This window comes from Ranitomeya variabilis, chromosome 5 (assembly GCF_051348905.1).
Source record: "Ranitomeya variabilis isolate aRanVar5 chromosome 5, aRanVar5.hap1, whole genome shotgun sequence".
In the NCBI taxonomy this organism is placed as follows: Eukaryota; Metazoa; Chordata; class Amphibia; order Anura; family Dendrobatidae; genus Ranitomeya; species Ranitomeya variabilis.
In genome coordinates this window covers 603088822-603160910 of record NC_135236.1, presented here as the reverse complement: position 1 = coordinate 603160910, position 72089 = coordinate 603088822, and the positions used below count along the sequence as shown (strand labels likewise).

The 72089-nt window shown below is 44.7% G+C and overlaps 1 protein-coding gene across 2 annotated transcripts; it reads right to left on the bottom strand.

The window, feature by feature from the left end:
- Positions 1-13993: 13993 nt before the first annotated feature.
- LOC143776568 (posterior protein-like) lies at positions 13994-19646 on the bottom strand. Of its 2 annotated transcripts, none has more exons than XR_013215867.1 (2): positions 19217-19646; positions 13994-14151 (listed from the first exon to the last, which is right to left on the bottom strand). XR_013215867.1 is itself a non-coding variant. In XM_077266048.1 (2 exons), exons 1-2 carry the CDS (start codon positions 18357-18359, stop codon positions 14109-14111), a joined length of 1350 nt encoding a protein of 449 aa, XP_077122163.1. In that variant the 5' UTR covers positions 18360-18454; the 3' UTR covers positions 13994-14108. The 2 variants fall into 2 exon arrangements, 1 of the variants encoding a protein (XP_077122163.1); XM_077266048.1 differs by lacking the exon at positions 19217-19646 and adding an exon at positions 17053-18454.
- Between the last annotated feature and the right edge of the window lie 52443 nt (positions 19647-72089).

The window sequence follows — 72089 nt, the reverse complement described above, 5'->3', positions numbered from 1 at the left end:
TTCCAAAGAAGCGTGTATTTTAGGTGTCAGCTATGCTCACAATTTACCTTTCAGTTCAGTAGAATTTTGAAAAGATAGATGGCTTATATTTAAGATGAATGGGGGTTTACTCAGAAATGCTGGATTTCTTGAGGAATGAGAGTTTTTGTAAATTTCAAACAAAAAATAACATTATACATCATAGTTAATACTGTTTTTCAATAGTTGGTGATAAATGTTTCCCTGACCAAGGCTGATAACAACAGCCAAAGTACATTTTGTCTCTAGGGAACTGACTGCAATGACCATCTTGTGGAGCTTTTGACTATAAAAGATGAATGTAGGAAAAATTTAAGGTTGGCCTTACAACTTCACACTAAACAGTTTACTAACTTGTATCTGACACCAAATACCTAATAAATAGCTACGCTTCCATGACATAGGCAGACAAATAACCCATCACTACCAATTTGACATTGCAGGCTCTTTTATTCACTGTTGTACTAGTTTCACATGTATGCTTGTATGTGAATGAAACCTGCAATACATTTTCTAAGAATGGAATTGACTGATATAGAATGCCTCAGCAGTGATGCCCTAGTAACACACTATTAGTGCTCAACATACTTATCCCATGTAAGCATATACTATTGGTGCACCAAAGGGTGAAGTCCGATGGGTCTGGACCACCACCAAGATGTACTGACTTTTTTTTTCCATATGCAGCTGCAAAGCATGGACTCAACCATGACTACCTGCAGTGGCACTGATATATTCAATTACCTATGCATACTTAACACACAGATATACAGTGGGGAAAAAAATATTTAGTCAGCCACCAATTGTGCAAGTTCTCCCTCTTAAAAAGATGAGAGAGGCCTGAAATTGATATTATAGACCACAACTATGAGAGTCAAAATTAGAAAACAAATCCAGAAAATCACCTTGTCTGATTTGGCAAGATTTATTTTGCAAATTATGGTGGAAAATAAGTACTTGGTCATTAACAAAAGTTCATCTCAATATTTTGTTATATATCCTTTGTTGGCAATTACAGAGGTCAAATGTTTTCTGTAAGTCTTCACAAGGTTGGCACACACTGTTGGTGGTATGTTTGCCCATTCCACCATGCAGATCTCCTCTAGAGCAGTGATGTTTTGGGCCTGTTGCTGGGCAACACAGACTTTCAACTCCCTCCAAAGGTTTTCTATGAGGTTGAGATCTGGAGACCTGGCTAGGCCACACCAGGACCTTCATATACTTCTTACAAAGCCACTTCTTTATTGCCCTGGTGGTGTGCTTGGGATCATTATCATGCTGAAAGACCCATCCACGTTTCATCTTCAATGCCCATGCTGATGAAAGGAGGTTTGCACTCAAAATCTCACGATACATGGCCCTATTCATTCTTTCATGTACACGGATCAGTCGCCCTGATCCCTTTGAAGAGAAACAGCCCCAAAGCATGATGTTGCCACCCCCATGCTTCACAGTAGGTATGGTGTTCTTCGGATGCAACTCAGCATTCTGTCTCCTCCAAACACGATGAGTTTTGTTTCTACCAAACAATTCTACTTGGTTTCATCAGACCATATGACATTCTCCCAATACTCATCTGGATAATCCAAATCCTCTCTAACAAACTTCAGATGGGCCCGGACATGTACTGGCTTAAGCAGGGGGACATGTCTGGCCCTGCAGGATTTGAGTCCCTGGCGGCGTAGTGTGCTACTGATGGTAGCCTTTGTTACGGTGGTCCCAGCTTTATGCAGCTCATTCACTAGGTCCCCACGTGTGGTTCTGGGATTTTTGCTCACCGTTCTTGTGATCATTTTGACCACACGGGATGAGATCTAGCTTGGAGCCCCAGATTGAGGATGATTATCAGTGGTCTTGTATGTCTTCCATTTTCTTATTATTGCTCCCACAGTTGATTTCATCACACCAAGCTGCTTGCCTATTGCAGATTCAGTCTTCCCAGCCTGGTGCAGAGCTACAATTTTGTTCCTGGTGTCCTTCAATAGTTCTTTGGTCTTCAACATAGCAGAGTTTGGAGTGTGACTGTTTGAGGTTGTGGACAGGTGTATTTTATATTGATAAAAAGTTCAAACAGGTGCCATTACTACAGGTAATGAGTGGAGGACAGAGGAGCCTGTTAAAGAAGAAGATACAGGTCTGTGAGAGCCAGAAATCTTGCATGTTTTTAGGTGACCAAATACTTATTTTCCACCATCATCTGCAAAATAAATCTTGCCAAATCAGACAAGGTGATTTTCTGGATTTGTTTTCTCATTTTAACTCTCATAGTTGTGGTTTATGATGTCAATTACAGGCCTCTATCATCTTTATAAGTGGGAGAACTTGCACAATTGGTGGCAGACTAAATACTTTTTTCCCCACTGCAATTGATTTTAGTGGTACTACACTCCATTACTTGTTGATCTGTGCTCCTCTGTGACATCACTCACATTGGGAGTGAAACATGTGAGTGTCTGATGAGTAGATAAGTAGATTGGAGATTGTGGTATTCAGGAGACACAGTGATGAGGTTCACACAAATTCAAGGGGCTCAGGGGTAGGCTTCATACATATTTAAGAGGCATAGTGATATCAGCATATATTTTCTGGGGTGCAGTGGTGAGCGTCATACATGTTTAGAGGGCACAGTCTTGAACTTCATGTATATTCCAGGAACCATGGTGGACTTGATATATATACAGGGAGATTTAGGGAGCACAGTAATGACATCATAACTATTCATGAGGCACAGTGGTAGATTCAAAGGGGTTGTCCACTACTAGGCCAAACCCTTCCTAAGCTAAATGTTCTGCCCCTATAAAATAATAAAGCCTATACTCACCTCCCATGCCAGCTCCAATCTCACGATGTCAGCACTCGCTCTCCCTGGGGATGTGACGCAGTGTTGTGACACGTGACCCAGGCACCCTATAAGCGATGGCGTGATTGTCCCCAAATTCGTTTGAACTGAACATGAAAAGTAAGCCAGGGCTGCAGCTTATCCCTGACTTCCTCTTCATGTTCAGTTTGTCAAATGGCTGAGACAGTGACGACAGTGTTGATTGGGACCCAGGCATCACATGTCATTCCACCGCATCACAACCCCGGGACCACGAGTGCTGACACAGCTGGAACGGAGGCGGCCCAAAAGGTGAGTATAGGCTTTATAATTTAATCGGGGCCGAACATTTAGTTTAGGAAGGGGTTGTCCTAGTAGTGGACAACCCCTTTAATACGTATTTAGGTGGCACCATGGTGGACTTCATACATATTCAATGTGACAGTGGTGGGCTTCCTAGATTCTCAGGGGGCACAGTAGTGTGCTTAATACATATTCAGGGAGAGCTGAGGTGGACTTCATATATAGATGAGGCAGTGAATCATGGAGAAGTAATTATTATGGGAGGCTTCAACTAACCTGATATAAATTGGTGAAAAGAAACCTGCAGGTCAGCAAAAAACATTTTTGACAACAATGAAAGGCAATTACCTTTCACAACTGGTTCAGGACCCAGTAAGAAGGGTGGCACTTCTAGACCTAATGTTGACACCAATAGGCCAGACCGCATATCTAATATACAGCTTGGTGGTCGTTTGAGTAATAATAATCACAAAATAATAAGTTCTCATGTATCCTTTAATAAAATGTGTCTGTCGATCAGCCATGTCCACCTACCTGCCTGTTTATCTTGCCGTGCCAACTTGCCTGTCTATCAACCATGCCTGCCTGACTGTCTATAAGCCGTGCTTGCCTGCCTGCCTGTATACAGTGGGTACGGAAAGTATTCATACCTTTTTACATTTTTCACTCTTTGAAAAAATTTTCACTCTTTTGCAGCCATTTGGTAAATTCAAAAAAGTTCATTTTTTCTCATTAATGTACACTCTGCACCCCAGTACTGCAAACACATGAGTTTCTAAGATGGCTGATTGATGGCGCATGAGAAAGAAGAAGGAGGAAGAACAGAGGGGTTACTGACATCATAGCTACCAAGAAAGGAAGAGAGGAAGAACAAACTTCTCAAGACAGCAAACCTTATTGCATAGCAACAAGACAGCAATATATAACAACAATGATAATGCAATACTGTCTATATGATTCCCAAATCATGGACAAAGCAATGATGACTAAGTGCCTCCAATATAGAGGCTCTGCTTTAGGAGTGAGGATGCCAAATAGATGTCCCTGCTCTCTCCTCTACACTCACCCCCGGTGACTTCCCAGGACTCTGACATAGTACTTAGTACACCGCGCAGGTCTCCACTGAAGGTCTCTGAGATGCAGCCTCTGTTTTAGAAGTTAGGCAGCCCCAGAAGAGTCCCAGCTCTTCCCTCTACTTTCACTGCCGGAGATTCCCTGGAGTCTCCAACATACGCTTGCTCCACTTTGATCTCTGTATAGTGTGGTTTCCATTGTAAGTCCCCGGAGATACAATCCCTGCACCAGGAGGCAGTCTTCCTCAGTGGTGCACCTGCTCACCCCTCCACCCCGTATGCAGGCAGTACCCCCGAGGTATCACGATCAGCGTCTCCACTCCTTCGCCACCCAACTGCACAGTCTATTCACACAGTTACCCCTGCTGAGACCGGGTGGTCTCCTTACTGTGTAAGAACTGGACACCGATAGACGTTTTCCCAAGCACATAATTAGGCTCTACTCATCCCCTCTGTTGTCATTGTGTCTAGAGCCCAGCTGCGAGGAGGAGTCCCTGTGTTCTCTTCAGTGCTGTCAATAGGGGAATTCCCAGCTTTGTTGACTCACACTGCCGTCTCAGATTTTTGGTTATAATTTCATATTTACAGCATGTATAGAGGTGTTCTTGGTCTCAAAAGGGTCCTTGGATGGTCCCATGTCCCCAGGTAGCTTTGTAGAGTCATAAATCTTCCTTCAAGTCGAGATATCAGTCACTTTGACATCTTCAGCCTCCGATCCATGCCCTGGAGATGATTCTTCCCATCCATGAGGGCTATAGAGGTCTTCCATATATAGGGAAGCTTACTTTTGGTTAGTAAAGGTGTAGCATATCTGGATACCTCAACTGTAGGCAGATATTTTTCCAGTCTAGTGCAGAGAAGATGGTGAGTCGCTCGCCAGGTCCGTGGGATACTCGGTACCGGGTCCAGTGTTCACAGGGGGATGTCACGGTAGCTGCGACCCGATCCGCAGCCCTGGGCGCCCATGTAAAAGGGAAAGGTCTTTAAAGGGATAAAGTTTATGTTCGTGACGCCACCTGTGGTATTCGGTCAGTGGGGACCGACGCTGCTTTAAGGGGTCCGCTGTTATAGCAGCTAGATGGTGTATCTTACCACAGGTGAAGTATATCCCCAGGGTTCCCAGTGTGTAGATGGTGGTATGGTGAGAGGTGCAGAGAAGAACAAGGACACAGGATTGCAGTCTCTTTACCTTGTTTACTGTTGGTTTCAGCAGCCATAGTCCAGGGCACCAGGCCACAGGGCAGGCAGAGAAGTCCGGGCAGTCCAGAGACAAGCAAGGTTCCCTGGGTAAGTCAGGTGGGAGCCTACCACGCTGCGCTTTCTGTCTCTAACTCCCTCATGCCACTAAGTGTCTCAACAAGGCCTTTAATCATCCTGCTGTCCTAGGACAGGTACCTGTATGGCAGGCAGCTCGAGCCGTGTGAATTGGGGTCTGTTCTCGGTGACTCCAGGCTCCTAGGTGCTGCTGTGCCCCAGGTAATTATGGGCAAAGTCCTTGTAGAACAATACCCTCACGTTCTGCTCAGTGTTTTATAATCCACAAAAGCCTCGGGCTCCCGGTACCCGGATTCTTGCGCTGTAACTCTTCAGAGGCCTGCTCGTGGCCTCCTGGAGCTCTCACTTTCCTCTGTGCTCCACTCCTGTCTGTCCTCGCACACAGACTCCTACTCCAGACTCAGCTCACTCCGCCTCCAAACCAGGATCTTTATTCAGGGAAGCTGCCCTAAAACAGGGTTTTGAGCTCCCCCTCCTGGCCTGGAATTGGAAGGTGTTGTGTGTATGTAAACCTACCAAAGGAAATCTCACTTGTCTCTGGACATAACACTATGCTCCCCGAAAGGAAGACAGCACTACTGTGGTACCCGAACTCCTAGGGTGCCTAGGGTGCTATAGGCTTTGAGTGCTTGGTCAAATCAGCCGAAAAGTCCTCAAATAAAAGATGCCGTTCACTTCTATTTATGAGTGGGCAACTGTCTCCAATAGGTCTGTATGATGTCATTTTTTTCAGTAGTCTAGAAATTTGATTATGACTTGTCTTGAACTTTTAGTGACCGCTTTCTCTGAGATAGATAATAGAGGTCTGGCTTGGTGGACGGCCGCTCTCTATCCTCCGGCAGTCTGGGATGGATATCCATGGCCTAAGGCTATGTGCACACGCTGCCGAGTTTGCTGTGGATCCGCAGCGGATTTGACACTGCGGATCTGCAGCAGTTTTCCATGAGTTTATAGTACCATGTAAACCTATGGAAAACAAAATCGGCAGTAAAATATAAACCGCTGCGTTTCCGCACATTTTTTTCCGCAGCATGTCAATTCTTTGTGCGGATTCCCCAGCTGTTTACACCTGCTCCTCAATAGGAATCCGCAGGTGTATAACCGCAGGTGGAATCCGCACAAAAACCGTGGAAAAACTGCGGCAAATCCGCGGTAATTCCGCAGTAAATCCACAGTGCGTTTTTCCTGCGGATTTACCAAAATCAGTGCGGAAGAATTCGCACACCATTCTGCAGTGTGTGCACATACCATTAGGGATTTACCTCTCACAAAAACCTCACAGTTCTCTGGGAGGAAAAGACTCCACTAGCCCACAATCATCTGGAACCGGATCTCTAGGTAATCAATATTGTCTCTGAGGATGACTTTTTTAAAGTATTATGGTCTATTTGGGTATCATCCCCTATACTAGAAATTCTGGATACCATTTCAGTTCTGTTCTCAACAGTTTTCATTTAGCTGCTCCTGCGTCTTCTGGCGCTCCAAGCTTATTGTGTGCTTTAAAGTATGAGAAATTTCAGGCAGTATCTTCCAGCTTACTCTGATGCTAGTTACTTATAATCTATTTTAGATATTTGGTCACCTACTGGTCTGCTCCAGTTGGCAACACCCTCTTCATGTGAGTCCTTCTCTCACAGTGGATGGCTGCACTGCATTTTTCTTGCCACAAGAGGAGTTAACCGTGCAGGGTGAGGATGTAGTACATTTTGTCCCACTACACAGGAAATATCATTCTATACATGAACACCATAACTTGTCAGTCACCGGGGTCATGAGGCATTCTTCCAAACTCCTGACGACGTTTTAATTGTGCATATATAGAGATGGTCAATGAGGGAGGCGAGAGCTCAGCAGAAACACGTATTTATGTGACAGGCGCCAGAACAGGAAGTCAGCAGTACTTTCTAATTGCAGCAACTTGGTTACATGTCTGAAAACAGCTATGCCATGTGACTTGCTCTTCCTATGCATATCTCTTTTAGAGCATAGGACAGGAGAAGCATGTCTGTATGATGTGTCTGGCACTGTTGCTGAGAGCTCTTCCTTAGCTTATGTTACAAACACACATGATGTGAGAGTGACAGCAAAGAGCTATCTACTTCCACTCATTCAATTGTAAGGGGGGTTACTGTAACTGTTGTGTCCTCTAATATGCCCCGTTTCAATGATTTGTACATCTAACTTATTGTTATGTCATTCTGCTGCTTTGTACATATGCATATTCTGTGTGATAGGGAAAGTGCAGCAAAAAGTTAGTCCACTAGATGGGGACATGGTAGTATTTAGGACTGTAAATAATTAAACATAGGAGGAGCCAACCGTGTATAGGCTAGAGGGTTTACCTGTTTTGAAGGAGAAGGGCCGGGGAGCCCGTACATGGCGGATGGCTCCGTAACATTTGAAGTGAGAAGACCAGCCATCCAGGGGCCAGGGGGGCCAGAAGTGCAGCAGGAAAGGACTAGCAGTGCAGCAGGAAAGAAACGCTGTGCAGAAGGAATGGGATGCAGGTCGCTTAATCATGTGGCAGCTTACTGCATGGGCTGATGCCCTCATGTCCGTCGCAAAATGGACAGGGGAACCCCTGAAAGTAGTGAGGCTGAACAGGGAGGACGCTGCGGTGCCGGTCGTAACGGCATGACCCGGGGACCTACTGAAGGATGTAGGGAAGCGCACAGGGAAAGACAAAGAAGTGAGCTGTGTGGACTTCTATGTTGAAGCTGTTACTGACATGGATGTGCTGTGTATGCCAACAAGTAAAGTTCTTCATTTAAAGTTGCAATCAGACTCTGTCGCTTTGTGTACTAAGTAAGAAGAAGAACTACTCCTGGCCCCAGGGGGCCCCTGGGAAATCAAGCATGTAAGGCAGTGTGACTTTATCTATGTGATGCGGGTGGCCGGGGCGCTCTTGTGCAGACACCTATGCAGGCCATGACTACAGCCCCGGCCGATGCTCACATGAGCATAAATTGCAACCCAACATGGCCATATAGTCAAAATACACAACAGGCTGCAAACACTGAGAGAAGAACTGGTGTAAACTTATCCCCAAAATGCTTGATTAAAAAATAAAAGGGAGAAGTAACAGAAAATATCTTAACAGTTTGAATCTGTAGAAACTCTTCTCTTTTGTTCGGGATAGTAAAATGATGGATGCACATAATCAGATTTAAGGCACCCATACATATTAGATGAAAATTGTCTGAACCCACTGATTTCAGCTGGATTAGTTGACCATCAGATGTGTTTGGGGTCTTTCCAAATCTCCAACAATGGAAGATGTTGGGCAACAGAAGGATCACTGCCCTGTGCATAGAGAACACTGGCTGACAAGAGGCTTATCATTAGGGTCGACTGTCAGTCAGCGCCAGGGGGGTGCAGTTATAGCTGCCACTCTCTATACACAGAGCGGTCACTAAAACCGTGCCGGCACCACCCCATGAATGAAAGACCAAGCCTGCTGGGGGGAATAAGGTTCTTTTCCTCTCGGCACTGGGGTTCTCCATACAGTGGCCGCATGGTGTCAGAATGTTGACCGCATATCTGCAGGTTAATAGCGTTTTTTACATGACAGGTTCTCTTTAAACTTAAATCTCTATGATTTCCCTCACTACATAGATCGGTCCAGCCCTTGAAACTTGTACAAACCAGGCTCAAAATGTCAACTCACACATAGAGATGAGTCTCTAGTTACCGTGCGTTGCCCCATACCCCCCATTCTGCAATAACTATCACTGGCCACATCACAAAGAGGTTTACCTTTGTACAAAGTTAACCATGCTGTTGCCAGTTGTAGTCTTCTATATTATGGATTAATACATGGATAGCACAGTCTGGAAAAAAAGTTGTATCTGAGGCAAAGTGATTGGAAGGTGTAACCCTGCTGGCGGTACAGTTACGAGGGAATAAATGAGTCTGGATGCAACTGCAAATGCGTTTCTATGGCACATCATTCAGGCTTTAGTTAAGGTACCGTCACACTAAGCGACGCTGCAGCGATAGCGACAGCAATGCCGATCGCTGCAGCGTCGCTGTGTGGTCGCTGGAGAGCTGTCACACAGACCGCTCTCCAGCGACCAGCGATGCCGAGGTCCCCGGGTAACCAGGGTAAACATCGGGTTGCTAAGCGCAGGGCCGCGCTTAGTAACCCGATGTTTACCCTGGTTACCAGCGTAAAAGTTAAAAAAACAAACAGTACATGCTCACCTGCGCGTCCCCCAGCCTCTGCATCCTGACGCTGACTGAGCTCCGGCCCTAACAGCACAGCGGTGACGTCACCGCTGTTGCTTTCACTTTCAGTTTAGGGCCGGCGCTTTAGTGTCAGGAAGCAGAGGCTGGGGGACGCGCAGGTGAGTATGTACTGTTTGTTTTTTTAACTTTTACGCTGGTAACCAGGGTAAACATCGGGTTACTAAGCGCGGCCCTGCGCTTAGTAACCCGATGTTTACCCTGGTTACCAGTGTAAAATATCGCTGGTATCGTCGCTTTTGCTGTCAAACACGGCGATACACGGCGACCTAGCGACCAAATAATGTGCAGACCTTCTAGCAGCGACCAGCAATTTCACAGCGGGATCCAGATCGCTGCTGCGTGTCAAATACAGCGATATCGCCATCCAGGTCGCTGCAACGTCACGGATTGCTGGCGATATCGCCTAGTGTGACGGTACCTTTAGGAATCATTCCCAGCCCTGATACTCTGCAGCTTTGTAGTCGCAGCTCGTGTATCTGTTTACTGATGACCTTTTATGTAAAAAGAAAGACAAACATTCCCCTTCTATTTATATCCACTCGCTGTTATTTACCATTGCATTTATGCTTGCAATCCGCAGCGATGGCCATTTATTACTGCTAAATCATCTTCAAAGGCTGCAGGCGGCCATCACCTCCAAATCATTATCTACTTCACCCTAAGACCAGAGTGAAATGATTGTTTCTACAGTTGCATGCGTTTGCTCACAGCAGAATGTGCCGTGATAAGGACAATTCATAATCATAACCTATTATAGATGGGAAAACCCGTATTTGAAGCCTTATTGTGTAGCTGTCATGTCCTGATTTCAAGCCAGGGTGTGACTTTGACAGGATGAATTGTGTAGCAAAGGGAAAAGCTGTACGTGTATTATCTTCAATGGACGGCGTTAGACACATTGTCTTATGAAAGTCTATGAACAGCAACCTGTATGGCTACGTTCACATTTGCGGCTAGCGCCGCAGCGTCGGGCGCCGCAGCGGCGCCGCATGCATCATGCGCCCCTATATTTAACATGGGGGCGCATGGACATGCGGTGCACTTGCTTTTTGCGCCGCATGCGTCCCTGCGGCGCCCGCGTCGGGGCGCAGAGGACGCAGCAAGTTGCATTTTTGCTGCGTCCAAAATCAATGGAAAAAAGGACGCATGCGGCGCAAAAAGCAGCGTTGTGCATGTGTTCACATTTGCGCTGGGCGTTGCGGCGGCGACGCTGCGGCGCACACCGCAAATGTGAACGTAGCCTAAGGAATGGTCATAGAAAAAAAATCACCCCAGAATTGTTGTTTTTTGGGGTATCTCACCTATGTATAAAAAAAATGTAAAAAAGAATCAGAAAATAGAATATACCGCAATGGTACCAATAAAAAATACAGCCCGCCCTGTAAAAAAAAACAAGCCCTCACACAGCTTCATTGATAGAAAAATAAGTAAGTTATGGGTCTAAAAAATAGTGACACTAACCAATTCCCTAGTGACACATACCAATTTTCCTTACGAATGGAGAGTCTGGCAGTCTTGCAGGCTCTCAGCCTTTGGTGCTTCACTGCCTCCATGCAACCTCTGACATTCGAAAATTGCCTTGCAGACCCGCATGCAGACCAGCCAGACATATTAAGACATTCGACGGTCAGCAAGTAATTGAAGAACATAGATTATTAGTAGCTATAGATATTGAAAGATTTAGTATTTGACAGAGCGAACTTTATCAAAGTCATGTTTACTGCAGTCTATACTGTGGCGCCGATCATACCCAGACGACATACTGAGAGTCAAGTACAGCTCCGCTGTTATATTTTCACATCCGCTAGTTGAGAATTATGTGATAACATTTAGCGGGGTGGAGAGGATCACCTTGAACATAACATAGTAACTCTCAGCTCTACTCATTGCCCTCATTGGAGCTTCCACTTTAATATTGCAGACGTTATCTGAAAGAACCTGTTACCAGTAATTGGGGCTTCCCAATTCTGCATCTGCTAAAATCTTCTGTCTCACAAAGGTTGTGAAACGTGCATGAAGGTGCTCCTGGGGGGACTTCAATCACCAGATCATGTCAACTTCAGATATTACATTACTATTGCTCTCACTATAACATTGCTGCTATATTCTATTCTATTGACGGCCCCCAGAGGAAGAGGGCTGTCTTCCGTTGCATTACGTGCCCACACACAGGCTACTATGGGTGAGATGATTTTTTGTGCATCCACATGTGTATTGGTTAACCTTATTGCGCAAATGTTTGTGAGATTGTTCTTATATATATATATATATATATATATATATATATATATATATATATATGCAGTGCCCCCACCGCCGCAGGGCCGAGGGGTATCCGGTACCGGGCCTCTGAGTCTCTGCTCTGGGGTTGTCACGGTGGCTAGGCCCCGGTCCGTGACCCTGCCGTGGGGCGCACGGTAACTGATAGAAGTGGTGTGATGAATGTTAGTGGTGCAGTAAATAACGAAGACACCAGGTTGCAGTCTCTTTACCTCTTTACTGAAGATCTCTGGGTCCTCAGTCCAGAATACAGTTCACCAGGCTGCGCAAGTCCGGCCGGTCCAATGGCACCTCCAGAGTTCTCTTCACAGGTGGAAATCTGTGCCTTCCTTCTAGCGCTATGTGTTGTGGTCCTTCCCTGCTGTGCTTACAGAAAGTCCCCACAACTGTTGTGTCTGTTTCTTAAGTTCCCTCACAACTCGATTAGATGATGTTCTGCTAATCCTCCGTCCCTCCCTGATGTTCTGGTTGGGACGGCACCCGTTTGACGGGTAGGCTCGGAGCTCTTCCGGGACCCTAGAGTCGCCCCTCTCCACAAGTTGCCCCCCAAGACTGCATAGGTGATTTAAGTGAGACAGCCCGCCTTAGACTGACTGTCCTGCCGCTGTTTAGAGTATTGCTTGAAGCTGGATGTTATAATACTCCCTCGGCGTTCCGGCCACCGGTAGTGCACCTCAGTAGGATGTTGCCTCGGTCTTACAGCACGACTCCTACTGGTATATTCTCCTTATTGCTTTGATCTCGTTTCTCACTCAGCACAATCTATCTCGCTTCTGATCCTTCCTTGGGCACCGCCGCTATCCTGAGCAGGCACGGTCCCGTTACGTTCGCTCAAGTTGCCAAGCCTCTGTCAGGATCCCACCCCTGACAGAGACCCTACTGTATCTTCCCCCACAACACCCTCTGCCACAAGGTGTTGCCTGGTTCCAACCCAGTCAGCTTTCTCCTCTAACTTCCTGCCTGACCCCCAGTTTACCCACAATGGTGGGGAGTGGCCTAGTGAATAGAACCCTTAGCTCCCCCCGGAGGCCCGACTGTGAAATGTATTGGTGTCTGTGATACCTGATCAGATGAACTCCTTCAGTGCCATCAGACGTACCATAGCTCCCCTTAGTGGCGGAGCCACAGTACTGCAACGACCAGGACTCTGGGGCGCTGCACTCCCCCTGGTTAAACACAGTACTCCGGGACTGAGAAGAAAACAACTGTCAAGATCATCACTCAGTCGGAGCAGCCCTTGGAAGTGGGGAGTCACCAGAAATAATACACAAGACACCTCTCGTATAGTGTATCACTGGGAAGCCTTCTGAAGCACGCCTGCCTTCCATGTGCTATTCCCTCTTTATATAGCTGGACAGGTAGTTTCAGTGGTTATACAAGTTTTACATGTTTAAACAAAAAGACAAAACAGAAAGAAAGAAAGAAACAGTTTCGTGGGCGGCAGTTTCACAGCCAAAACAATACAGATGGCAGTTTCACAGCAAACAAAACAATACAGTACAGTTTCACCTATGTGGCTGTTTCACTAAACAAGAAAAACAGGATTTTCATACTATAGTTAAAATGTCCTTGAATGGACATGTCAATATGTATCACAAATTCTTCTTCTTTTTCTTTTTGGTTCATTGAGGTAATCATTTTTGTTCTGCTCTTCACAATCCCCCCTTTGACATATTCCATTCAAAACCTCGTCATATAGACGAAAAACTTTATATTCTCGCATCCATTACACAAAATTTATTTGTGCATACCGAGATACCCTTGAGTACAACCTTGAATAATACATATATAATTATAATAACTATAACTGCATGTATTAGGCTTTGCATAATCCCGGTAACCCACCCACCGAACCCTCTGAACCAATTGGCCGGGTTAAGAAAAGAAAAGGTATCTGACCACCAGCTATCCTTATTTTGGTCATTGTCTTTGACAATCATGAGTCTTATACTGCTTTTTTGCAATGGCTGGCATGTATCCATGATGCCTTTCCTTCAAGCTTGACTGCTGTTGGAGTTGTTAACAGGACTTGGAAAGGTCCATCAAATCTCGGTTCCAGAGTCTTTCTGGTGTGTCTTTTCACGTAGACTTGATCACCAGGCTCCAACTTGTGGCCTCCTTCGAGATTTTCTGGATCTGGAAGGGAAGCAAAAACTTGCGAATGCACTTTAGTTAAACGTTTTTGTAATTCTTGTACATAAGCAGTTAAAGTCTCAGTATTCAACATCAGTTGTTGTGGAAAATAACAACCCAAATTTGCAACATTTTCATAACATTCTGGAATATTTCTCTAGTAAAAATGGGTACCCCTATCTGACTCGATCACCTCAGGCATGCCGTAACGGGGTATCAGTTCATGTGCTATTTTAATGGCAGTAGTTTTTGCTGAGGCTTTACGAACTGGATAAGCCTCTGGCCACCCTGAGAACATGTCCACACACACAAGCACATATTCGTATCCATTGTACCTAGGAAGCTGGATGTAGTCGATCTGGAGTCTTTGAAAGGGATACAGTGGTCTTACATGATGCTTGGTTGGGGTTTTAATGGTCTGACCTGGATTGTGTGCCAGGCAAATAGCGCATGCAGCACACATGTTCCGAGCGAAATTACCAAAGCCTGAAGCCAACCACCTTTCTTTTACCTTGAGCGTCATACCGTTTGCCGACACATGCGTAGGTAGGTGGAGGTCACTTGCCACTGCGGGGTACCAGGCTGTGGGTAAACACAACAAAGTTCCTTTTTTCCATAATCCTTGCTGATCTTCTGCCCCTTTTTTCTGCCACTGCCCTCGTTCTTCGTCGTCTACCTGTTTCTGAGCTTCCTTCAATCTCTCCTCATCATCTTCAGAGCTATCTAGTGTGTGGGCATGATGTAAGGGTTTACGTGCTGCCTGTTTTGCTGCCTTCATCGTTACCCCTGGCTTCCTCGGTGTCGAGTCTCACATGTGCAGCTACCTTTATCACCGCTATTTCTTTAGTTTCTTGTGCTGCCTCCAGAATCTGTCTTATGAGGGAGGCATGTTTAACAGGTTGGCCTGAAGCAGTCATATAACCTCTGGCTCTCCATATTACGCCAAAATCGAAAATAATGCCATGTGCATATCTAGAATCAGTGTATATGTTTGCTGTCTGATCTTTGGCTATTTTTAGAGCTTCAACCAATGCCGTAAGTTCTGCTTCTTGTGCAGACTGATTAGCAGGGAGAGGTTCTGCTTTCAGCACTTCATGCTGAGTTACTACCGCATAACCTGTATGAAATTGTCCATTCATATCTGCATATCTACTGCCATCTATGAAAAGTTCAAATGTAGCATTACAGAGTGGCTTGTCACGTACATTACATAAGCCCTGAGTCTCTTGTTCCATTAATTGTACACAATCATGCATTGACTCTGATGGGTCAAAGGAGTTGGAGAGTGCAGTTTCCTCATGTATGGCACCCCCCTCAGACTCTAAAGGGAGCAAAGACGCGAGATTAAGAGTCTGAACCCTGGCAAAGGAAATGTTGGGCGGCAGTAGTAGGGAACATTGGAGACGGAGGTGTCTGGCCATTGAAATATGTTTAGGTTGGACCTGGTTAAGAATGCCATGTACATCATGAGTGGTCTGAACTAGAAGTGGGTGATCAAGGACAATCTCAGAAGCTTTATCTAATAACAGTGAAATTGCGGCTACTACTCTTACACAAGAAGGTGCGGCTCTAGCTACAGGGTCTAGATGAGCTGATATGTATGCCACAGGTCTCTGTTTGTTTCCATGTTTTTGTGTGAGCACCCCTGTAGCATGTGAGGATATCTCAGCTGCCATTAATTGAAAAGGTTTGATGCTTCCCTGTCCCCCTCAAACTCACTCATTATTTATACTTTTACTTCAGGGTGACTTCCCCCTGTTGACCTTTCTTCAGCTGCCCAGTAATTAGCTAATGCCTCAACTCTCCTGAACCCCATAAAATGAATGCAATTTTCTTTTCCTAGTCAATTGCTTCTGTTTTCTATACAGACACCCCTACCAGTTTTCCACAATTCAAAAGAGAAACATACAACCCTCGCAGCTACTTAACACCCTAGGAAAACTAAACTTTTAGCTAAGGTACACTGACTCTAGTTGTATCCTGCATCAGGTGAACGAAACCATGTTGTCCGTCCAAACTTCAAGGTCAGCACACTGTATAACATGACACTCCATCGTGTACATCCGTTATCTGTCCATGCTTACTCAACAACATCCTTTATCTAATCTAAGATGCACAGGAAAACAAACAAACAAAGTCAGTTTTACAGCTAAACTTCAAAGCTTAGGTGAACACACACCTCCCTACCTATCTTAGTTCAAGCAACAAATCAGAGCATCCATGGATGTGACTCTATTATCCTGTGATCTGTGTTACTCTTATCATTATGAATTATATGGAAACCTGGAGCTAAAAACACAAGTACCAGTAAATAATCTAATTTACTTCACAGGGGGTCTGATAGAAAACAGCAAAAAAAAAAAAAAAAAAAAAAAAAAACAACAAGTAACAAATCCTATTATCATTGCAATCACATTGCACATCAGATAAGGCCCTTCTGCCTCCTGTCTAAAGGCTGAGTCACACTGGTCTAACAATTCATTTCAATGACAAAGGAGCAAACTTAGCAAATAGAAGAAGAATAAAAGGAGCTAAAACAAAACAAACAATGAAAGACCAGAGACCAGATAGAAACTCTATAATCTGAGTTTACATCAAGACCTCACTATCCTATTTTTGGGTATAAAGGTTCCTGAATCTATATCTGCTTTTCTCTTCCTACATTCCCTTTGGAAATGTCCTGGCTTCTTACAGTAATGACAAGTAAACTTTTGATTAGCAGAGCCAATATTAGCCTGTGCAATTCTTACTGGCTTAGAATTTTCTCTTAAGTCCATTTCTATCCCTACAGCTTTCTGTCTAGCCAGGTGTGGGTCTTCCAAGGTTCTCCAATCAGGGGTTGCGGCCTTAAGCTTTTCCTTCACTTTTGGAGACAATCCATCTATAAAGGTTTTTGTAACTAACCTCATCATTCCTGGAGCGGTTAGATCCATGCCTTCATCTCTGAAATTATTTTCTACACTGAGATAATATTCGTCTACTGATTGTCCAGATTTCTGAGCCACCACTCCCGTTGTTCCTCTTTGCCTCTGTCTCTCCCTCATGAAAACCATTAAGTGGTCTACAAATTGCGTACCTGATTCTATCGTTTGTAAGGCACCATCTCCTCTATTTAGTTTTGCATTTTCTAAGGCATTAGTACCTCTTGTATCTCGTCCTCCTATGACTCTCTTTAATTCCTCCATTCTGTCACTAGCATTTCCCCAATTGTATTCAAGATCTGCAGACAATCCTTTGTGATATCCTACAGGAGGCTGCAACTTTTTACAGAGTTGGGATGGGAGCCATACCCGAAGTAATGCACATGCAGCCCTATTACCTAGATTGTATTGTGTCACTACAGCTTCTAACCTATTGGAAAGACTAATGGCTGATGCGCTTGTGTCAAATTTCCCTAATATCTGGCATAGGTTTGTTTTCTCTTGTATGGTGAGTGTTGTGCAATGTACTTGATTGCTGCTGTTTATAAGCGAATTCTCCCTCAATTGTCTTACTCTACCTGACTCAGGAGTAAAGAGAGAGGAATTCTGATTTGGGTTGCCTTCAGGGCTATCAGCAGTGCAGACAGGCTGCTCCTCCCCCCTTTTCAAGTCTCTTTCTTCCTGGTCATTAGATTTGCACATTTGATTACAGCAATGACTATTCACTTTAGTACTTTTCTGTGATTTCAAAGACATAGTATCATGTTCTTTTAGTTCCAATTTTACATTAGCATCATGCAATTGATTTCTAAGTATTGTCATAACATCATTATACTTAGCTTCTTTTTCTTCTAGCAAAGCAATTTGCTGTTCCCTAAGTTTACATCTTTCCTTATAATCCTCGAGCTTATCTTTTAACTCACAATTTCGGTAATTCATATTGTCTACCTCATCCCTTAGATTTTCACATTCACAACTAGGATCTTCAGCACTAGCAATAGCCATACTGACTAACTGTTCAATTTTGTCCACCTCACCTCTAAATTGAGCTTTCTCTGAATACCAATGCAATTCCTTTTGCTCTGCAATTCCTTTCATTTTCAACAACATACACAAAACATTTGCTAACTTCTCTTTCTTTGCTTTCTTTTTCGACAATTTACTCTTGTTCTCACTCTGCCCTTCACATTGTTTCATTAGGTCATTAAACTGATGTGTCAATGCATCATCTGCACAAGTATTAAACTGAGCAGAGGCATACTTTTCAATAAACTTGCTGACTATTTCCATGTTAATTATTTCCAACTATTTTCACAGAAGTAAACAAAAATAAACAAATCAATCTTTCCAAACAGAAATTACAAATTAACTAAACACAACACAAAAACCAGTGAATCTCTCTCCTTTATGATAGTATAGATATCTAATTCTTCTGGTTCCTACTTTGTTTGCTTATTCCCCATTTTCTTATCCTGAGCTTCTTTGCCCTAGGTGGCGTTTGGGTATGAGAATACCTCGTTACCTTCTTCCTAAGGAGCTAGGATGTCTTTTTTCTTGCCCTAGGTGGCGTTTGGGTATGAGAATACCTCGTTACCTTCTTCCTAAGGAGCTAGGATGTTTAACGGCTTCTGCGTACCGTGCTAATATAAGAAAATCCTGATTCCTACACCTATAGCAAACAACATAAATGCAACCAGACAGACGTATCTTGTCCCAGGCTAATTTATCTGTCCTGGGCTCATACTATCATACAGAAGATCAAACTTGTCCCAGGCTAATTTATCTGTCCTGGGCTCATACTATCATACACTTATCCGTCACCAGGTTTTCATCAAAGACAGGGTCAGAGATTGAACATAGGCTCAGAGGTCTCCCCGAAAGGACGCAACCACGTTGCCCAGTGGGTCAGTCACTTCTTCTGTTTCAACACCCTGGGCGGCTTATAGGGCTATTCCCAACTTCCACACACCTTCCATTCACATTCACTCTCATTCAATGCTGTACTCCGTGAGGTGATCAATTCCTAAATAGTTCAAGAACCCGAGCTATAGGTATCCTCCTCTACTAGAACTACCCGCTAAAGAACACGACACAGAAAATCTTACGGACAGTGCAGGGCAGATAAGAGATCTAACAGTGTCTCTTACCTGGCCAGGTTTTTGTTCATCTGCCGTCCATTATCCCAGATTCTCTTTTTGTTCGTATTCTGCCGGTGTTCTTGAAGGAATACACTGACCTCGGGTCCCTGTTCGGGCGCCAGGAAATGTCAAGATCATCACTCAGTCGGAGCAGCCCTTGGAAGTGGGGAGTCACCAGAAATAATACACAAGACACCTCTCGTATAGTGTATCACTGGGAAGCCTTCTGAAGCACGCCTGCCTTCCATGTGCTATTCCCTCTTTATATAGCTGGACAGGTAGTTTCAGTGGTTATACAAGTTTTACATGTTTAAACAAAAAGACAAAACAGAAAGAAAGAAAGAAACAGTTTCGTGGGCGGCAGTTTCACAGCCAAAACAATACAGATGGCAGTTTCACAGCAAACAAAACAATACAGTACAGTTTCACCTATGTGGCTGTTTCACTAAACAAGAAAAACAGGATTTTCATACTATAGTTAAAATGTCCTTGAATGGACATGTCAATATGTATCACAAATTCTTCTTCTTTTTCTTTTTGGTTCATTGAGGTAATCATTTTTGTTCTGCTCTTCACACAACTATACAGGTTAGCAAAAAGACATACAATTTTTGTGAGTGCAATAACAGTAAGCATATTTGAACAGGCTTCCCTTTATGGGAGGTGAAGACACTTGAACGTTACAAACATGGTTAAATATCATAGCAACATGCTATAAATAACTTTTCTTACCCAACCGGGTATTCTACTAGTACAAACTTGTTGAACAATAATTTAACATTGCCTTTAAGGACGTACACTCTGAATCCGCTAAAGACCTTCTTATAATCACATTATAAGGCAATTTAACTTTTACATTCTCCTTCTTTAAATCTGCAGGACCGCCTGTCCTAACGGCGCCAGACCTACTGCCTCTCCTTTCTTACAGGACCGCTCCTTTCAGCCCGAGCCTTCTGTCTTTTCAACTACTATACACAGTATAGAACATAACATTACTTTCAGTTTAAGAACACCGAGCCATCTCTACATGACTCCTATGAGGACTCAGGGTTCACCTTCTATCCTCATTATCTTTCAACATTATCAACCATTTTCTATAGAACATTAAATCTTCTTCTAGCTTTCACTTCCTTTCAGGAAACATCATCAGCATTCCCTTACAATTAACTAGTTGGCCACATATAACTTTCTCACACAAACATTATCATCACGTTCTCTCTATCAAAACATTATTGCTATCCCTCAGTCTTAAAGCAATACTATTCTCTTAAGTGCAACATATGAACATCCCCTTTAAGAGGGGACCAAGTCTCTATGAGGTAGCATATCTTCTCAAGCTACCAGTCTGTACTCAGCAAAGGTTCCAGTGTGGTATCTTCACAAAGAGTCCTTTTTGAAGTAAAACCAGTAGGGAGCACCTTTAATAAGGTGCAAACTATGTACAAAAAGTTTGTATCATGCACTGTTCATGATTGGGGCAGTTCTTTTCAACAGGAAACAAAAAGTGGAAAAAACAACCAAAAAGTAATAGGGATCCCGGGTCAACAAAGGGATCCCCTTTAAAAGTTAACCCTGGACGGGTTTAGCAGCAACATAACAAGAAACAAACAAACAGTTAAGAAACTATATACATATTTTAAAGCATTCCTGCTTACTCATTTTTCGGTGCAGAAGGTGGTTTCCTCCCGGGCCTCACCAGACCAACGGGTCGTGCTGCCGATTCAAGGAGCGGGTCCCGCCCCAGCAACGACAGGATCCCTCGCCGGGATGTTCTTCTCACTGAGGAACCAGCACGCCCCCAAGGTACATGGTGGGTCCGGGTTCCCCACCGCTCCGCAGGGACAGGTTCTGTGGCTTTTGCAGCAGGAGGTTCATCCTCTGATGCTCTGGCAACGGCTTGGAGTGTGACGCACCGCTGGACGCCCCGAGCTATCCAGCCGGCGTCACCGGTTTCCCTCCTCCACCTGGTGTAGGTCACAGCGTCACCTGGCTCCAGGTCGCGGGCGAACCTTCCTCCGCAGGGCTCTACTTCCTCCCGGTCCACACGGACTTGGAAGGGCTCCCCGATCTCCTGTATAACTCCCCTTCCGCGTTGGGAGTTGAAGGAGACCACTACACCCCAGTGGGACGATGGGACCTCTGCGACGTTGGTCAGATCAACCTGGGTTGCCGGTTGTGGTCGGTCTCGCCATGCAGCCATCAAGCACCGCAGGTGTTCGGCCTCTGGCATGATCTTCAGGCCCTGCGTCCGCAGTGCACCTTCAGCCGCGGCCGGGTTGGGAGGAGCGGGGAACACTGCCGACAGGTAGACCTCCGTAGGTTGGCCCAGCCGCGCAAGCACACGGGCATCCGCCTCCAGACGGCGTGCTATCTGCCGGGCTTCAGCTGCGGCCACACACTCCTCGGACGGCGGCCAGTTGGGTCGACCCATCAGTGGTTCCGTGAGGGTCAGGCCCCTCAACGATGGTGTCTCCGAGGCTGTGTCCGGTGATGCGGCTCTAAACTGAGGCAGGTCATCCCCATGCGGCGCTCCTGGCGTCGCCATCTTTTTCTCTTCCCCAGCGTCTTCTTCCCGCGGTCTCTTTCGTGGGCGGCCCCGTCTCCATGGTCTCCACCCTCCAAACAGGATCAGGAGGCGGGCCTCGGCTGTTGACGGACACGTCCTCAGGACACAGAAATATTTAGACTGGGCGGCCATCGTCCTTCGCGCCCTCCAACTTGTCTACGCCCACTCCACGCCACTTCTCTCTTCTTGCGCTCTCCTCAGCGCTGTAATGGCGGCGGGTTTTGGAGGCAAATGGCGCAGCACAGTCCTTGTAATAAAGTACAGTCCAAGCACAACAAATCACAGTTCCAAGGCACACATGACCTGATTCTTCAGGCTTAAGTAGATCCTGTTCGTGACGCCAAAATTGCAGCGCCCCCACCGCCGCAGGGCCGAGGGGTACCCGGTACCGGGCCTCTGAGTCTCTGCTCTGGGGTTGTCACGGTGGCTAGGCCCCGGTCCGTGACCCTGCCGTGGGGCGCACGGTAACTGATAGAAGTGGTGTGATGAATGTTAGTGGTGCAGTAAATAACGAAGACACCAGGTTGCAGTCTCTTTACCTCTTTACTGATGATCTCTGGGTCCTCAGTCCAGAATACAGTTCACCAGGCTGCGCAAGTCCGGCCGGTCCAATGGCACCTCCAGAGTTCTCTTCACAGGTGGAAATCTGTGCCTTCCTTCTAGCGCTATGTGTTGTGGTCCTTCCCTGCTGTGCTTACAGAAAGTCCCCACAACTGTTGTGTCTGTTTCTTAAGTTCCCTCACAACTCGATTAGATGATGTTCTGCTAATCCTCCGTCCCTCCCTGATGTTCTGGTTGGGACGGCACCCGTTTGACGGGTAGGCTCGGAACTCTTCTGGGACCCTAGAGTCGCCCCTCTCCACAAGTTGCCCCCCAAGACTGCATAGGTGATTTAAGTGAGACAGCCCGCCTTAGACTGAATGTCCTGCCGCTGTTTAGAGTATTGCTTGAAGCTGGATGTTATAATACTCCCTCGGCGTTCCGGCCACCGGTAGTGCGCCTCAGTAGGATGTTGCCTCGGTCTTACAGCACGACTCCTACTGGTATATTCTCCTTATTGCTTTGATCTCGTTTCTCACTCAGCACAATCTATCTCGCTTCTGATCCTTCCTTGGGCACCGCCGCTATCCTGAGCAGGCACGGTCCCGTTACGTTCGCTCAAGTTGCCAAGCCTCTGTCAGGATCCCACCCCTGACAGAGACCCTACTGTATCTTCCCCCACAACACCCTCTGCCACAAGGTGTTGCCTGGTTCCAACCCAGTCAGCTTTCTCCTCTAACTTCCTGCCTGACCCCCAGTTTACCCACAATGGTGGGGAGTGGCCTAGTGAATAGAACCCTTAGCTCCCCCCGGAGGCCCGACTGTGAAATGTATTGGTGTTTGTGATACCTGATCAGATGAACTCCTTCAGTGCCATCAGACGTACCATAGCTCCCCTTAGTGGCGGAGCCACAGTACTGCAACGACCAGGACTCTGGGGCGCTGCATATATATATATATATATATATATATATATATATATATATATATATATATATACTCCCCTGCTATGTGCATCGCTAAAGGCCTGGGCTGGATCCGGGGGCCGCCGGAAGGTGAGTATATAACTATTTTTATTTTAATTGTTTTTTTAACAGGCATATGGTGCCCACACTGCTATTTACTATGTGGGCTGTGTTATATACTATGTGGGATGTGTTATATACTGCGTGGCTGTGCAATATACTACATGGGCTGTGTTTTATACTGCGTGGGCTATGTTATATACTGCGTGGGCTGTGTTATATACTACATGGGCTATGCTATATACTACATACATATTCTAGAATACCTGATGCGTTAGAATCGGGCCACCATCTAGTTATTTATAATGGGCCTCAAGATAGGAGATGTTTTTATTTATGGGGCAGTATAGTGATACTTTTACTTGTAAGGGCACCATGTCGGGAAGTGCTGCTGAAGACTGAAGAAGAGGAAGATGAGCTGTGGGATTGAAATCTCAACAAGGCATCTGTGCTACATGAAGAAAAAAGGGATGGTAACCGGATGCAAATGTATATTTGTGAAAGCAACTCTGTCTCATCAGTACTGTAGTTCTTGTACAGTCCACACTCTCATGATGGCTGGTAACAACAACTCCCAATATCTCCTTATTATTGTTAAGGACATACTGAGATTGTATGTTCAAGTAACACAATTACACTGTATACAGGGCTAACCTTACAATTGATCGCTGTGTAAGGCTACTTTCACACTAGCGTCGGGAACAACCCATCGCTGTGCGTCGGGCCGACGTTCCCGACGCTAGCGTGGTCTCCGCCGCACAACGGGGGCAGCGGATGCATTTTTCCCACGCATCCGCTGCCCCATTGTGAGGTGCGGGGAAGTGCGGGGAGGTGGGGGCGGAGTTCCGGCCGCGCATGCGCGGTCGGAAAAAGCGGACCGTCGGGAGCAAAAAACGTTACATGTAACGTTTTTTTTTCCCGACGGTCCGCAACCACACGCCCAAGCGTCGCAAAACGGACGCAACGTTTTGCAATGCGTCGCAAATGCGTCGCTAATGTTAGTCTATGACGAAAAAATGTATCCAGCAAGAACTTTTGCTGGATGCGTATTTTCGGCAAAACGACGCATTTGCGACGTATTGCAGTTAACGCTAGTGTGAAACTAGCCTAAGCTTTGTGATGTATACATATTCTGATGGTGGTTCTGACGCTGCATTCATGTAGTGATGATATTTCTGGTGCTGCTCTCATGTACTTTTGATAGTTCTGGTGCTGCATTCATATACTGATGGTGGTTCTGGAGCTGCGTTCATGTCCTGATAGTGATTCTGACACTGCACTCATGTACTGATGGTGGTTATTAGTGATGAACGAATATACTCGTTACTCGAGATTTCCCAAGCACGCTCAGGTGTCCTCCGAGTATTTTTTAGTGCTCGTTTTTTTAGTTTTTAGCGCCGCAGCTGAATGATTTACATCTGTTAGCCAGCATAAATACATGTGGGGGTTGCCTGGTTGCTAGGGTATTCCCACATGTACTTATGCTGGCTAACAGATGTAAATCATTCATCTGTGGCGCTAAAAACAAAAACTCCGAGCACTAAAAAATACTTGGAGGACACCCGAGCGTGCTCGGGAAATCTCGAGTAACGAGTATATTCGCTCATCACTAGTGGTTATAGCTCTGCATTCATGTACTGACTGTAGTTCCGGTGCAGCATTTTTAAACTGCCAGAGGTTCTGATGCTGCATTCATATACCGATGGTGGTTTTGGTTCCACACTCATGTGTTGATGGTGGTTCTAATCCTGTACACATGTAGCAATCCATAATGTGCTTCTTGGCTATGTTAAAACTTAAAAAATCCTCAAAACTGAAAAAATGTGGGATTACGAGGAAAATTTGCACAGTTTCTGCTCCAAAAACTCAGTTTAAGTGAGAATGTATTCACACTGATTTTTTTTGGAGCAGAAACTTTCCAAATCCTCCTCAAATATTCAAAACTTGGTTGTTGTGATGTATTAATATACTTATGGTGTTTCTGCTGATGTATTCATGTAAGTAGTGAAGTACTCTTTTAAAAAATTTTGCTTCAGTATGGCAAAGTGGCATTTAGGCAAAAACATGTTGTGCACCTCTGCGATATACCATGGAGCACTGTGAGGATGGTGACATTACCTTGAACCAGACGTCCCTCAAAAGTGTATTAAAAGACAAGAAGAAAAATGTTTTGGTATGCTGCCATGAGACCTACAGCAACATTAAAGGTGCTGTATGAATTTATGGCGAGTACTGGTTGCATACTGCATGTGACAATAATCTCCCTTATTCTTCATTTGTCTGTGAAGTAAGGTGGCAAGATGTAAGCCTTTTCTTACAAACAAACAAAAAACAATGTCTGGCTATGGCTTGTCAAAAATTACATAAAGTCTACCAAAACTATGTGGGAAAGCATGGTATTGTCTGAGTTTGAACTTTTTGTCAATAATTCCTAAAGGTATGTTTAATGCAAAGCCAACACTGGCTAGAAACTATTAAGATCCCTAAAGCCACTCTAGTGAAGGGTCATTCACCCCTGTCCGTCCTCCACTTTAACACAGATTTCCAATAGGGAAAAAGAGCTTACATTCTAAACATCCTTGTTGTAGAATTGCACAATGGACATAGGGAAGTAGGAAATTATGTATAGCTAGAAAATTGCAAATCTAATTAAAATTCATTTTGTAGCCCAGACTCCCTGGTGTGGACAGGTAATTAAGACAGGATGCCTTTTGTGATGAAGTTTGGCATTTGTTATATAGGAGGGGCAGGGGGCTCTTTCTAGAATGAAGCTGCTTTGATAAAAGAACTTCCTCCAGACTTAGGGTCTCTGATGGAAAGTTATGAATATTGGGGTTTGTATGGATTTGATAGTGATGGGACATAAATTTTCAACTTCAAGACTAATAGGGGAAGAATATGCATATTTTTTCATAACTGTGACACCTGGCTATAGACTCCAAATCAATAGTGTTCAGATCGCTGACAACAGCCACGTCATATTTGGTCTCTGGGTAAGGCCGGTGTCACACACAACGTATAAAAATACGGTCCGTTTTTTGCAGCCAAGATTCGTAGAAATGTTCCCAAACAGTGATCCGTACATCATCTGTGTGCAATGCAAGGATGCGATTTCTTTATTTTTTTTATTTTGCATTTAAAAAAATACAGGCCACATATTTGGCAGTGTTGTATTCCCGTGACAGGCCTCATATATCTGCGTGCTCCAAGTTTGGACATTTTAGGCTGGTTTTCCACTGTTTTGGTGTCTGTTACTCTACTTACTGTATATACAGCACTATTTTGCATTTAAAAAAAATACAGGCCACATATTTGGCAGTGTGGTATTTCTTTGACAGGCCTCATATCTGCCTGCTCCAAGTTTGGGCATTTTAGGCCATTAGTCCAGTTTTTTACAGTCTGTTACTCTACTTATATACAGCACAATTTTGCATAAAAAATAGAGGCCACATATTTGTTAGTGTGGTATTTCCATGACAGGCCTCGTATATCTGCGTGCTCAAAGTTTGGGCATTTTAGGCCAGTTTTCAACAGTTTTTCCTGTCTGTTACTCTACTTACATGCAGCACTATTTTGCATTTAAAAAATAGAGGCCACATATTTGTCAGTGTGACAGGCCTCATATATCTGCATGCTTCAAGTCTGGGCATTTTAGGCCATTAGTCCATTTTTTTTCCTGTCTGTGACTCTACTTATATACAACACTATTTTGCATTTAAATAAATTCTACAAACCCCCCCCAAAAAATTAATACAGCCTGTTATTTCAGACTGAGGCCTGTTGTGGTGGAAAAATCGTAGCTTGACAGGCATAACTTTCATAGTTCTGTCTGCTAGCCTTGTTCGTTTTTTTTTTAAATTATACAAAACCCTAAAACAAAAGTTAATATAGTCTGTTATGTCAGGCTGAGTCCTATTGTATTTGTTTTTGAAATACCATATTTCCACAGGCATACATAGCATAGTCCTATGTGCTAGCCTTGGTCAAATTTTTTTTGTTTACATTCACCAAAAAGCAAAAAACACATTAGTACAGTCTGTTAAGTCAGACTGAGTCCTGGTGTATCTGTTTTTGAAAAATCAAATTTCCGCAGTAGCATAGTTCTGTGTGGTAGCCTTGTGCCACTCTTTTTTTTTTTCTTTGGTTTTAAATTCACCAAAAAAACAAAAAAGGCCTCATAAATCTGTGTGCTCAAAGTTTGGGCATTTTAGGCAGGTTTTCCACTGTTTTTGCTGTCTGTGACTCTACTTTTGTACAGCACTACTTTGGATTTAAAAAATACAGACCACATATTTGGCAGTGTTGTATTTCCGTGACAGGCCTCATATATCTGCGTGCTCCAAGTTTGGGCATTTTAGTCCGGTTTTCCACTGTTTTTGCTGTCTGTTACTCTACTTATATACGGCACTATTTTGCATTAAAAAAATTCTACAAAACCCTAAACAAAATTTAATACAGTCTGTTATGTCAGGCTGAGGCCTGGTGTTTGTGTTTGAAAAATCGTAGCTTTGCAGGCATACTGATCAGATATAATTTATCGCCAACTAAATACATTAGTGTTGAGCTTTAGAAATAGTGCAGTAGTCCATTTAAAATGGGCAGGGCAAGGGACGGGGAAGTGGACGTGATGCTGATGGTGCATGCAGAGGACGAGGCCGTGGCCAAGGTGAAAGTGGGCCACAACAAAGACCCACATCTTCTCGCTTGACCTTCTTGTCCCAGTTTCTAGGGGACCGCAGCACACCACAATTGAAGCCATAGCAGTGTGAAAGGGTTGTTGGTTGGATAGCGGATAATGCTTCCAGTCACTTGGCCACCACCACCTTGTCTTCCACATGGTCAAGTCTGAGTAGCCGTGAGTGTGGCCCAGATATTCCTCACCCTGATCCTCCTTCCTCCCACCATGCCCAGTGCCCTGAGCCAACTGATGCCACACTTGGACACTCTGAAGAGCTGCTCAGTTTTCAATTTCAAGATTCCGGACTCTCAGCAGCTCAACTTGAAGTGGGGCCAGATGAGATGCCCAAAGCTTTAACCAGCCACTGTCACATGATGACAAAGGTGGGAAAGGGTTACAAGAGGTGGACGATGATGAGACACAATTGCCAGAAAGTCAGGTGGAGGAGCAGGGTGCGGATGTGGAACATGAGGTGGTGGATTACATAGTGACTGACCTAACCTGGCAGGAGGACATGCAGAGCGAGGGCAGCAGCACACATGGGGAAGGAGGCATATCTCCCCCAACAGGCAGGAAGAAGCAGTGTGGTGGCCACAGACAGAAGGCGTGCATCCGTTCCCCGTAAAACAAACATGAGGGAAGTTGCCATTCCAACTGTTAGATCTTCCCGAGTATGGTTATTTTTTTAAAGACTCTGACGATAATCCCAAACAGGCCATTTGCAGCACCTGCCATGCCCACATCAGCAGGGAAGGCAAAACAACCAGCCTGACCACCACCAGCATGATCAGGCACATGGCAGCAAAGCACCCAACTTTGTGGGCCGAACCCCAGGCTCCAGGAACACTGTCTGCAGGTGACACCACTGCATCTTCCACTGTTTTGCATAGAAGGCGAAGCCAATCCCCAGTCCACCGTGCATGTGAAGATGCCTCTAGCCCTGCACCTGTTGTTGCCCACAGTCAAGCAGCACCATCATCAAGCCTGTCCACGTCCTTGTCCCAGCACAGCCTTCAGTTGTCTATACCCCAGTCTTTGGAACGCAAGCAGAAATACCCAGCCAATGCCCCACAGGCCACAGTCCTAAATTCTAACATTTCTCTTCTGCTTGCACTAGAAATGTTGCCTTTTAGGCTCACTGAGACAGAAGCTTTCTGCAACCTGATGGCAGTGACCGTCCCAAGGTACTCGGTCCCCAGTCGCCACTATTTCTCCCGGTGTGCCATACCGGCATTACACCAGGATGTGTCCCACAACATTACCCGTGCCCTCAACAATGCTGTTACAGGTAAAGTGCACCTAACCACGGACAAGTGCTTGTGGGCAGGGATGGTACATCTCACTGACGGCACACTGAGTTTACATAGTGGAAGCTGGGACCCAGTCAGACCTTGGGATGGAACACATCCTCCCCACGCCGAGGATTGCTGGCCCTACGTCAATCAGGGTTGCCCCCACAGTCTACAACTCCTGCACCTCCTCCTCCTCTTCATCCTCCATCTTTGAAATCAGCACATCAATCAGAAGCTGGAAGCACTGCAGCACTGCCTCAGCCAAGCGGCAACAGGCTGTGCTGAAGCTAATCTGCATAGGTGACAAACCTGCTCAATGCAGAAGAGTTGTGGACATCGTTGAAAGAGCAGTCAGATATTTAGATGACACCACTGAACCTACAGCCAGGTCATGTGTGACAATGACCGGAACCTGGTGGCGGCTCTGAGGCAAGGTGAGCTCACATACGTACTTTGCTTGGCCCATGTGCTTAACCTTGTGGTTCAATGTTTTCTGAAAAGCTACCCAGAGCTGCCGGATCTGCTAGTGAAAGTACGCCGTCTGTCTGCCCATTTTAAAAAGTCAGCTACAGCTTCAGCCACCCTTGCCGTGTTTCAGCAGCGTTTGTAGCTTCCATCTTACCGACTGGTGTTTGATGTCTCACACGCTGGAACTCTACGCTGCATATGTTGGAAAGGATTTGTGAGCAGAAAAGGGCAGTTGTTGACTACCAACATCAACAAGGCCATCGATATTCAGTTCAGACTCCACACATAAGACCTCAGGAGTGGACATGGATGTCAGACATATGTACCATCCTCCAAAACTTTGAAGACTGCACCCAGATGGTGAGCGGCGATGACACCATAATTAGCCTCACCATCCCGCCTCTCAGCATTCTGAAAATCTCTCTGCTCACAATTAAAGAGGATGCATTGCAGGCAGAGCACGAGGACATGGAGCAAGGAACCAAACAGGGGGATTACAGCCCAGCCTCATGTCTTCTCAACGTGGATTGGTAGTCAATGAGGAGGAGGAGGAAGAACAGGAGCTACTTTCATGCGCTATATTTCGTACTACAAGCACAGCTGTCATACCATCTGTTCAGCAGGGATGGCCTGAGGACAGGGATGATGAGGAGGAGAAGGACATCATGGTCAGCCGTCCTGTTGGTGAGGACACAGAAGTCTTGCCTATTAGCAGTCTGGCACGCATGGCTGACTTTATGTTGTGCTGCGTTTCACATGACCCTCGCATTATAAAAATTTTGGGTGACACTCATTACTGGTTGGTGACACTTCTAGACCCACGCTACAAGGAGAACTTTCATTCTCTTCTGCCAGTGGCAGAGAGGTGTACTAAAATGCTGCAGTACCAGATGGCCCTTGTAGCGGAGTTACTTAGAAAATTCCCATGTGAGAACACTGGCAGCAAACTTCAGAGTTTGTTGTACAACCAAGGAGCCCAAGCGAGAGAGACAGAAGTACAATCCAGCTCAGGCAGGGTAACAATGGCAAAGTTCTGGGACAGTTTTCTCAGACCCTCCCATCGTGACGGCACAGAGGCAATGGGTGCTGTCACAAGAAGTCCAATGTTTGGGAAGATGGTGAGGGAGTACCTTGCAGATCGTACAAAATCCTCCATGATTTCTATCTGCCTTTTAATTATTGGGTATCCAAGCTGGACACGTGGCATGAACTGGCTCTCTATGCCTTGGAGGTCTTGGCCTGCCCTGCTGCTAGAGTTCTGTCAGAGCGGGTTTTTTAGTGCCGCTGTTGGAATTATAACAGATAAGCGCATCTGCCTGTCAACTGAAAGTGCTGACAGGCTGACTCTTATAAAAATGAGTAAGGGCTGGATTGGAAAAGACTTCTGCACACCATCAAGTGAAAACAGTGAAACATAACCTCAAATACATTCTCTGTTTTGGGGAGGTGTATTCTCGTGCACCTCTTCACAACCACACATGGGTGTGCGCTTCCAGATTTGGTCTGTTTGTTCTTATCCTCCTCCTTATCCTCATCATCCAGAACCACTAGATGACCAGGGTGAATGTGCTCAGTACTGTTATAGTGAATTTTGGGCAAGGGAGCTGTGATGGCATTATTTTATTTATTAAAAAAGGATCCCCCCATTGGGGAATTGTTTGTCAACTCATGCCCTCCATTACAAGTCTGAGACCCACACCCCTACATTGGGTCTATTTGTTAACTCGGTTTCCTGCAATGTCTCTTCCTTACCTGCCACTAGATCACCAGGGTTAACGTGCTCTGTACTGTTATAGGCCACTGAAATTTGAGCAAGGGGGTTGTGATGGCAATAGTATATTTTTAAAAAAGGTACCCCCCACTGGCATTAGTTTATTTATTAAAAAATATGCCCCCATTGGGGAATTGTTTGTCAGCTCATGCACTCTATTACAAGTCTCAGAGACCAACACCTCATGCACTCTATTACAAGTCTCAGAGACCAACACCCCTACATTGGGGCTACTTCTTAACTCGGTTTCCTGCAATGTCTCTTCCTTATCTCCGACGACATGACCTGGGTGAACGTGCTCTGTACTGTTATAGGCCACAGAATTTTGAGCAAGGGGGGCTGTGATGGCAATAGTATATTTTTAAAAAAGGTACCCCCCACTGGTGAAACCACATCCTTGTTGGCAAAGACTTCATAACATTTGTGTACCTTAAAGAGCTCACTTGAAAAGCTCCTTTTTGTGTTGCCTGGTTGCTCACATTGGACACAATACACTTCATATAAATTTGATAAAGCAATACTGTTAGTTTGGTTCAGTAGTTCATTACAAATATTTCTTTGTCCACTATATTAGTTTCTCTCCTTGAGAGCCATAACCATGGCTGCATCAAATGTACAAATGGCGTATATACAAATGGCTATTTGGAATCCAGATTAAAATACTGTATAGCGAATGCATTCAGACAATTACATAGCTGCATTTCTTGTAAAACATTTACAGATGTGACAGACAATGCTCATAGTGACACAATCTTGAGAAATGTTTGTTTATTCACTTCACAAACAGGTCTAAGCCTCTATATGTTTGCTGTTTGTCATTGTAAAACAGTAAGGTTTACTGAAACTCTGCCTGTGGTGGTTTGATCTAAATCCTTGTTGCTTTGATATTCTAGGGGTTTATGGCCCCTCGTCTGATGACTCCATGATATCTCAGTTTCATACAACCTTGAAAGCTGGCCACTTTTAGGGCTGGGTGAAACTTGAGTTACTACATAGTGTAAATCACTATATAAGACCAGAGAAACATGACTAAGACAGATGCCAAAACTGGGGTACCTGTACATGTACAGTGTGCTCATACCTGCATAATTTGGAACGCCCATGCAGTGTAGGCAATCTCCCAGGGGTTCTCTGTCTTTGTGTTGCTTCTCTGATATTCGGGACAGATGATGTTTAAAAGCCTCTTGTTGATGATGTAAGTATACCGTATGTAGTTAATCTTTATATATACGTAATCATATGTATTTAATCCTTATATGTACTTATTAACCTTTGTATGTATGCACTCATACTATTCAATCATACTAATCCTTGAATTTTGTATTTTGCAATAAAATTGCATTGTATTGCAAGTATTAGCCTTCTTTAAAGCCGTGTCTGTACCTTAGTGTTAAAACATAGCAAATAAAATTACCAAATTCTCCTGTAAATAATTCTGCAAAGAGGGAACCATCATACCATTAAAAAATACAAGTGGATTTTCATGGGCCCATCCAGTATGTGGGTTCAAAGGCGTAATGGGGTGCATATGACTGACTATGCAGCAGGTCTGGCCTTGCTGCCAGTGTGTAAAAAAAAGGAGTACGGGAGTACAAAATACATATTGTGAAGTGGATTTTCATGGGCCCATCCAGTATGTGGGTTCCAAGGCGTAATAGGGTGCATATGACTGACTATGCAGCAGGGCTGGTCTTCCTGCTAATGTGTAAAACAAAGGAGTACGGGAATACAAAATGCGTATTGTGAAGTAGATTTTCATGGGCCCATCCAGTATGTGGGTTCCAAGGCATAAAGGAGTGCATATGACTGACTATGCAGCAGGGCTGGCCTTGCTGCCAATGTGTAAAACAATGGAGTACGGGAGTACAAAATGCATATTGTGAAGTGAATTTTCATGGGCCCATCCAGTATGTGGGTTCCAAGGCGTAATAGGGTGCATATGACTACGCAGCAGGGCTGGCCTTGCTGCCAATGTGCAAAACAAAGGAGTACGGGAGTACAAAAAGAATATTGTGAAGTGAATTTACATGGGCCCATCTAGTATGTGGGTTCAAAGGCTTATTGGGGTGCATATGAATTGGTAGCAGGGCAGGCCTTGCATTCAATGCAACACTTTTTCAGGAGTCCCTCCTGGACATCTTATGAAAGGGGTATTGTGGGGCATCGTAGCCTATGCTGTGAGTGGATGGGCTGCCAAGAATTACAACAGTTTAGGAGACCCACTGTTTAATAATGGCCCTTTAAGAAGATTAATGCCGCCTGATGCACCAGTAAAAATAGGCTCTGTGACTTTAAGAGTCCCTCCATTGTACATGAAACAAGATAGGTCTGCTTATGTGTCACACACCACATGGCCAGCAAGGGTTGTTAAATGTTGCAATGACATTTCACAGTGAATGCATTTGTAGTGGTTGAAAGCAATGTTAAATATGAAAAACGCTTCAAAAACGCTGCGTCTGAACTAAGCCCAAGTGGGGGAGGAACATTTTGGTCTGGGGTTAATAATTTGGCCCTACAGGCAAGTCATTAACCTGCAAAGGATGTAACTTAACATATTTCCCTGTAAAATGGTTTCATTTTAGTGTGTTTTTTGCTGCACCGGGAAAAATGGTATGAATCTTGGAAAAAAAAGTTTATAGCTGTGAACTAGGAGTCAGGAATGCTTCCAGGTGCGATCCCCATGATGTCCCTGTGTCATTTGAGCAGTGTTTCCATCATTTTTAGACCTTAAAAGGACCCCTGGGGGGATTGCAGTAAAAATACTCGGGTCTCCCATAGACTTACATTGGGCTCATTGTTCTGTCTGAGTACCCGAGTATTCCAATCTGCTTGACCCGAGCAACGAGCACCCGGGCATTTAGTGCTCGCTCATCACTACTCAGTACCAATGCTTTCTGGCTGATGTTTTGGTCACTTTTGAATGTTGGTTGTGCATTCACACACGTGGTGGCATGAGACGGACTCTACAACCCACACAAGTGGCTCAGGTAGTGCAGCTCATCCAGGATGGCACATGAATGCATGCTGTGGCAAGAAGGTTTGCTGTGTCTGTCAGAGTAGTGTCCAGAGGCTGGAGGCACTACCAGGAAACAGGCCAGCAAACCAGGAGATGTGGAGGGGGCCGTAGGAGGGCAACAACCCAGCAGCAGGACCACTACCTCAGTCTTTGTGCAAGGAAGAACAGGAGGAGCACTGCCAGAGCCCTGCAAAATGACCTCCAGCAGGCCACAAATGTGCATGTGTCTGCACAAACAGTTAGAAACCGACTCCATGAGGATGGTTTGAGTGTCCGACGTCCACAGATGGGGGTTGTGTTCACAGCCCAACACAGTGCAGGACGATTGGCATTTGCCACAGAACACCAGGATTGGCAAATTCACCACTGGCGCCCTGTGCTCTTCACAGATGAAAGCAGGTTCACACTAAACACATGTGACAGACATGACCGAGTCTGGAAATGCCATGGAGAGCGATCTGCTGCCTGTAACATCCTTCATCATGGCCGGTTTGGCAGTGGGTCAGTAATGGTGTGGGGTGGCATTTCTTTGGAGGGCCGCACAGCCCTCCATGTGCTCACCAGAGGTAGCCTGACTGCCATTAGGTATCGAGATGAGATCCACAGACCCCTTGTGAGACCATATGCTAGTGCGGTTGGCCCTGGGTTCCTTCTAATGCAGGACAATGCCAGACCTCATGTGGCTGGAGTGTATAAGCAGTTCCTGCAAGATGAAGGCATTGAAGCTATGGACTGTCAATAACAAAGTCCAAATATAGATGAGAAAAGCACAGCCGCACTGTTGGTGAAATAAACACCACAAACGTTCAACCCGACATCCAATAGGTTGCGTCAGCTATATGTCTCCTCCACACTGTGAATGGGGTGCTGCCTCCAGGAAAAACAGACGAAATCAGGCCAATAAGTAAGAAAATAGGAGCGCACTTACCCAAGTGGAATGGAAATCACTTTATTTGGACATGTAATAAAAACGGCAGGGAGAGATGAAGAAAGCCACGGACAACGGCCGTTTCGTGCTGCACGGCACTTCAACGGGTCCTCAGGCTTAATGGATTAGGGGAGGGTTTTATAGACCCACCTGAGCCACCAAACCTCCTCCCCTTAAATCTTCAAAACATAAACATAGTTAATTAAAAACGAGTGCAATTTAAAAACAAACTCTGTGAACAAGACATTAAGCAGATTAGACATAACAGATAATTTACAAAAAGACCGACATGTCTACTTTTTCATTAAGACCGAACGGGCCCGCTGCGTCTGTGCGCAGAATCCACCTAGCTTCTCTGCGTAGCAGGAGGCGGCACAAATCGCCTCCTTCCTGTGGCAGCGAAACCCGTTCCAAGCCGGCGAATTTTAACACCTGGACATTCCCCCCATGGTGAGTGCGAACATGTTCTATCAACCTTGGGGCTCCCTTACCTGTTCTCACCGAATTGAAATGCTCTCTGATGCGGACAAAAAGGGGGCGGATTGTTTTGCCAATGTAGAAATTTCTGCATGGGCAAAAAAGAATATATACAATATGGGTGGTTCTACAAGATATAAAATCCTGTACAGTATGTTCTATATGGCCCACTCTGACTTTTTTACCAGTATGGTGATATATACAGAAATTACAGCTGCCGCATTTAAAATTACCTTTTGGGAAGCTATCCGCTAACCAATCGTTTCTATTCGTCACAAAACGGTTACGAACCAAATTGTCTCTGATGTTCTGACTACGGCGGGTAGCAAACAGGGGTCCCCTATCTACTACCTCTTTCAAGTCGTTATCTTGTCGTAGAATTTGCCAGTTTTTTCGAATAACAGCTCTGATGTGGTTGTCCAGCGGGCCAAATTTAAAGCTGAAAACAAATTTTTTCTCATGTTTCTTTTGGGGGATAATAGAAATATCTGTTGCGACCGCCTTATCATAGGCATTTTTTAGTACATTAGGGGGGTACTCACGTTTTTTGAATCTGTCGAATAATTCCGCTGACTGCCGAGCAAAACCCTGTGGATCACTGTTGATCCTCTTAACTCTGAGGAATTGACTATACGGGAGAGAACGTTTTGTGTACGAGGGATGGGCACTCTTGTAGTGTAATAGGGAATTTGAAGCGGAAGGTTTGCGATGGACTTCCGTAGAGATACCTTTATCGTTGATGGATTCTTATTTTTCAGAATGTGGACTGCATGACAACGTTTTTTCTCTCAGCACTAAGACGTTAGAACATAAATTGTTCATGGCCGCAGAAAGGGAAGTTAATTTATTTTATTTTGTATTTCTACGACAAGATAACTACTTGAAAGAGGTGGTAGATAGGGGACCCCTGTTTGCTACCCGCCATAGTCAGAACATCAGAGACAATTTGGTTTGTAACCGTTTTGTGACGAATAGAAATGATTGGTTAGTGGATAGCGTCCCAAAAGGTAATTTTAAATGCGGCAGCTGTAATTTCTGTATATATCACCATACTGGTAAAAAAGTCAGAGTGGGCCATATAGAACATACTGTACAGGATTTTATATCTTGTAGAACCACCCATATTGTATATATTCTTTTTTGCCCATGCAGAAATTTCTACATTGGCAAAACAATCCGCCCCCTTTTTGTCCGCATCAGAGAGCATTTCAATTCGGTGAGAACAGGTAAGGGAGCCCCAAGGTTGATAGAACATGTTCGCACTCACCATGGGGGGAATGTCCAGGTGTTAAAATTCGCCGGCTTGGAACGGGTTTCGCTGCCACAGGAAGGAGGCGATTTGTGCCGCCTCCTGCTACGCAGAGAAGCTAGGTGGATTCTGCGCACAGACGCAGCGGGCCCGTTCGGTCTTAATGAAAAAGTAGACATGTCGGTCTTTTTGTAAATTATCTGTTATGTCTAATCTGCTTAATGTCTTGTTCACAAAGTTTGTTTTTAAATTGCACTCGTTGTTTTTAATTAACTATGTTTATGTTTTGAAGATTTAAGGGGAGGAGCTTTGGTGGCTCAGGTGGGTCTATAAAACCCTCCCCTAATCCATTAAGCCTGAGGACCCGTTGAAGTTCCGTGCAGCACGAAACGGCCGTTGTCTGTGGCTTTCTTCCTCTCTCCCTGCCGTTTTTATTACATGTCCAAATAAAGTGATTTCCATTCCACTTGGGTAAGTGCGCTCCTATTTTCTTACTTATTGGCCTGAAGCTATGGACTGGCCTGCCTGTTCCCCAGACCTTAATCCGAATGAACACATCTGGGACATCACGTCTCGCACCATCCACCATCGTCACGTTGCACCACAGACTGTCCAGGAGTTGGCGGATGCTTTAGTCCAGGTCTGGGAGGAGATCCCTCAGGAGACCATCTGCCACCTCATCAGGAGCATGCCCAGGTGTTGTAGGGAGGTCATGCAGGCACATGGAGGCAACACACACACACACACACAACTGATCATTTCCTTGTCTTGAGGTATTTCCACTGAAGTTGGATCAGCCTGTAATTTGATTTTCCACTTTGATTTTGAGTATCATACCAAATCCAGACCTCCATGGGATATTCATTTTGATTTACATTGATCATTTTTATATTTTATTGTTCTTAACACATTCCACTATGTAATGAATAAAGATTTGCAACTGAAATATTTCATTCAATGATATCTAGGATGTGGTATTTTAGTGTTCCCTTTATTTTTTTTTTAGCAGTGTGTATATATATATACAGTACAGACCAAAAGTTTGGACAAACCTTCTCATTTAAAGATTTTTCTGTATTTTCATGACTATGAAAATTGTACATTCACACTGAAGACATCGAAACTATGAATTAACACATGTGGAATTATATACTTAACAAAAAAGTGTGAAACAACTGAAATTATGTCTTATATTCTACGTTCTTCAAAGTAGCCACCTTTTGCTTTGATGACTGCTTTGCACACTCTTGGCATTCTCTTGATGAGCTTCAAGAGGTAGTCACCGGGAATGGTCTTCCAACAATCTTGAAGGAGGTCCCAGAGATGCTTAGCACTTGTTGACCCTTTTGCATTCACTCTGCGGTCTAGCTCACCCCAAACCATCTTGATTGGGTTTAGGTCTGGTGACTGTGGAGACCAGGTCATCTGGCGTAGCACCCCACCACTCTCCTTCTTGGTCAAATAGCCCTTACACAGACTGGAGGTGTGTTTGGGGTCCTTGTCCTGTTGAAAAATAAATGATGGGCCAACTAAACGCAAACCGGAAGATGCTGTGGTAGCCATGCTGGTTCAGTATGCCTTCAATTTTGAATAAATCCCCAACAGTGTCACCAGCAAAGGACACTCACACAATCACACCTCCTCCTCCATGCTTCCCGGTGGGAACCGGGCATGTAGAGTCCATCCGTTCACCTTTTCTGCGTCGCATAAAGACACAGTGGTTGGAACCAAAGATCTCAAATTTGGACTCATCAAACCAAAGCACAGATTTCCACTGGACTAATGTGCATTCCTTGTGTTCTTTAGCCCAAACAAGTCTCTTCTGCTTGTTGCCTGTCCAAGCTTTCCTAGCAGCTATTTTACCATGAAGGCCCGCTGCACAAAATCTCCTCTTAACAGTTGTTGTAGAGATGTGTCTGCTGCTAGAATTCTGTGTGGCATTGACCTGGTCTCTAATCTGAGCTGCTGTTAACCTGCGATTTCTGAGGCTGGTGACTCGGATAAACTTATCCTCAGAAGCAGAGGTGACTCTTGGTCTTCTTTCCTGGGGCGGTCCTCATGTGAGCCAGTTTTTTTGTAGCGCTTGATGGTTTTTGCCACTGCACTTGGGGACACTTTCAAAGTTTGCCCAATTTTACGGACTGACTGACCTTCATTTCTTAAAGTAATGATGGCTAGGGTTGAGCGAAACGGGTCGGCAATTTTCAGAAGTCGACGACTTTTGGCAAAGTCGGGTTTCATGAAACCCGACCCCTGTGTGGGGTCGGCCATGAAGTCGGCGATCTTCTGAATCTGGAATCGGAATTCCGATACCGATTCCCGATATGTTTAAGATATCGGGAATTAGTATCGGAATTCAGATTTAAGTGTAAAATAAAGAATTAAAATAAAAAATATCGCTATACTTACCATCTGATGCGCCCTGGTACTAAGCGGGAACCTTCCTTCCTTAGAATCAGCCTTCCAGGACCTTGCGGTGACGTTGCGGTGACGTCGCGGCTTGTGATTGGTCGCGCGGCCGCCCATGTGCCCGCTCGCGCGACCAATCACAAGCCGCGACGTCACCGTGACGTCACTGAGGGTCCTGGAAGGGCTGATTCTTAGGAAGGAAGGCTGCCGGAAAGAAGCAGGGCGCGTCCGAGGGTGAGTATGTACCTAATAGGAATATACTCACCCTCGGCTTCTTTCCGGCAGCCTTCCTTCCTAAGAATCAGCCCTTCCAGGACCTTCGGTGTCGTCACGGTGACGTCGCGGCTTGTGATTGGTCGCGCGAGCGGTCACATGGGCGGCCGTGCGACCAATCACAAGCCGCGACGTCACCGCGACGTCACCGCAAGGTCCTGGAAGGCTGATTCTAAGGAAGGAAGGTTCCCGCTTAGTACCAGGGCGCATCAGAGGGTAAGTATGGCGATATTTTTTATTTTAATTCTTTATTTTACACTTAAATATGGATCCCAGGGCCTGAAGGAGAGTTTCCGCTCCTTCAGACCCTGGGAACCATTGGAAACCCAATGCACTGCATTGGGTTTCGAGTTTCGGCCGACCCCGACCCCGACTTTTTTATAGGATCGGCCGATTTCACTCGACTCGACTTTTGAAAAAGTCGCGTTTCGTGAAACCCGACCCGATCCTATAAATGTAAAGGTCGCTCAACCCTAATGATGGCCTCTCGTTTTTCTTTACTTAGCTGCTTTTTTCTTGCCATAATACAAATTCTAACAGTCTATTCAGTAGGACTATCAGCTGTGTATCCATCAGACTTCTGCACAACACAACTTATGGTCTCAACCCCATTTATAAGGCAAGAAATCCCACTTATTAAACCTGATAGGGCACACCTGTGTAGTGAAAACCATTCCCAATGACTACCTCTTGAAGCTCATCAAGAGAATGCCAAGCTTGTGCAAAGCAGTCATCAAAGCAAAAGGTGGCTACTTTGAAGAACCTAGAATACAAGACACATTTTCAGTTTTCACACTTTTTTGTTAAGTATATAATTCCACATGGGTTAATTCATAGTTTTGATGCCTTCAGTGTGAATGTACAATTTTCATAGTCATGAAAATGCAGAAAAATCTTTAAATGAGAAGGTGTGTCCAAACTTTTGGTCTGTACGAGGTTTGCCGTGAAGTGGCAGTGGGCTTCATACAGTCTGATCAGAATGTTAAACTGAAAGCCTCATGTTCAGTATATAAATTTTTGCCTAGCGGCTTTAGATCAACATATGATTTTGGGATGTGCGGTTCATGCTCTTTTTTTTCTTTTTGCACAAAGCATTTTCATAGTCATGAAAATACAGAAAAATCTTTAAATGAGAAGGTGCGTCCAAACTTATGATCTGTACTGTGTATATATATATATATATATATATATATATATATATATATATATTTTCACACTATGTGTAGACATTTATTCTATCTATTCTATTTTAACCTGTCGGTGTGATTTTACATTACACCACACTAAATTGCCGGCTTTTCTAAAGGACACCGATGCGTATTTCTTGCAAGTCACATTGATGGTCTGTGTGGTGTGGTGTGCGAGTTTTTCTCGCACCCATAGACTTTCATTGGCGAGTTTCGGCCATAGTGCAGTGCAAATCGCAGCATGCTGCGATTTCTCTAGCAGGTATAATACGGCTGAGAAAACAACGGATGATAGGAGCTGCCCCATAAGATTAACATTGGTCCCAGTGCTATGTAATTTTTTTTATCGCATAGCGCTCGTCCGTATTACACTCTAGTGTGACTTCGGCCTAATGGTAAAATACAGATAAAAAATATGGATATAGTGACTTCAAACTTCTGCAATTGTCAGAAGAGAAGATATTGGTAATGTTGGGAATTTAAAAAACTTGAAGGGGAGAGAACATCCCACAATCTGGCCCACGTGAGGTCATCAAGAGGGGTGTGTTGGTGTAACTCAGGTGCTAATAAAATGTAAAGGCAAATTATAATCTGAGTTCAATGCTAAGGATGATACATATGAGTGTAGTCTTGATCCCATTAACCAGACGTTTTCAATCGGATTGCTTCCATCCACTAGCTGAGCCATCTCTGTGACCAGCTTAGTAAGTTTCTCTGTTAATCTCTTTTATTTTATGTAATTTTATATCCTGTATTGTTTTGTCCACTTTGTAAAATATTTAATATATTTTTAAAAACAATGCCTATCGTTCTGGATTAAATATAAAATGTATTAGTTCTGTTCCTTTTGTTCTGTAAGCCGCACCCTGAAGCCATACGCTACTAGAACAGGCGTCCAGTCAGCCTGTATATCAACAATGACAGGTGCTGGCAGCGAATAATTCTTGGGTTATTGTGGAGCTAGCCGTGACCGTACCGTAGTATATACACATATTCCATGCCTGGGAATCAGAAGTGTATATACTATACGATCACTGTTAGTTTCCTAATGACTGGCCTTAGTGGAAACAGATGCAGCCTCCTCCGTTTTTCGATTGCATGATTGTCTCAACAATAATGGGCAGCAAAGGACTGTTCATGACAAAAAGATAACATGTGGGTGGTTAAGTTGTGAGCAAGTTGCGGGATGCAGTAACGGACAGAAGGCTGAGCAAGGGTTAAAGTAACTTTACTGAAACAGGGGTATACTGCACGCAGGGAGGGGGAAAGTATAGGCAGGTGATATTAGCACAATCGATGTGTTGAGAGAGATAATGAGGGCAAAAGGTATAACAACTGATCATTAAGAGTAAACTTATCAGTCCTACAGCTTCCCGAGTGCACAGTCTTAGAATCCCACAGTGTTGAGAATGGGTAAGGTTCTCAGTAAGTCACCCAGTATCTCTTAGGTGGTAAGTGTGCGTTATTCACTGGTCCTTGGCATTGAGTACCGTGAACAGTGAGTGCCAATGGGCGGAATACGGTTCTCCTGTTACAGTCTTTGTAAGTTGCGGCAGGGACAATGTAGCGTGGACCTGCGCTGTCACGGTGCTCAGTGGACGGAGCCCCAAATTTCCCCTGCTGCATGCTGCGTGTTCAGTATTCAGGTGACAGTCCCGACAGTTCCGGCCCCGGCATGAGAAGGGTACCCCCGGTCTGGCCTCTCTTCTTACAAAGTTACAACCGCCCTGGCTGTGATCTTTGACAATTGGTGGCAAGTAGGGTTGAGCGACTTTCATTTTTTTAAGATCGAGTCGGGTTTTGCGAAACCCGACTTTGTCCAAAGTCGAGTCGAGTGCAGTCGGCCGATTATCGCTAAAAGTCGGGGATCGACCGAAACACGAAACCCAATGCAAGTCAATGGGGAAGCATAGTCGGCAGTGAGTGGAGGCCAGGAAAACACCTACAGTGCCCATTTTAATGCCAAAAACATCCATTCTTGTTTCTGAAGCTTGTCAATCTTAACTAACTTTATAATAATAGTTGGGCATTGGAAATTAAGGGTCATTTGGCAAAAGTTGTGGAGGGGGTAGGGCTGGTTCAAGGTTTTAGTGGGCCCAGGAAACGTGGACTACGTCACGGCGGTGGAGCAGTGAGAGGTAAGTATGTCAAGTTTGCAAGTGCTGTGATCCTAAGCAAGCAGGGGGGGCCCACTCGTTGGCATTGGCACTGGCACAGGGCCCCTCAAAGTACAGCGGTGTGTTTGCACGGCGGGGGCGCCTCCCACCAGCAGCGACACTTTTGCGTACTCTGAGGGGCCCTGTGCCAGTGACGTCGCCAACGAGTATGCCCCCCACCTGATGAAGTAACCTGCACTTTCATCTGCACCTTCCTCTTTGTCCCTGTGTAAGGTGGTATAACATGCGGGAAGGGGAACCTTACTTTCAGCAGGGTCAGATTCTGGCTGTGTAGAGTGCAAGGGGAATGTAGTGGTCTAGGTCAATGTACCAGCAGACTCATCTAGCAGTGGCTGGGCAATGGGCAGGATGAGGAGGAAACACAGATATAGGGCCAAAGAATAAAGTAGGCTAAATGCAGTTCAAAATTGGTAACAGGACTAAACAGGCGGCATTGCTTTGTTCAGTGGAGTAGCAAACCCAGGAGCAGCAGACACTGTTTTAAGGACCCAACCACACTAGTAGGCCAAATGCAGTTTAATATCTGCTACTATAGGCCAAAAGCCTAAAGACTGAAGCTCAGCTTTATACAGTGGAGGACAACACCAGGGAGCGGCAGACACCGTTAGTAGGCCGTAACCACCAATTTTTGTTTAAAAAAGCACTTAATGACAGCCAGAAGGTTGAAGCTCAGCTTTATACAGTTGAGGACAACACCAGGGAGCGGCAGACACCGTTAGTAGGCCGTAACCAAAGTTGAAGGCCAAATGCAGTTTAATATCTGATACTTTAGGCCGAAAGCCTAAAGACTGAAGCTCAGCTTTATACAGTTGAGGATAACACCAGGGAGTGGCAAACAGAGTTATTAGGCCCCAACCACCAATTTTTTTAAAAAAAGCACTTAATGAGAGCCAGAAGGTTGAAGCTCAGATTTATTCACTTGAGGACGACACCAGGGAGCGGCAGACACCGTTAGTAGTCCCTAACCACCATTTTTTTAAAAAAAAACACTTAATAAGAGCCAGAAGGTTGAAGCTCAGATTTATACAGTTGAGGACAACACCAGGGAGCGGCAGACACCGTTAGTAGGCCGTAACCAAAGTTGAAGGCCAAATGCAGTTTAATATCTGATACTATAGGCCGAAAGCCTAAAGACTGAAGCTCAGCTTTATACAGTTGAGGACAACACCAGGGAGTGGCAGACACCGTTAGTAGGCCGTAACCATCAATTTTTTGTTAAAAAAGCACTTAATGACAGCCAGAAGGTTGAAGCTCAGCTTTATACAGTTGAGGACAACACCAGGGAGCGGCAGACACCATTAGTAGGCCGTAACCACCAATTTTTTGTTAAAAAAGCACTTAATGAGAGCCAGAAGGTTGAAGCTCAGCTTTATACAGTTGAGGACAACACCAGGGAGCGGCAGACACCGTTAGTAGGCAGTAACCAAAGTTGAAGGCCAAATGCAGTTTAATATCTGATACTATAGGCCGAAAGCCTAAAGACTGAAGCTCAGCTTTATACAGTGGAGGACAACACCAGGGAGCGGCAGACACCGTTAGTAGGCCGTAACCACCAATTTTTTTTCAAAAAAAGCACTTAATGAGAGCCAGAAGGTTGAAGCTCAGACAAGGCAACCTGGAGGAGAACACCAAGAAGGAGGAGAACACTCAGGAGGAGGACAACACCAGGGAGCGGCAAACATAGTTATTAGGCCCCAACCACCAATTTTTTAAAAAAAAGCACTTAATGAGAGCCAGAAGGTTGAAGCTCAGATTTATTCAGTTGAGGACAACACCAGGGAGCGGCAAACAGAGGTATTAGGCCCCAACCACCAATTTTTTTTTAAAAAGCACTTAATGAGAGCCAGAAGGTTGAAGCTCAGATTTATTCAGTTGAGGACAACACCAGGGAGCGGCAAACAGAGGTATTAGGCCCCAACCACCAATTTTTTTTTAAAAAGCACTTAATGAGAGCCAGAAGGTTGAAGCTCAGATTTATTCAGTTGAGGACAACACCAGGGAGCGGCAAACATAGTTATTAGGCCCCAACCACCAATTTAAAAAAAAAAAACACTTAATGAGAGCCAGAAGGTTGAAGCTCAGATTTATTCAGTTGAGGACAACACCAGGGAGCGGCAAACAGAGGTATTAGGCCCCAACCACCAATTTTTTTTAAAAAAGCACTTAAGGATAGCCAGAAGGTTGAAGCTCAGATTTATTCAGTTGAGGACAACACCAGGGAGCGGCAAACATAGTTATTAGGCCCCAACCACCAATTTTTTTTAAAAAAAGCACTTAATGAGAGCCAGAAGGTTGAAGCTCAGATTTAGACAGTGGAGGAAAATTTGAATTAGGGACTGCAGACAGACTTAGTAGGCTGTCCCCTGTGGACCATGCATCCACCACATTAACCCATTGCGCCATAATGGACACGTAACCTTCCGTGGCCATGCCTACAGGTCCATGCGTCTGTTGTCAGGTGCACCTTTGTACTCACAGATTGCCAGAGTGCATGGACAATGGAGGTGGTGCTGGTGGAGGGCTGGGATGGCTTTTCTTGCAAAAGAAGTGTCGACTGGGTAGCTCGTAGCGTGGGACAGCGTAGTCCATCATGGCTTTTTTAATATTACATAAAATAAAGAAATAGGCTCTTTGCACTTTAAAATAGGTTCCAGGGGTACACAGGCAGCATTGTGGTCAGCGGAGGAGGAGGATTGCAAGAAGGGACCGCAGACAGGCGTACTAGGCCTAAAATAACTAAAAATAGGCTCAAGGCAGTTTTACATCGGTTACATGGATACACAGGCAGCATTGTGGTCAGCGGAGGAGGAGGATTGCAAGGAGGGACCGCAGACAGGCGTACTAGGCCTAAAATAACTAAAAATAGGCTCAAGCCAGTTTTACATCGGTTACATGGATACACAGGCAGCATTGTGGTCAGCGGAGGAGGATTGCAAGGAGGGACCACAGACAGGCTTACTAGGCCTAAAATAAATAAAAATAGGCTCAAGGCACTTAGAGTTATCTCGCAGGGGTACACAGGCAGCATTGGTGTGGTCAGCGGAGGACGATTGCAAGGAGCGTCTGACACAGTTAGTACTCACAAAAAATAAATAGATGTTAATGTCTCGCCAAAAAACAAAAAACAAAAAAAAAAAAGTGTGGCATACTTAGGTACAGGGGTGGGCTCATCTGCTGAGTTTCTGACATAGTAAGTTGGCAGTAAGTATTTACTGGTGTCAATATAGGACACTGACCCAGACTACTTTAACTAGCATCATAGATGTCAACAAATTGGTATTGTCAGTGCCAGGCATTGAATGATGTCAGAGCATAGACTAAACATTGGTGGAGCTGTGAGAGATAATTTTGCACATGGTAGAGCACAGTTTGAGCTGGGGGGGGGTGAACTCTCTTGTGGCCGGCGGTACCGTCCCAGGGCCCCTCATGTTACAACGGTGTGTCTGACGTTGGGTGCGCGCCACCACCGCCAGAGACACTTTATTGTACTATGAGGGACCCAGTGGCAGTGCCGTCGACCAAAAGCGGGCACACCCACCTCTTCAGACAAACGGCACTCTAACGGGTGCTTGCGCCAAGTGGCGAGACCAGGGCCCCGTGGGGGGAGTTTTCCCATTGAGGGAGGTGTAAACATGTCGTATGCTGGACAAACAGCTGCTGCAAATTAAGAGATTGGAACACTCAGTGAGACCAGTCCACAAGCAAGACCTTTTTATAGGAAAGCTAGGTGTCAGCCGGGAAAGGTGGGGCAAAATAATTTGAAATCCAGGAGTGGTTCATTTTAATGAAGGTTAGATCATCCATATTTTGGGTAGCCAGACGAGTCCTTTTTTCGGTTAATATTGAACCAGCAGCACTGAATACTCTTTCTGATAGCACACTATCCTCTACACGGCCCTGACCAGACAATGGCTGACTGTCATCAAGGCTTTCCTCTTCCTCGGCTGCAGACGCCTGCTCCTTTATGTGCGTCAAACTTTGCATCAGCAGACGCATTAGGGGGATGCTCATGCTTATTATGGCGTTGTCTGCACTAACCAGCCGTGTGCATTCCTCAAAACACTGAAGGACTTGACACAGGTCTTGTAGCTTCGACCACTGCATCCAACTGCCTGCCCGTGTATGTGTATCCTCCCACAAAAACATAACAGCACGCCTCTGTTCGCACAGTCTCTGAAGCATGTGCAGTGTGGAGTTCCACCTTGTGGCAACGTCGATGATTAGGTGATGCTGGGGAAGGTTCAAAGACCGCTGATAGTTCTGCATACGGCAGGAGTGTACGGGCGAATGGCGGATATGCGAGCAAAGTCTGCGCACTTTGAGGAGCAGGTCGGGTAACCCCGGATAACATTTCAGGAAGCACTGCACCACAAGGTTTAAGGTGTGAGCCAGGCAAGGAATGTGTTTCAGTTGGGAAAGGGCTATGGCAGCCATGAAATTCCTTCCGTTATCACTCACTACCTTGCCTGCCTCAAGATGTACAGTGCCCAGCCATGACTGAGTTTCTTTCTGCAAGAACTCGGACAGAACTTCCGCGGTGCGTCTGTTGTCGCCCAAACACTTCTTTGCCAATACAGCCTGCTGACGCTTGCCACTAGCTGTCCCATAATGGCACACCTGGTGTGCAACAGTGGCAGCTGCGGATGGAGTGGATGTGAGACTGCGGTCTGTGGATGAGCTCTCGCTTCTGCAGGAGGACGAGGAAGAGGAGGAGGGGGGGCGAACGCCTACAGCCAACTCTTTCCTTGACCGTGGGCTAGGCAGAACTGTCCCAATATTGCTGTCCCCTGTGGACCCTGCATCCACCACATTCATCCAGTGTGCCGTGATGGACACGTAACGTCCCTGGCCATGCCTACTGGTCCATGCATCTGTTGTCAGGTGCACCTTTGTAGTCACAGACTGCCTGAGTGCATGGACGATGCGGACTTTAACATTCTGTTGGAGGGCTGGGATGGCTTTTCTAGAAAAGAAGTGTCGACTGGGTAGCTCGTAGCGTGGTACAGCGTAGTCCATCAGCGCTTTGAAAGCTTCGCTTTCAACTAACCGGTAGGGCATCATCTCTAATGAGATTAGTCTAGCAATGTGGGCGTTCAAACCCTGTGTACGCGGATGCGAGGATGAGTACTTCCTTTTCCTAACGAGAGTCTCATGAAGGGTGAGCTGGACTGGAGAGCTGCATACGGTGGAACTAGCGGGTGTGCCGGTGGACATGGGTGACTGAGAGAGGGTTGGAGATGGTATTCTTGCCGGTGCCCTACATGCAGTATTTCCTACTACTAACCTGGTGATTCCCTGACTGCTTTGGCATGGCGACGAAAGCTGCACAGATACTGCAGGTGGTGCGGGAAATGGTGGGCTTACAGGGAGAGAAGGGATGTAGCGTTGCTGACTAGCTTCATTGGCCGAGGGTGCTGCAACCTTTAGCGACGTTTGGTAGTTAGTCCAGGCTTGGAAATGCATGGTGGATAAATGTCTATGCATGCAACTTGTATTTAGACTTTTAAGATTCTGACCTCTGCTTAAGGTAGTTGAACATTTTTGACAGATGACATTGCGCTGATCATTTGGATGTTGTTTAAAAAAATGCCAGACTGCACTCTTTCTACTATCGGATACCTTTTCAGGCATTGCAGACTGAGCTTCTTTAACCGGATGGCCACGCTGTCCTCCAACTGGTTTTGGTTTTGCCAAGCGTTTTTGGCCAGATACGGGCCCAGCAGATGGAACCTCTATGACCTCCTCTTCTATGTCGTGTGCAACTTCGTCTGTGTCACCGTGTAAGCTGGTGGTATAGCGTTCGTGACGTGGCACCATAGTCTCCGCTGGTTTTGATTCTGCCTCAGTACGCTGCGAGGACAATGTTCTGGTCTGAGTCAAAGGAACAGCATAGTAATCTGGCTGTGGCTGTGCATCTGTGCACTCCATGTCCGATTCAACTTCTAATGGGCATGGCCTGTTAACTGTTTCACTGTCTAACCCAGGAACGGTATGTGTAAAGAGCTCCATGGAGTAACCTGTTGTGTCGACTGACGCATCCTTCACTGTTGTTCTGGGTGAAGGACACAAGGAAGCGACTTGTTCCTGACCGGGAGCATCCACTGAAGATGCACTGCTCTGACATTTGGCACTTTCCGAGGAGGAGGCGAAAGAGCTAGAGGCAGAGTCAGCAATGAAAGCCAATACTTGTTCCTCCTGCTCCGGCTTCAAAAGTGGTTTTCCTACTCCCAGCACTGGCACAGAGGCAGACTTGCCAATCTTTATCTCCCACTATTAATTATTTTTTTTACAGGGAGAATTTACCAAAAAAAAAAGGCCCAATATTACACACTGGTTTTCGGTGGCACACAAGGAGAGACAGATGCCACACACAGGACTGGCACAGAGGCAGACTTGCCAATCTTTATCTCCCACTATTAATTATTTTTTTTACAGGGAGAATTTACCCCCAAAAAAAGGCCCAATATTACACACTGGTTTTCGGTGGCACACAAGGAGAGACAGATGCCACACACAGGACTGGCACAGAGGCAGACTTGCCAATCTTTATCTCCCACTATTAATTATTTTTTTTACAGGGAGAATTTACCACAAAAAAAAAAATGGCCCAGTATTACACACTGGTTTTCGGTGGCACACAAGGAGAGACAGATGCCACACACAAGACTGGCACAGAGGCAGACTTGCCAATCTTTATCTCCCACTATTAATTATTTTTTTTACAGGGAGAATTTACCAAAAAAAAAAAAAATGGCCCAGTATTACACAATGGTTTTCGGTGGCACACAAGGAGAGACAGATGCCACACACAGGAATGGCACAGAGGCAGACTTGCCAATCTTTATCTCCCACTATTAATTATTTTTTTTACAGGGAGAATTTACCAAAAAAAAAAAATGGCCCGGTATTACACACTGGTTTTCGGTTTCACACAAGGAGAGACAGATGCCACACACAGGACTGGCACAGAGGCAGACTTGCCAATCTTTATCTCCCACTATTAATTATTTTTTTTACAGGGAGAATTTACAAAAAAAAAAAAATGGCCCAATATTACACACTGGTTTTCGGTGGCACACAAGGAGAGACAGATGCCACACACAAGACTGGCACAGAGGCAGACTTGCCAATCTTTATCTTACACTATTAATTTTTTTTTTTACAGGGAGAATTTCCCCCCCCCAAAAAAAAATGGCCCAATATTACACACTGGTTTTCGGTGGCACACAAGGAGAGACAGATGCCACACACAGGACTGGCACAGAGGCAGACTTGCCAATCTTTATCTCCCACTATTAATTATTTTTTTTACAGGGAGAATTTACCCCCCCCAAAAAAATGGCCCAGTATTACACACTGGTTTTCGGTGGCACACAAGGAGAGACAGATGCCACACACAGCACTGGCACAGAGGCAGACTTGCCAATCTTTATCTCCCACTATTAATTATTTTTTTTACAGGGAGAATTTACCCCCCCCCAAAAAAAATGGCCCAATATTACACACTGGTTTTCGGTGGCACACAAGGAGAGACAGATGCCACACACAGGACTGGCACAGAGGCAGACTTGCCAATCTTTATCTCCCACTATTAATTTTTTTTTTTACAGGGAGAATTTACCAAAAAAAAAAAAGGCCCAATATTACACACTGGTTTTCAGTGGCACACAAGGAGAGACAGATGCCACACACAGGACTGGCACAGAGGCAGACTTGCCAATCTTTATCTCCCACTATTAATTATTTTTTTTACAGGGAGAATTTACAAAAAAAAAATGGCCCAGTATTACACACTGGTTTTCGGTGGCACACAAGGAGAGACAGATGCCACACACAGGACTGGCACAGAGGCAGACTTGCCAATCTTTATCTCCCACTATTAATTATTTTTTTTACAGGGAGAATTTACCAAAAAAAAAAAAATGGCCCGGTATTACACACTGGTTTTCGGTGGCACACAAGGAGAGACAGATGCCACACACAGCACTGGCACAGAGGCAGACTTGCCAATCTTTATCTCCCACTATTAATTATTTTTTTTACAGGGAGAATTTACCAAAAAAAAATGGTCCAATATTACACACTGGTTTTCAGTGGCACACAAGGAGAGACAGATGCCACACACAGGACTGGCACAGAGGCAGACTTGCCAATCTTTATCTCCCACTATTAATTATTTTTTTTACAGGGAGAATTTACCAAAAAAAAAATGGCCCAATATTACACACTGGTTTTCGGTGGCACACAAGGAGAGACAGATGCCACACACAGCACTGGCACAGAGGCAGACTTGCCAATCTTTATCTCCCACTATTAATTATTTTTTTTACAGGGAGAATTTACCCCCCCCAAAAAATGGCCCAATATTACACACTGGTTTTCGGTGGCACACAAGGAGAGTCAGATGCCACACACAGGACTGGCACAGAGGCAGACTTGCCAATCTTTATCTCCCACTATTATTTTTTTTTTTTACAGGGAGAATTTACCAAAAAAAAATGGCCCAATATTACACACTGGTTTTCGGTGGCACACAAGGAGAGACAGATGCCACACACAGGACTGGCACAGAGGCAGACTTGCCAATCTTTATCTCCCACTATTAATTATTTTTTTTACAGGGAGAATTTACCCCCCCCCAAAAAAAAAATAAATGGCCCAATATTACACACTGGTTTTCGGTGGCACACAAGGAGAGACAGATGCCACACACAGCACTGGCACAGAGGCAGACTTGCCAATCTTTATCTCCCACTATTAATTAATTTTTTTACAGGGAGAATTTACAAAAAAAAAATGGCCCAATATTACACACTGGTTTTCAGTGGCACACAAGGAGAACAGATGCCACACACAGGACTGGCACAGAGGCAGACTTGCCAATCTTTATCTCCCAGTATTAATTATTTTTTTTACAGGGAGAATTTACAAAAAAAAAAAAAAAAAGGCCCGGTATTACACACTGGTTTTTGGTGGCACACAAGGAGAGACAGATGCCACACACAGCACTGGCACAGAGGCAGACTTGCCAATCTTTATCTCCCACTATTAATTATTTTTTTTACAGGGAGAATTTACCCCCCCAAAAAAATGGCCCAATATTACACACTGGTTTTCGGTGGCACACAAGGAGAGTCAGATGCCACACACAGGACTGGCACAGAGGCAGACTTGCCAATCTTTATCTCCAACTATTAATTTTTTTTTTTTTACAGGGAGAATTTACCAAAAAAAAAAAAAATGGCCCAGTATTACACACTGGTTTTCGGTGGCACACAAGGTGAGACAGATGCCACACACAGCACTGGCACAGAGGCAGACTTGCCAATCTTTATCTCCCACTATTAATTATTTTTTTACAGGGAGAATTTACCAAAAAAAAAAAAATGGCCCAGTATTATACACTGGTTTTCGGTGGCACACAAGGAGAGACAGATGCCACACACAGGACTGGCACAGAGGCAGACTTGCCAATCTTTATCTCCCACTATTAATTTTTTTTTTTACAGGGAGAATTTACAAAAAAAAAAAAAAGGCTCAATATTACACACTGGTTTTCGGTGGCACACAAGGAGAGACAGATGCCACACACATGACTGGCACAGAGGCAGACTTGCCAATCTTTATCTCCCACTATTAATTATTTTTTTTACAGGGAGAATTTACCAAAAAAAAAAATGGCCCAGTATTACACACTGGTTTTCGGTGGCACACAAGGAGAGACAGATGCCACACACAGGACTGGCACAGAGGCAGACTTGCCAATCTTTATCTCCCACTATTAATTATTTTTTTTACAGGGAGAATTTACCACAAAAAAAAAAATGGCCCAGTATTACACACTGGTTTTCGGTGGCACACAAGGAGAGACAGATGCCACACACAAGACTGGCACAGAGGCAGACTTGCCAATCTTTATCTCCCACTATTAATTATTTTTTTTACAGGGAGAATTTACCAAAAAAAAAAAAAATGGCCCAGTATTACACAATGGTTTTCGGTGGCACACAAGGAGAGACAGATGCCACACACAGGAATGGCACAGAGGCAGACTTGCCAATCTTTATCTCCCACTATTAATTATTTTTTTTACAGGGAGAATTTACCAAAAAAAAAAAATGGCCCGGTATTACACACTGGTTTTCGGTTTCACACAAGGAGAGACAGATGCCACACACAGGACTGGCACAGAGGCAGACTTGCCAATCTTTATCTCCCACTATTAATTATTTTTTTTTACAGGGAGAATTTACCCCCCCCAAAAAAATGGCCCAGTATTACACACTGGTTTTCGGTGGCACACAAGGAGAGACAGATGCCACACACAGCACTGGCACAGAGGCAGACTTGCCAATCTTTATCTCCCACTATTAATTATTTTTTTTACAGGGAGAATTTACCCCCCCCCAAAAAAAATGGCCCAATATTACACACTGGTTTTCGGTGGCACACAAGGAGAGACAGATGCCACACACAGGACTGGCACAGAGGCAGACTTGCCAATCTTTATCTCCCACTATTAATTTTTTTTTTACAGGGAGAATTTACCAAAAAAAAAAAAGGCCCAATATTACACACTGGTTTTCAGTGGCACACAAGGAGAGACAGATGCCACACACAGGACTGGCACAGAGGCAGACTTGCCAATCTTTATCTCCCACTATTAATTATTTTTTTTACAGGGAGAATTTACAAAAAAAAAAAGGCCCAGTATTACACACTGGTTTTCGGTGGCACACAAGGAGAGACAGATGCCACACACAGGACTGGCACAGAGGCAGACTTGCCAATCTTTATCTCCCACTATTAATTATTTTTTTTACAGGGAGAATTTACCAAAAAAAAAAAAATGGCCCGGTATTACACACTGGTTTTCGGTGGCACACAAGGAGAGACAGATGCCACACACAGCACTGGCACAGAGGCAGACTTGCCAATCTTTATCTCCCACTATTAATTATTTTTTTTACAGGGAGAATTTACCAAAAAAAAAATGGTCCAATATTACACACTGGTTTTCAGTGGCACACAAGGAGAGACAGATGCCACACACAGGACTGGCACAGAGGCAGACTTGCCAATCTTTATCTCCCACTATTAATTATTTTTTTTACAGGGAGAATTTACCAAAAAAAAAAAAATGGCCCAGTATTACACACTGGTTTTCGGTGGCACACAAGGAGAGACAGATGCCACACACAGGACTGGCACAGAGGCAGACTTGCCAATCTTTATCTCCCACTATTAATTTTTTTTTTTACAGGGAGAATTTACAAAAAAAAAAAAAAGGCTCAATATTACACACTGGTTTTCGGTGGCACACAAGGAGAGACAGATGCCACACACATGACTGGCACAGAGGCAGACTTGCCAATCTTTATCTCCCACTGTTAATTATTTTTTTTACAGGGAGAATTTACCAAAAAAAAAAAATGGCCCAGTATTACACACTGGTTTTCGGTGGCACACAAGGAGAGACAGATGCCACACACAGGACTGGCACAGAGGCAGACTTGCCAATCTTTATCTCCCACTATTAATTATTTTTTTTACAGGGAGAATTTACCACAAAAAAAAAAATGGCCCAGTATTACACACTGGTTTTCGGTGGCACACAAGGAGAGACAGATGCCACACACAAGACTGGCACAGAGGCAGACTTGCCAATCTTTATCTCCCACTATTAATTATTTTTTTTACAGGGAGAATTTACCAAAAAAAAAAAAAATGGCCCAGTATTACACAATGGTTTTCGGTGGCACACAAGGAGAGACAGATGCCACACACAGGAATGGCACAGAGGCAGACTTGCCAATCTTTATCTCCCACTATTAATTATTTTTTTTACAGGGAGAATTTACCAAAAAAAAAAAATGGCCCGGTATTACACACTGGTTTTCGGTTTCACACAAGGAGAGACAGATGCCACACACAGGACTGGCACAGAGGCAGACTTGCCAATCTTTATCTCCCACTATTAATTATTTTTTTTACAGGGAGAATTTACAAAAAAAAAAAAATGGCCCAATATTACACACTGGTTTTCGGTGGCACACAAGGAGAGACAGATGCCACACACAAGACTGGCACAGAGGCAGACTTGCCAATCTTTATCTTACACTATTAATTTTTTTTTTTACAGGGAGAATTTCCCCCCCCAAAAAAAAATGGCCCAATATTACACACTGGTTTTCGGTGGCACACAAGGAGAGACAGATGCCACACACAGGACTGGCACAGAGGCAGACTTGCCAATCTTTATCTCCCACTATTAATTATTTTTTTTACAGGGAGAATTTACCCCCCCCAAAAAAATGGCCCAGTATTACACACTGGTTTTCGGTGGCACACAAGGAGAGACAGATGCCACACACAGCACTGGCACAGAGGCAGACTTGCCAATCTTTATCTCCCACTATTAATTATTTTTTTTACAGGGAGAATTTACCCCCCCCCCAAAAAAATGGCCCAATATTACACACTGGTTTTCGGTGGCACACAAGGAGAGACAGATGCCACACACAGGACTGGCACAGAGGCAGACTTGCCAATCTTTATCTCCCACTATTAATTTTTTTTTTTACAGGGAGAATTTACCAAAAAAAAAAAAGGCCCAATATTACACACTGGTTTTCAGTGGCACACAAGGAGAGACAGATGCCACACACAGGACTGGCACAGAGGCAGACTTGCCAATCTTTATCTCCCACTATTAATTATTTTTTTTACAGGGAGAATTTACAAAAAAAAAATGGCCCAGTATTACACACTGGTTTTCGGTGGCACACAAGGAGAGACAGATGCCACACACAGGACTGGCACAGAGGCAGACTTGCCAATCTTTATCTCCCACTATTAATTATTTTTTTTACAGGGAGAATTTACCAAAAAAAAAAAAATGGCCCGGTATTACACACTGGTTTTCGGTGGCACACAAGGAGAGACAGATGCCACACACAGCACTGGCACAGAGGCAGACTTGCCAATCTTTATCTCCCACTATTAATTATTTTTTTTACAGGGAGAATTTACCAAAAAAAAATGGTCCAATATTACACACTGGTTTTCAGTGGCACACAAGGAGAGACAGATGCCACACACAGGACTGGCACAGAGGCAGACTTGCCAATCTTTATCTCCCACTATTAATTATTTTTTTTACAGGGAGAATTTACCAAAAAAAAAATGGCCCAATATTACACACTGGTTTTCGGTGGCACACAAGGAGAGACAGATGCCACACACAGCACTGGCACAGAGGCAGACTTGCCAATCTTTATCTCCCACTATTAATTATTTTTTTTACAGGGAGAATTTACCCCCCCCAAAAAATGGCCCAATATTACACACTGGTTTTCGGTGGCACACAAGGAGAGTCAGATGCCACACACAGGACTGGCACAGAGGCAGACTTGCCAATCTTTATCTCCCACTATTATTTTTTTTTTTTACAGGGAGAATTTACCAAAAAAAAATGGCCCAATATTACACACTGGTTTTCGGTGGCACACAAGGAGAGACAGATGCCACACACAGGACTGGCACAGAGGCAGACTTGCCAATCTTTATCTCCCACTATTAATTATTTTTTTTACAGGGAGAATTTACCCCCCCCAAAAAAAAAAATAAATGGCCCAATATTACACACTGGTTTTCGGTGGCACACAAGGAGAGACAGATGCCACACACAGCACTGGCACAGAGGCAGACTTGCCAATCTTTATCTCCCACTATTAATTAATTTTTTTACAGGGAGAATTTACAAAAAAAAAATGGCCCAATATTACACACTGGTTTTCAGTGGCACACAAGGAGAACAGATGCCACACACAGGACTGGCACAGAGGCAGACTTGCCAATCTTTATCTCCCAGTATTAATTATTTTTTTTACAGGGAGAATTTACAAAAAAAAAAAAAAAAAGGCCCGGTATTACACACTGGTTTTTGGTGGCACACAAGGAGAGACAGATGCCACACACAGCACTGGCACAGAGGCAGACTTGCCAATCTTTATCTCCCACTATTAATTATTTTTTTTACAGGGAGAATTTACCCCCCCAAAAAAATGGCCCAATATTACACACTGGTTTTCGGTGGCACACAAGGAGAGTCAGATGCCACACACAGGACTGGCACAGAGGCAGACTTGCCAATCTTTATCTCCAACTATTAATTTTTTTTTTTTTACAGGGAGAATTTACCAAAAAAAAAAAAAATGGCCCAGTATTACACACTGGTTTTCGGTGGCACACAAGGTGAGACAGATGCCACACACAGCACTGGCACAGAGGCAGACTTGCCAATCTTTATCTCCCACTATTAATTATTTTTTTACAGGGAGAATTTACCAAAAAAAAAAAAATGGCCCAGTATTATACACTGGTTTTCGGTGGCACACAAGGAGAGACAGATGCCACACACAGGACTGGCACAGAGGCAGACTTGCCAATCTTTATCTCCCACTATTAATTTTTTTTTTTACAGGGAGAATTTACAAAAAAAAAAAAAAGGCTCAATATTACACACTGGTTTTCGGTGGCACACAAGGAGAGACAGATGCCACACACATGACTGGCACAGAGGCAGACTTGCCAATCTTTATCTCCCACTATTAATTATTTTTTTTACAGGGAGAATTTACCAAAAAAAAAAATGGCCCAGTATTACACACTGGTTTTCGGTGGCACACAAGGAGAGACAGATGCCACACACAGGACTGGCACAGAGGCAGACTTGCCAATCTTTATCTCCCACTATTAATTATTTTTTTTACAGGGAGAATTTACCACAAAAAAAAAAATGGCCCAGTATTACACACTGGTTTTCGGTGGCACACAAGGAGAGACAGATGCCACACACAAGACTGGCACAGAGGCAGACTTGCCAATCTTTATCTCCCACTATTAATTATTTTTTTTACAGGGAGAATTTACCAAAAAAAAAAAAAATGGCCCAGTATTACACAATGGTTTTCGGTGGCACACAAGGAGAGACAGATGCCACACACAGGAATGGCACAGAGGCAGACTTGCCAATCTTTATCTCCCACTATTAATTATTTTTTTTACAGGGAGAATTTACCAAAAAAAAAAAATGGCCCGGTATTACACACTGGTTTTCGGTTTCACACAAGGAGAGACAGATGCCACACACAGGACTGGCACAGAGGCAGACTTGCCAATCTTTATCTCCCACTATTAATTATTTTTTTTACAGGGAGAATTTACACAAAAAAAAAAATGGCCCAATATTACACACTGGTTTTCGGTGGCACACAAGGAGAGACAGATGCCACACACAAGACTGGCACAGAGGCAGACTTGCCAATCTTTATCTCCCACTATTAATTTTTTTTTTTACAGGGAGAATTTCCCCCCCCCCCAAAAAAATGGCCCAATATTACACACTGGTTTTCGGTGGCACACAAGGAGAGACAGATGCCACACACAGGACTGGCACAGAGGCAGACTTGCCAATCTTTATCTCCCACTATTAATTATTTTTTTTTACAGGGAGAATTTACCCCCCCCAAAAAAATGGCCCAGTATTACACACTGGTTTTCGGTGGCACACAAGGAGAGACAGATGCCACACACAGCACTGGCACAGAGGCAGACTTGCCAATCTTTATCTCCCACTATTAATTATTTTTTTTACAGGGAGAATTTACCCCCCCCCAAAAAAAATGGCCCAATATTACACACTGGTTTTCGGTGGCACACAAGGAGAGACAGATGCCACACACAGGACTGGCACAGAGGCAGACTTGCCAATCTTTATCTCCCACTATTAATTTTTTTTTTACAGGGAGAATTTACCAAAAAAAAAAAAGGCCCAATATTACACACTGGTTTTCAGTGGCACACAAGGAGAGACAGATGCCACACACAGGACTGGCACAGAGGCAGACTTGCCAATCTTTATCTCCCACTATTAATTATTTTTTTTACAGGGAGAATTTACAAAAAAAAAAAGGCCCAGTATTACACACTGGTTTTCGGTGGCACACAAGGAGAGACAGATGCCACACACAGGACTGGCACAGAGGCAGACTTGCCAATCTTTATCTCCCACTATTAATTATTTTTTTTACAGGGAGAATTTACCAAAAAAAAAAAAATGGCCCGGTATTACACACTGGTTTTCGGTGGCACACAAGGAGAGACAGATGCCACACACAGCACTGGCACAGAGGCAGACTTGCCAATCTTTATCTCCCACTATTAATTATTTTTTTTACAGGGAGAATTTACCAAAAAAAAAATGGTCCAATATTACACACTGGTTTTCAGTGGCACACAAGGAGAGACAGATGCCACACACAGGACTGGCACAGAGGCAGACTTGCCAATCTTTATCTCCCACTATTAATTATTTTTTTTACAGGGAGAATTTACCAAAAAAAAAATGGCCCAATATTACACACTGGTTTTCGGTGGCACACAAGGAGAGACAGATGCCACACACAGCACTGGCACAGAGGCAGACTTGCCAATCTTTATCTCCCACTATTAATTATTTTTTTTACAGGGAGAATTTACCCCCCCCAAAAAATGGCCCAATATTACACACTGGTTTTCGGTGGCACACAAGGAGAGTCAGATGCCACACACAGGACTGGCACAGAGGCAGACTTGCCAATCTTTATCTCCCACTATTATTTTTTTTTTTTACAGGGAGAATTTACCCAAAAAAAATGGCCCAATATTACACACTGGTTTTCGGTGGCACACAAGGAGAGACAGATGCCACACACAGGACTGGCACAGAGGCAGACTTGTCAATCTTTATCTCCCACTATTAATTTTTTTTTTTTTACAGGGAGAATTTACCAAAAAAAAAAAAATGGCCCAGTATTACACACTGGTTTTCGGTGGCACACAAGGTGAGACAGATGCCACACACAGCACTGGCACAGAGGCAGACTTGCCAATCTTTATCTCCCACTATTAATTATTTTTTTTACAGGGAGAATTTACCAAAAGAAAAAAATGGCCCAGTATTACACACTGGTTTTCGGTGGCACACAAGGAGAGACAGATGCCACACACAGGACTGGCACAGAGGCAGACTTGCCAATCTTTATCTCCCACTATTAATTATTTTTTTTACAGGGAGAATTTACAAAAAAAAAAAAAGGCTCAATATTACACACTGGTTTTCGGTGGCACACAAGGAGAGACAGATGCCACACACAGGACTGGCACAGAGGCAGACTTGCCAATCTTTATCTCCCACTATTAATTATTTTTTTTACAGGGAGAATTTACCAAAAAAAAAAAAAAATGGCCCAATATTACACACTGGTTTTCGGTGGCACACAAAGAGAGACAGATGCCACACACAGGACTGGCACAGAGGCAGACTTGCCAATCTTTATCTCCCACTATTAATTATTTTTTTTACAGGGAGAATTTACCCCCCCAAAAAATGGCCCAATATTGCACACTGGTTTTCGGTGGCACGCAAGGAGAGACAGATGCCACACACAGGACTGGCACAGAGGCAGACTTGCCAATCTTTATCTCCCACTATTTATTTTTTTTTTTTTCAGGGAGAATTAAAAAAAAACAAAAAACAATATTACACACTAGGTTTTCTGTGGCACACAATGAGAGACAGATGCCACACACAGCACTGGCACAGAGGCAGACTTGCCAATCTTTATCTCCCTGCACTAATCTCAGAAAAGTATGGCAGTCAGCTATAAAAAGGACTGCTGCACACAAAAGTGAGGACAAACAAACAAGATAGCTGTGCAGAAAGGAAGGAACAACAGGATTTGTGCTTTGAAAAAAGCAGTTGGTTTGCACAGCGGCGTACACACACAGCAACGCAGCTATCAGGGAGCCTTCTAGGGCAGCCCAATGAGCTACAGCGCTGAGGAAAAAAAAAAGTAGCTTCCACTGTCCTGCGAACAAAAGGTGGTGTTGGACAGTGGAAATCGCTACAGCACAAGCGGTTTGGGGGTGAATGTACCCTGCCTAACACTGTCTATCCCTGCTTCTGACGAAGCGGCACCTCTCCCTGCGCTCAGATTAGCAGCAGTAAGATGGCGGTCGGCGGGAACGCCCCTTTATAGCCCCTGTGACGCGGCAGAAAGCAAGCCAATCACTGCAATGCCCTTCTCTAAGATGGTGGGGACTGAGATCTATGTCATCACGCTGCCCACACTCTGCGTCCACCTTCATTGGCTGAGAAATGGCGCTTTTAGCGTCATTGAAACGCGACTTTGGCGAGAAAGTCGCGTACCGCATGGCTGACCCCACACAGGGATCGGGTCGGGTTTCATGAGACGCCGACTTTGCCAAAAGTCGGCGACTTATGAAAATGAACGATCCGTTTCGCTCAACCCTAGTGGCAAGCAGTGGGATATTACAGAATATCAGTGGCTAGATTGAGAAATCATTCCTGTCACTGAAAAACTTGCACGGTTCTTGAGAGAACTCTGTGCGGGAGTTTTGAGGAATCAGACTCAGTGTTTCAATTTTTTTTTTTTCTGGGACAATACTGTACATGTAGCAGTTACGCCCCCTTCTCTTGTTTTTTTGTCCTATCTTTTGTTTGGCAATGATGGCTATGCTTGGAGAACCCTGGTACAACCAGCAGTCCAAAATACTCTTATTGCCCTCTGTTCATGACAAAAAGATAACAGCGTGGGTGGTTCAGTTACGACCCACCTGGCCATGATCTTTGACACTGCGCTTCACCAGAACACCATGCACATAGTGAAGACAAAATATTTAGAACTTGGTGTCCTCAGCGTTTGATACCTTTTAATGGCTAACTGAAAAGATGATAACAGATTGCAAGCTTTCGAGACTACTCCAGTCTCTTCATTAGACATAGACTAATAAAGATTCTGAAGAATCACATATTTATGCACAACACAGCACACAAAAATGCCATAGATAAATAAGACAGGTACGTGAAGCAGAATTACCATTATGTGAGTGATAAACAGTTATGTCCATAAATATTGGAACAGTTCATAGATAAGGAGTGTGAATGTTTTATTGTCCACTGATTGGGGTCTGGTTTTATATTATGATGCCCCCACACATACTGAGGAGCACATTCCTTAATTGATGTAAAAACACATACAGTAACTCCATGAGACACATTCATTCCTGCACTGAGAGTGTCAAAGGTCATCATCAGCTTATATTCCCAGACTCTTCTGTCTCTCTGAGATTTGAAGTTACCTTTTAATACAAGTAATTTCATGTCCATAATGCTATGATTGGGGAGACAAAAATGTATTGAAACAGGTAGATCCATTCTTTTTTCTCTTATTGTGTGGTGAAGAGAGTTCATTCTTGTTCTAAGCTTTTGCCCTATCTCCCCCACATACAGACCCCCAGTTGGACATTTAGTACAAATAATTAAGTACACCACATTAGAAGTGACACAGCTGAAAGTACCTGATATCGTGTAGTCCTGATGTGAATTGGGGATCTTTATCTTGTCCGTGGTCATTATGGACAGGTTTTACATTTTTTATATCTCAATGGAGATCAAGGGTCACATGATCAGATACTGCAGCCGAGGCCATTGGTCCTTCAGGAAGGTCCTGTAGGTGCTCACGCTCTGTGGCAACCTCTCATTGGTCCTTCTAGGAAGGTCCTGTACGTGCTGCAACTATTTAAGGCTCGCATGGCCGCACGGCCATGCGCTAGTATTGTTCTTTGTTATGTGCCTTGCGCCAGTGTGGTCACGTGAGAGTGTGTTCAAGGACCCGGCTGAAATAAGCCCCTAGAATGCTGGCACCTCCGGCGAGGAGTTTTGTGTGCATGCGTGACCACTGACTGCTCTCTGTTTGGGCAGTTAGCCTGTGCCTCTGTGAAGTCTAACAGGGCACAGTGCTTTCCTTTCACGGCTACTCAGTGAATTAACTGAGTTAGTCCATACCGCCATATAATGTCGCCGTTTGCTAGCAGCAGGTACTCCTGCACGGTGGACCCTGGGCTGCGAACGCACCAATATCAATAAAAACATCTCTATTTACTCGGTGCGTTCCGCTAGCCCTAACAGTAGGTGACTACTAGAGGCACCCGATTATTTTATTCTTTAGCTTTGTAATGTAGCAGGTGATTCCTTGATATTCTAGTTGCTCTTGTAATTTGGTTTTGAATTGTTCTTGGATGGTAGCCCTGATTCAAAAATATCTTTCTGAGGCGACCAAGGTGTTCATCTCTATCCATGGGGTTGGAACATATACGATTGTATCTGATGGCTTGGCTGTAGACAGTAGTTTTTTATGTGTTTTGGATGGAAACTGTCCCATTTAAGGTAGGTTGGATGGTCAATTGGCTTCTGATACAGGGATTTTTCTATTTCATTGTTCTGCAGCTTCATGATGGTGTCCAAAAAGTTAATTTCAGTGCAGGAATAGTTGAGTGTTAAGTTGATGGTAGGATGAAATTGTTTAAACTGTTCATGGAATGTCTTTAGCTGTGGCTCAGACTCCATCCAGATGACTAAAATATCATCAATGTAGCGGTAGTAAGCCAGATGCCTAATGGAACATGAGGACAAAAAGTTGCTTTCAAGCTTGGCCATGAAAAGGTTTGCAAACTGTGGGGCCATTTTCCCATTGCTGTGCCAGTCTCCTGTAGATATATCTTGTTGTCAAATTCAAAGTAATTATGGGTGAGGATGAATTTTATAAGTTTCACCACAGAATCAGCATCAGACCCTGTGTTTTCCAGGGAGAATTTGCAGGCATTTAATCCATCCTGGTGTGGAATATTAGAGTACAAAGATTCCACATCCATGGTGGCCAGTAGGGTTGAGCGACTTTTACTTTTTTAGGATCTAGTCGGGTCGAGTGAAATCGGACGATTATCGCGAAAAGTCGGGGATCGACCGAAACACGAAACCCAATGTAAGTCAATGGGGAATCAAAGTCGGCAGTGAGTGGAGGACAGTACAACACCTACAGTGCCCATTTTAATGCCAAAAACATCAATTCTTGTTACTTAAGCTTGTCAATCTTAATTTACCTTATAATAATAGTTAGGCATTGAAAATTGGGGGTCATTTGGCTAAAGTTGTGGGGGGGTAGGGCTAGCTCAAGTTTTTCGTGGGCCCAGGAAACGCGGACTACGCCACGGCGGTGGAGCAGGGAGAGGTCAGTATTTCAACTTTGCAAGTGCTGTGATCCTGAGCAAGCGGGGGGGCACACTCGTTCGCATTGGCACTGGCACAGGGCCCCTTAAAGTACGGCGTTGTGTTTGACGGCAGGGGCGCCTCCCACCGGCAGAGACACTTTTGCGTACTATGAGGGGCCCTGTGCCAGTGACGTCGCCAACGAGTATGCCCTCCCCACCTGATGAAGGGACCTGCACTTTCATCTGCGCCTTCCTCTTTGTCCCCGTGTAAGGTGGTATAGTATGCGGGAAGGGGAACCAGACTTTCAGGAGGGTCAGATTCTGGCTGTGTAGAGTGCAAGGGGAATGTAGTGGTCTGGGTAAATGTACCAGAAGACTCATCTAGCAGTGGCTGGGCAATGGGCAGGATGAGGAGGAAACACAGATATAGGCCCAAAGAATAAAGTAGGCTAAATGCAGTTCAAAATTGGTAACAGGACTAAACAGGCGGCATTGCTTTGTTCAGTGGAGGACAACTGTAATGAGTGGCAGACACAGTTAGTAGGCCCAAATAATAAAGTGGGCCAAATAAAGTTCAAAATTGGTAACAGGAGTAAACAGGCGGCACTGCTTTGTTCAGTGGAGGACAACACCAAGGAGCGGTAGACACCGTAAGTAGGCCCAACCAAACTAGTAGGCCAAATGCAGTTTCATATTCTAAATACAGGCCGAAAGCCTGAAGATTGAAGCTCAGCTTTTTTCAGTGGAGGACAACACCAAGGAGCGGCAGACACCGTTACTAGGGCCCAGCCAAACAAGTAGGCCAAATGCAGTTTAATATCTGATGTAGGCCGAAAGCCTGAAAATTGAAGCTCAGCTATATTCAGTGGAGGAGACAAGCAAGGAGTGGCAGACACCGTTACTAGGGACCAACCAAACAAGTAGCTCAAATGCAGTTTAAAATTTCCTATAGGCCGAAAGCCTGAAGATTGAAGCTCAGCTTTGTTCAGTGGAGGAGACAAGCAAGGAGCGGCAGACACCGTTACTAGGGCCCAACCAAACAAGTAGGCCAAATGCAGTTTAAAATTTCCTATAGGCCAAAAGCCTGAAGATTGAAGCTCAGCTTTGTTCAGTGGAGGAGACAAGCAAGGAGCGGCAGACACCGTTACTAGGGCCCAACCAAACTAGTAGGCCAAATGCATTTTCATATTCAAAATGTAGGCCAACTGTTGTGAATTCCGCTCTTGGGCTCCCTCCGGTGGTTGTAAGTGGCATTTTTGCGAGTTCTGCTCTTGGGCTCCCTCCGGTGGTTTTAAGTGGTACTGCTGCTCCTTGGATTTAGTAGTCAGCAGCTGCTTCCACTGATTATCTTTCTGGCTCGACTATTTAGCCTGGTTCTATCCTTCAGCCTGTGCCAGTTGACAATGGTTCCTGGTTGGATTCACATCTCTGCTTGGATTTCCCTGATATTCTGACCAGTTCAGCAAAGATAAGTCTTTGCTTTGTTCTTTTGCAGTCCACTTGTTGTGGACTTAATCTTTCTGCACTTTCTATGTTTTTTCTAGTCCAGCTTGTCAGTATGGATTTATTCAGTTAAGCTGGAAGCTCTGGTAAGCAGATTTACCCTCCACACCTTTAGTCAGGTGTGGAGATTTTTGTAAACTCTGTGGTGGATTTTTCTAGTTTTTAATACTGTCCGCACAGTATTCTTTCCTGTTCTATTTATCTAGTTAGACTGGCCTCCTTTGCTACATCCTGGTTTCATTCTGCATATGTCATTTCCCTCTCCACTCACAGTCAATATTTGTGGGGGGCTGTCCTACCCTTTGGGGATTTTCTCTGAGGCAAGATAGCTTTCCTGATTCTATCTTAAGGGGTAGTTAGTCCTCCGGCTGTGACAAGGTGTCTAGGGAGTGACAGGAACATCCCACGGCTACTTCTAGTGTTGTTATGGCCAGCTCATAACAGTACAACTGGCCAAAACTGAACTAAATGTATCTCAAAAGAAGGAAAAGGAAGTTCTGAGCCATTTTTTTTTCTGCAGTCTGTTTTGTCTTTTTTTTCCTCTTAATCTCTGGGTGGTTCAGGATTTTGGCGCTGGCATGGATGTTCAGGGTTTGTTTTCTCGTGTGGATCAACTTGCTGCAAGAGTACAGAGTATCCAAGATTATGTTGTCCAGACTCCGGCTTTAGAGCCTAGAATTCCAACCCCTGATTTGTTTTTTGGGGACAGATCCAAGTTTTTCAACTTTAAAAATAGCTGCAAATTGTTTTTTGCCCCGTTCCTCTGGTGATTCCATTCAGCAGGTTAAAATTGTCATCTCTCTGCTGCATGGTGACCCTCAGGACTGGGCATTCTCCCTTGAATCAGGGGATCCGGCATTGCTTAATGTAGACGCATTTTTTCAAGCGCTCGGATTATTGTATGACGAACCTAATTCTGTGGATCATGCAGAAAAGACCTTGTTGGCCCTGTGTCAGGGTCAGGAAGCGGCAGAAGTATACTGCCAGAAATTTAGAAAATGGTCTGTGCTCACTAAATGGAATGAGGAGGCTCTGGCAGCAATTTTCAGAAAGGGTCTTTCTGAAGCCCTTAAAGATGTTATGGTGGGGTTCCCCACGCCTGCTGGTTTGAGCGAATCTATGTCTATAGCCATTCAGATTGATCGGCGCCTGCGCGAGTGCAAAGTTGTGCACCATATGGCAGTGTCCTCTGAGCAGAGTCCTGAGCCTATGCAATGTGATAGGATTTTGACTAGTGCAGAACGGCAGGGATTCAGACGCCAGAATAGGCTGTGTTTTTACTGTGGTGATTCTGCTCATGTTATTTCTGATTGCCCTAAGCGTACTAAGAGAGTCGCTAGGTCTGTTACCATCAGTACTGTACAGCCTATATTTCTCTTATCTGTGACCTTGATTTTCTCATTATCGTCCTTTTCTGTCATGGCATTTGTTGATTCAGGCGCTGCCCTGAACTTGATGGACTTGGAATTCGCCAGGCGCTGTGGTTTTTCCTTGCAGCCTTTGCAAAGCCCTATTCCTTTGAGGGGCATTGATGCTACGCCGTTGGCCAAGGATAAACCTCAGTATTGGACTCAGCTGACCATGTGCATGGCTCCAGCACATCAGGAAGATTGCCATTTTCTGGTGTTGCATAATTTGCATGATGTTGTTGTACTGGGTTTTCCATGGTTACAGGGACATAATCCCGTGCTGGATTGGAAATATATGTCTGTGACTAGTTGGGGTTGTCAAGGGGTACATAGTGACGTTCCTTTGATGTCAATTTCCTCTTCCCCTGTTGTGAATTCCGCTCTTGGGCTCCCTCCGGTGGTTATAAGTAGCATTTTTGTGAATTCTGCTCTTGGGCTCCCTCCTGTGGTTTTGAGTGGTATGGCTGCTTCTTGGATTTAGCATCAGCAGCTGTTCTCACTGATCGTCTTTCTGGCTCGGCTATATTAGTCTGGCTTTATCCCTAATTCAATGCCAGTTGTCAATTGTTGAGCTTGGAGTCATGGCTCTCTGAGAATTTCCCTGCCACTCTGACCATTTCAGCAAAGCTAAGTCCTTGCTTGTCTTTTTGCAGTTCACTTGTTGTGGACTTTGTTGTTTGGCATTTTCTATGTTTTGCTCATTTGTCCAGCTTATCAGTATGGATCTATTTAGCTAAGCTGGAAGCTCTGGGTAGCAGAGTTTGCCCTCCACACCTTTAGTCAGGTGTGGAGATTTTTGCATTTCTCTGCGGTGGACTTTTTCTAGTTTTTTTTACTGACTGCACAGTTTTCTGTTCTGTACTGATTCTGTCTAGCTAGTAGTGGCCTCCTTTGCTAAATCTTGTTTCATACTACGTATGTCATTTCCTTCTCCTCTCACAGTCATTATTTGTGGGGGGCTGTCCTATCCTTTGGGGATTTTCTTTGAGGCAAGATAGCTTTCCTGTTTCTACCTTTAGGGGTAGCTAGTTCTCCGGCTGTGACGAGGTGTCCAGGGAGTGACAGGAACATCCCACGGCTACTGCTAGTGTCTGTGTTAAGATTAGGAACTGCGGTTGGTATAGTTACCACCTGCTCAGAGCTAGTCGCATGTCGCTCCTTAATCACCAGACCATAACAGTACAACTAGCAACAAATGAGCTGAATGCATCTCAAAAGAAGGAAAAGAAAAAGAGTTCTGAGCCATTTCTTTTTTCTTTAGTCTGTTTTGTCTTTTTCCTTCCTCTTAATCTCTGGGTGATTCAGGATTTGGATGCGGGCATGGATGTTCAGGGGTTGTTTTCTCGTGTGGGTCAGCTTGCTGCAAGAGTACAGAGTATTCAAGATTATGTTGTTCAGACTCCGGCCTTAGAGCCTAGAATTCCTACTCCGGATTTGTTTTACGGGGATAGAACTAAGTTTTTGAACTTTAAAAATAACTGCAAATTGCTTTTTGCTCTGAAACCCCGTTCCTCTGGTGACCCCATTCAGCAAGTAAAAATAGTTATTTCTCTGCTGCGTGGTGACCCTCAGGACTGGGCATTCTCCCTTGAGTCAGGGGATCCGGCATTGCTTAATGTAGATGCATTTTTTCAATCGCTCGGATTATTTTATGACGAACCTAACTCTGTAGAGCATGCTGAGAAAACACTGTTGGCCCTGTGTCAGGGTCAGGAAGCGGCAGAATTATACTGCCAGAAATTTAGAAAATGGTCTGTGCTCACTAAATGGAATGAGGATGCTCTGGCAGCAATTTTCAGAAAGGGTCTTTCTGAAGCCCTTAAGGATGTTATGGTGGGGTTCCCCACGCCTGTTGGTTTGAGCGAGTCTATGTCTCTGGCCATTCAGATTGATCAGCGCCTGCGCGAACGCAAAGTGGTGCACCATATGGCAGCGTCCTCTGAGCAGAGTCCTGAGCCTATGCAATGTGATAGGATTTTGACTAGAGCGGAACAGAGGGGATACAGATGTCAGAATGGGCTCTGTTTTTACTGTGGGGATTCTGCTCATGCTATTTCTGATTGCCCTAAGCGTATTAAGAGGGTCGCTGGATCTGTTACCATTAGTACTATGCATCCTAAGTTTCTCCTGTCTGTGACCCTGATTTGCTCATTGTCATCTTTTTCTGTCATGGCATTTGTGGATTCGGGCGCTGCTCTGAACTTAATGGACTTAGAATTCGCTAGGCGCTGTGGTTTTACTTTGCAGCCTTTGCAGAGTCCCATACCCTTAAGGGGTATTGATGCTACACCGTTGGCCAAGAATAAACCTCAGTATTGGACTCAGCTGACTATGTGCATGGCTCCAGCACATCAGGAAGATTGTTGTTTTCTGGTGTTGCATAATTTACATGATGTTGTTGTACTGGGTTTTCCATGGTTACAAGTACACAATCCAGTGCTGGATTGGAAATCAATGTCTGTGACTAGTTGGGGTTGTCAAGGGGTACATAGTGACGTTCCTTTAATGTCAATTTCCTCTTCCCCCTCTTCTGATGTTCCTGAATTTTTGTCAGATTTTCAGGATGTATTTGATGAGCCCAAGTCCAGTTCCCTTCCTCCACATAGGGACTGTGATTGTGCTATTGACTTGATTCCTGGCTGTAAGTTCCCTAAGGGCCGACTTTTCAATCTGTCTGTGCCAGAGCATGCAGCCATGCAGAGCTATGTAAAGGAGTCTTTAGAGAAGGGGCATATTCGGCCGTCTTCGTCACCATTGGGAGCGGGATTCTTTTTTGTTGCCAAGAAGGATGGCTCCTTGAGACCCTGTATTGATTATCGTCTTCTTAATAAGATCACGGTCAAATTCCAATACCCTTTACCTTTGCTCTCTGATTTGTTTGCTCGGATTAAGGGGGCTAGTTGGTTTACCAAGATTGACCTTCGAGGGGCATATAATCTTGTTCGTATTAAACAGGGTGACGAATGGAAAACTGCATTTAATACGCCCGAAGGCCATTTTGAATACCTGGTGATGCCTTTCGGGCTTTCTAATGCTCCTTCTGTATTTCAGTCCTTTATGCATGATATTTTCCGCAATTATCTTGACAAATTCTTGATTGTGTATTTGGATGATATTTTGATTTTTTTTCCAATGATTGGGAGTCTCATGTGAAGCAGGTCAGGATGGTATTCCAGATCCTTCGTGATAATGCTCTATTTGTGAAGGGGTCTAAGTGCCTATTTGGAGTTCAGAAGGTCTCTTTTTTGGGGTTTATTTTTTCTCCCTCGTCTATAGAAATGGATCCTGTTAAGGTCCAAGCCATTCATGACTGGATTCAACCCACATCTGTGAAGAGTCTTCAGAAATTTTTGGGCTTTGCTAATTTTTATCGCCGTTTCATTGCTAACTTTTCCAATGTGGTTAAGCCCCTGACCGATTTGACGAAGAAAGGCGCTGATGTGACGAATTGGTCCTCTGCGGCTGTTGAGGCCTTTCAGGAGCTTAAACGCCGATTTACTTCTGCCCCTGTGTTGCATCAGCCGGATGTTTCTATTCCTTTTCAGGTTGAGGTTGACGCTTCTGAGATTGGGGCAGGGGCCGTTTTGTCTCAGAGGAGTTCTGATGGTTCTTTGATGAAACCGTGTGCCTTTTCTTCCAGAAAGTTTTCGCTTGCGGAGCGCAGTTATGATGTCGGCAATCGGGAGTTGTTGGCCATGAAGTGGGCATTTGAGGAGTGGCGACATTGGCTTGAGGGAGCCAAGCACCGCGTTGTGGTCTTGACCGATCATAAGAATCTGATTTACCTCGAGTCGACCAAGCGGCTGAAGGCTCGATGGTCCCTGTTTTTCTCCCGTTTTCATTTTGTGGTCTCGTATTTTCCGGGATCTAAGAATGTTAAGGCTGATGCCCTCTCTAGGAGTTTTTTGCCTGATTCTCCTGGAGTCCTTGAGCCGGTTGGCATTCTTAGGAAGGGGTGATTCTTTCTGCCATCTCCCCTGATTTACGGCGGGTGCTTCAGGAATTTCAGGCTGATAAACCTGACCGCTGTCCTGTGGGGAAGCTGTTTGTTCCTGATAGATGGACAAGTAAGGTAATTTCTGAGCTTCATTGTTCGGTGTTGGCTGGTCATCCTGGGATTTTTGGTACCAGAGATTTGGTTGCTAGGTCCTTTTGGTGGCCTTCTTTGTCGCGGGATGTGCGTTCTTTTGTGCAGTCCTGTGGGACTTGTGCCCGGGCCAAGCCTTGCTGTTCCCACGCTAGTGGGTTGCTTTTGCCTTTGCCGGTCCCTGAGAGGCCCTGGACGCATATTTCCATGGATTTTATTTCGGATCTTCCTGGTTCCCAGAAGATGTCTGTTATCTGGGTGGTTTGTGACCGGTTCTCTAAAATGGTCCATTTGGTACCTTTGCCTAAATTGCCTTCCTCCTCTGACTTGGTTCCATTGTTTTTTCAGCATGTGGTTCGTTTGCACGGCATTCCGGAGAATATTGTGTCTGACAGAGGTTCCCAGTTTGTTTCTAGGCTTTGGCGGGCCTTTTGTGCTAGGATGGGCATTGATTTGTCTTTTTCTTCGGCATTTCATCCTCAGACAAATGGCCAAACTGAGCGAACTAATCAGACCTTGGAAACCTATTTGAGATGCTTTGTGTCTGCTGACCAGGATGATTGGGTGGCTTTCTTGCCGTTGGCCGAGTTTTCCCTTAATAATCGGGCTAGTTCGGCTACTTTGTTTTCGCCTTTTTTTTGTAATTTTGGTTTTCATCCTCGTTTTCCTTGGGGGCAAGTTGAGCCGTCTGATTGTCCTGGTGTGGATTCTGT

Coding starts and splice junctions, on each gene's coding strand:
- LOC143776568 (XM_077266048.1), bottom strand. CDS start 18,359: ATGGAAATAGTCAGCAAGTTTATTGAAAAGTATGCCTCTGCTCAGTTT. Junction 14,152..17,052: donor ACCGCTCCAGGAATGATGAG/GTTAGTTACAAA, acceptor CTTCCCTTCCAG/ATCCAGAAAATCTCGAAGGA.